The following is a 72,089-nucleotide window of genomic DNA, read 5'->3' as shown; positions in this document are numbered from 1 at the left end:
ACTTTATCTTATATCTCCTCATTTGTGTTTTCCGTTGCTGCCCGCTCATGACGTCAATGAACAACAAAGTGTTTCTCTGTCAAACCCTGAAACAGATGAACTTAACCATGAACTATTAAGACATACATGTATATTATTATTTTTTTTAATATTCAGGGGTTCAGACACCAACATAACCTTTCTGTGTTTTTGATTCAGCCCTAAAAGTAAGATTAACCCCTTAACTGTCACTCACGTTTTTGAACATAGACTTTATAGTGCACGATCCAAACTTAAATTTGTATAATTCATGAATGAAAACATTTTGTAACATGATTTTAATGTACCGTTTACATGGTAATGCAATGTCTGATTTTAAAATGGGTTTTAAAGGATGAATTTTGAGATTTTCAGTTTTCAGTTGATATATAATTTCTGATGATTTCTAAAACGTGACAACAACAAAGAAGTCTTTTTTTAAAACAAAGGTCAAAACTCCTGTTATAATGTAGATTTTTGAGGGTGCACTCTTGTCATAAATTAATCTACTACTTTTCCTACATAATTTTTAACAAAATAACATTGGTGCAATATATATTTGGGAGTCTTAGACCTTTCCAACGATGTATAGTTTGTCAAGATTAGATTAAATTTAATTGTAATATAGTGAAGTAAACATAGGCGTCCCATATTCGGGATGGGGTGACAGTTAAATTAAAACAGATTCGGACGAGTTTTCAGACACCAGGACAATAACCATGATGGGAGTTGAACAAATTTACGGTTATGGGATTAGTTTTGAGTTGACAAACCCAAACCAATCCAGCTAGGCTTTGTTTGTACCATGATAGTGATCATCATCTGTCAGATCAAGCTTTGATCCTGAGTTCATGGAGCCAAACAAAAGACATTGTATACCGTACCTTCACCTCTTCATTTCCAACAATAAACCTGGATTCATTCTGCTGAGAAACAGAGCTCACACAATCTCAGTCAAAAAGTGTTTACTAAAGTTACCGTACATTTATAATACATAAAATATTTAAGTATAAGAGAGAAGTAGCCACACCATCATACCAAAAATAAAAATAAAAAAACTCAAAACACATAAAAAACATATTATATTATTCCGTCACATTGATTAATTTAATTTTACTTTGATGAGAACACATTTTCTCATTATTAAACTAAAAGAAAACAGTACAACAATTTATCTAATGATATAAATATGATGTGCTTATGGACCCCTAATAAAAAATATAAACTGGCTGATGAATGTCTCAAAATTCTGCCGTTACTGAATAACACAAAAGTACATTTTGAAAGAGTTTGTAAAAGCAAACACATTAAAAACATCAGTTCTAACTGTATACCAAACACCACCTACACGGATTCATCCACCTGGAGAAATACAGACCATCTACACTTCACAGCACAATAATATATTACTGAAAGATTGCATGAACTATGTATATAACATTATCTATAGAAAAATAGTATACATGTATTTCACACCTTGAAAGAGGAAGATAATGGAAATAAACATTCAGGCATTCACATGTTCTTTACTCTTCATAAGTTGTGCAGATGAAGTTGAGTTTGTGAGTCTCAGGAAGGCTGATCCAGCGCTGATCTCCTCCAGACTGAACTGCTCCAGATCTCACTGTGTGTTCACAGTCCTCCTCTGATGTGCCGTTCCCTGGAGCCCAGTTCTGATAGCACACGGTAACTTCACTCACCCAGAACCAGATGCCCGAAATACAGGAGTGACGTAAACCCAACCACACTTCCGCAGTAGACGCACGTTTAACCACGTTCATCACACGACGCTGCATCTCTTCTGAATGAACCGAGACCAGATCCACATGATTCTGTCTGCAGTATCTCAGAGCTTCAGGCCACGTCACATTCTCTCGGATCACAATCAGTTCAGGATCTGCAGATAAAACCAGCACAAGCAGAAACTAGAGAGAGACTGATCAAAAACAACATGCAGAACAAACACTAGGGATGAATTTGTCATGTCAGACATGTAGAGTGAACTTTAAGAGATCTGGAGGTGATGATGGTGTCAGGATCCTGCCCTGCCATCAACAGTGTCTGAGCTATCTTTGATTAATGTGTCTCTGTTTATTTTGTGTCTGAGCACATTGTTGTGTATTTGTTTATGTTGGCCGTGTGCTCCTCTTGTCCTGCCTCCTCATTTTCAATCACAACACCCCCTTGTTTAGTCCTTGTTTGTCTAATTGTGTTCACCTGATCCTTGTGTGCTCTGCTCCCTTTATCTTGTGCTCATTGTCCTCTGATCTTTGCTGGTTTGTTTTGTGTGTGCAGTCTCTTGCTTGCATATTTAGTCTTGTTATACTCTTTATTCAGTATATTGCATCTTGTTTAGTTCTCTCTTGTTTTTCTAGTTTTTGTTTGTTTCCGTCTGTAGCCTATAGTCTAGTTCCAGTCTTTGTGGTTTAGTTTTTATTTTAGTTCTCAAATTTATTTTTATTTTTTCAGTTTTCAGCAAGGTTGCTGTCTTTTTTTATTTTTGTTTGTAGTTCTAGTTATTCCTAGCTGCTTCCAATCGTTATCCTATAGTATTTTATTTTTGTATTTATTTTAACTTTTGTTTTTCTTTTAAGTTTTTTCTCCCTAGGCATTGGTTTGCTCTTGATCTGTCTATCTCTAGTCTCTCCTGTTGTATTGTCTGTGTTGGTCCTCCCTGGTCGCTGGTTCTTCTGACCTGACAGACATTTTGGTGCTTCAAGAGTTCCCATCAACAGGTTCAAGCCTGTGGTTCCTTGAGCTGTTACCAGGTCTCCTTTTGCCACAGAGTCTGAAGCTACCTCTATCCGACCAGCCTGTTCTCCTGTCGTGTGTCTGCCCTATTGTGTGGACTGTCTTACTGCCTCATCGGTTTGTGTTCTCACTCTTGTTTATAAACTGTTCTCCCTGTTAATTCTTCATCTGGGTCCTCCCTTGCCAAACCATGACCGATGGAGTGTGTGTTGTGAAGATCTACTCACCTTCATAACACACAAAAGGATATTGATTGGTGCAAGAGATGTCATTCCATTTCCCCTGAGCATTCAGTTTGACAGCTGCACAGTTTTCATTTCCTCCATTATTATCAGGTTCAGCAGTGTCCCAGTCTCTGAATGAAGAATCACTCTGATCTGACCACTGCCATGAGTCTCTGAACAGACCGATCCAGATCCGTGATCCTGATAAATATCTGTCACTAATGAACTGCTGAACCTGTTGATTCTCGTTCTGGTTCCTCACACTGACCAGATCAATGTGATTCTGTCTGCAGTAACTCTGAGCATCTCTCCAACTCTTCAGCTGATTGACTAAGACAAGTTCTGTGATTGCTTTAAGAAAACAGATGAAAACAGATTCATCAATCAGTTTGTTCATTATTCTTAAGATGCTTCATGGTTATCATCAGAAACGCATCATTTAAAGACTGATTTTGTGTTGAGATCCTGAAAGCTGAATGTATCGCATCAGTTCAGGTGGTCAGACTGTAGCTAATTGATCACAAATATGTATTTGTTTTGAAACATCTACTTAAAAAGACTCTTCTGAGGATAAAAATCTCAAAACTAAATATTGTAATATTTGTTTTGTTCGTAAACATCAAGAAGAGGCAGAATTCCATTCAGTAATGTCCAAAACTGATGACCGGAGATGTTATTAGTTATTAATGACCCTACATGTTTGATTAAACCATTAAAATTATATTGTTTTATATTTTTCAAAATATAAAACCATTATATATATATATATATATATATATATATATATATATATAGTTGCAAAATATTTAACAAAGTTTAAATAATATTTGAATAAAGGGTTTTGTTGATTTCCTACGCCAGACATCCCTGTTGACCGATTACATTTATCAATTACATAATTAAATGTATAAAGAAATTATGAATTATTCTCTCTCTCTCTCCAGGCCAACATTAGTTTGTCTCTACAGAAACTGACTTCTGGTGGTTTATATGTACAGTATGACCACATTAAAATGTAGAAGTGATTAGTATTGTGTCAGAACGGTGTACAGCAGTGGCCAACATCTGTTCTGGAGAGTCACAGTCCTGCAGAGTTTCACTCCAACCCTAATCAAACACACCAGAACCAGCAAATCAAGTTCTTCAGGATCAGCTGATAATCACAAGCTGAAGCAGGTTGGATAGAAACTTCACAGGGCAGTGGACCTCCAGGTGCAGGGTCAAAAACTCTATGCTTCTTTTTATACATTAATGTTTGTTGCCATTGTAGGGAGATGCACTTACTGTTATTGGAGGAATTGCAAATACAACTTCGGTACATATTACATTCCACAGCATACCATTGTCCACCTGACATCATAACACATTCTTTTTCATCACCAAGATTTGGTTTTCCAGTAGCCCAGTTCAGATAGAGCGCAGGTTCACCTGAAGACCAGTGCCATTCATCACGACCCGTCTTCTGAAGCCCAATCCAGATTTTCTGAACACTTCCATCATTCACACTCTTCTTCAGCTCGTTCGTGTCGTTCATGTTGTCAGCGGTGGCCAGATCTGTGTATTTCTCTCTGCAGTATCTCTGAGCTTCAGTCCAGGTCTTGTTCTCATTTATAAAGTGATACTGACGCTGAACACATTCAGATACGGAGCAGAGAACTGTGAAAGAGAGACGCTGCTTTAATGCTTTTCATAACAGGATCAAACCTAATGAAACTAGAGATCATGAATAAAACCACAAACACACTCACCAATGAGAAGAAGAATGAAATACAGAGTTTGGTCCATTTCTGAGGAAGAAATGCATTAAAAACTCAAATACACTCATTTTCATCTTAGAGTAAAACATTATGATTTTTTTTTTTAAATAACATATTAGCAGCATAAGATTCACACCAAATCAGATAATATTAACCTCTCAAAATCTAATTCTATTTAAAGAATTAACTTATGAGTTATTCTTACTTTAGAGGTTGTGTTTCTGTCCTGAGTCTGATGTTTCTGTCCTCAGCTTCAAACAGATGATTATTATATCTGCTCTCATCACTCATTCAGCGTCACATTATTTGTTTACTAGTCTATAAACCCTATTTCATATTCACTTCCTCTATATTTGTGTATTGGTCCATCTCTTTCCATTCATTTCCATACTGACATCTGTGTCAGTCAGTATCAGGCAATATGAAAATGAACCTTATTTAACAGAATTACATATTTATGAACGTTCTTAATTTACATTTTGACACTTAAAACTAATGGCTATTATAATATTATAGCTTCATTCAGTTTGAAATGCATTTTTATTTTACTGTTGAGTCACAGATGGTGGTTTTTAAAACAAACGCCCCACAGATGATCTGACTGATGAGGGCTGAGTTCATTAGTGAAGACAGGTGATACTGACAGCCTTTAAAACCTCTGTTTAAAGCTCCAGTGTGAGATAAACAAGCATAAACAATGAGTGTATTATTTTAGTCACATTTGATTAAATGTCAGTCAGTCTCATTAATTTGTTCATTTTATTGCAGAAAAGTTTGACTGTAAATGTGTCTCAATTCAAAGGTCCAATGCCTCGAAGTCCACAAAGATTGAACTTGACGTTGTTAAACGAGGCTGTCTACTTCCTGTTTGCATCACCAGCTTTTCCGCCATCCTCTAAATGTTTACTGTAAAAACTGCTTACGCAACACATTCTCACTCCTAACTCATTGACACATGGACAGGACCCTTTGGCATCATTTTTCGAAACACATGAGTATTGTTTTAGCATTACATTTCAACATGCAGGGTACTCCATTCTTTTCAGTTGTTTGTCTTAGTTTAATGATTTGCATGCATTTAAAAAAAAAAAAAGAAAATAAATAATTAAATATAAATTTATACTTTCACTGGAACACAACCCCAGCCCTACCCTAAATCTATAACTACTGAACAATATAAAATACAATAGGAAAATAAAAGTACAGTCACAGGTATTTGCAAAAACTGGCGTAAATAAAACTGTTGAAACTATTTACATGAAAATTACACCTCAACATATATGAACATTACTATTATTTAGCTTGGGTTATACTAATTTATCTTACTTTGTTGGAACAGCAGCTACACTAATTATTTCTCTATTTATTTCTCTGTTTTGCCACAGGATTTACACAAGCTCCAGTCTGGATCCAGAACACCTGAGAAGAGATGAAGCTGATCCTCAGAGGACCTCAGATGATGCTCACCCTGAATCAACAACAGAACTAACAAATATTGCTACAAGTGTGATTGCATCATATAATAATTGCTATTAATAGTGTTCATCGTCTGGTTGACTATTTCTTGTATTATTTTTTCAGAAAATTCCTGTCATATGCACATAAACTGACAGTCACCACTTATAAGATCCTACTAAATATTGTCAAAACTGAATTTTCTATAAAGTTACTTTATAATGATTTGTATCAAAAAGAGCGCTATACAAATAAACTTGAATTTAATTTAATTGAATATGCAATGATGACAATGTTATTACCCTATATAATAGTCATGATAATAAAATTCCCACTGCCTTTCACATCGGCATATTGACGCAATAATTTTAATTAATAATTTTTATTTAAAGCAATGGAAAACATGCACATCAAAAAAATCACCTAAAGGTGTAACCTGGGTGTCAAAAAGTGACGCCAAGGGCTCCTGAAAAAGTGTCAATACGTGACGAGTTGGGATTGAGAATGTGTTTATTGTTTGGATTTTGGTTTTGCACCTTGTAAATAAACGGCACTGCTCGCCTTCAGTGTTCTACTCATTACACTCTGTAGGTATGTTAAATGATTTTTTATTTTTGTGTGTGTGTGTGTGTGTGTGTCTTGAAAATATTCAATAAAAAAGAATATCATCGAAAAGTTGATTTCCGTTCAAAAAGTGAAACTTGTATATTATATATTCATTCTTTACACACAGACTGATTTATTTAAATATATATACTTTTATTTTTATATATAATATGTTTATTTCTTTTAATTTCGATGATTATAACTGACAAGTAAGGAAAATCCCAAATTCAGTATCTCAGAAAATGAGAATATTACTTAAGACCAATACAAAAAATGGATTTTTAGAAATCTTAGCCAACTTGAAAAGTATGAGCATGTACAGCACTCAATACTTGTTGTAGTTGGGGCTCCTTTTGCCTGAATTACTGCAGCAATGTGGCGTGTCATGGAGTCATCAGTCTGTGGCACTGCTCAGGTGTTATGAGAGCCCAGGTTGCTCTGATAGTGGCCTTTTAGTGCTCTACAACTTCCTGGTATACGGCTGCATTGACCTTGGACCTCAGAAAACACAGTGGACCAACACCAGCAGATGACTGAAAATCAACTTGAAAATTGAATATTTTCAAGACACACACACACACACAAAAAAATTAAAAATCATTTAACATACCTACATAGTGTAATGAGTAGAACACTGAAGGCGAGCAGTGCCGTTTATTTACAAGGTGCAAAACCAAAATCCAAACAGCCCACTCTTTGTGAACTCCCCCACAATTTTTAATGGGTTTTGTTTCACAATCCTCTCCAGGGTGCGTTTATCCCTATTGTATGTACACTTTTTTCTACCACATCTTTTCCTTCCCTTCGCCTCTCTGTTAAGGTGCTTGGACACAGAGCTCTGTGAACTGCCAGCGTCTTTCGCAATTACCTTTTGTGTCTTGCCCTCCTTGTGCAAGGTGTCAATGGTCATCTTTTGGACAACTGTCAAGTCAGCAGTCTTCCCCATGATTGTGTAGCCTACAGAACTAGACTGAGAGACCATTTAAAGGCTTTGCAGGTGTTTTGAGTTTATTAGCTGATTAGTGTGTGGCACCAGGTGTCTTCAATATTGAACCTTTTCACAATATTCTAATTTTCTGAGATTTTGGAATGAATTTGGGATTTTTCTTAGTTGTCAGTTATAATAATCAAAATTAAAAGAAATAAACATTTGAAATATATCATTCTGTGTGTAATGAATGAATATAATATACAAGTTTCACTTTTTTAAGGGAATTAGTGAAATAAATTAACTTTTTGATGATATTCTAATTATATGACCAGCACTTGTATATCAGAGATCAGTGGCCAAAGGGCTATTTTGCATCTCTGAGCAACATGAAGGTGTTTTGTTCCTGAATGAATCAAACATTTAAATTATTCAGTTCCATTGCAATGGACCAGGGCTCTGCTCGGACCACGCGCCCCTCCAGTGGCTCCACCGCATGAAGGATACCAACGCGCGAATCACCCGTTGGTATCTAGCTTTACAGCCATTTAAGTTCAAGGTGATTCACAGGTCGGGGGCGCAGATGGCTGTAGCCGACTTCTTCTCCAGGAATGGGGAGGGGGCTGCATGCCGGATGGCTCCCCGGCCTGAGTCGGGCGGTGGGGGTATGTGGCAGGGGTGGCGTGGTTAAGCGAGGTCTGTGACGGGAGAGAGAGTGAAGAGACGAGCGGTGGTAAGTGGGTTAAGTGAGAAACGAGTGACACCTGCTTCTCATTGCAGTGATTGGCGTGGGGAAGCGGTATTTAAGCCAGCCGCTAACCAGCGAGGGCAGAGAGAGCTGAGGACTCATGGGGACTCAAGCAGGATCGTGAAAAGCAAGACTGTGAATTGCCCAGCAGTGGTTTGAATTAAGCGAATGCTCAGGGGGCGCGACTTTGTTTTATTTTGTTGATTAATAAAATACCCACGAGTCTCAGAAATGCCGACCCTGGTCTCCTGAGATAAGAACTTTATCACAATATTATATTATATTATTTTATATTATATTATATTATATCTGAGGTGTCTGAAACGCAGCATTAAGATAACATTTCAACAAACGTCTTTATATTTCCTATATCTGGAAAGTGTTTTCTCTACTTCTGGAAAGTCTTTACTCTACTTCCTGTTGGCCTTCTGTAGCTAATTGTAGCTCCGTGTAGCTGTTTTTATTATTTTTTTTTCTCTAGAATCTCTATCTTACTATCACTCTCTGTTTTTTAAAGTAGTAAAATATAACTTAATTCACACCATATTTCTGATATTATCGATCAATCTCATCAGATTAATCAGAATCAGAATCAGAATCAGAAAGAGCTTTATTGCCAAGTATGCTTGCGCATACAAGGAATTTGTTTTAGTGACATAAGCTTCCAGTGTACAGAGACAACAACACACAGACAAAAAAAAAAAAAAAAAAAAAAAAACATTACAAAAAAGGAGAATTACAAATTGGCAAATAAATAAGTGTATAAACAATTGTGCTATAAATGATAATGGAATAAGATTAATTGAGATGCAGGAATGTTCTAGGATGGAGGGGTAACAAATAAATATAAAGGATATTTCAAATTTTTTTGCATAAGCATAAGTTTAAGTGGGAAACATTTAACTGTTCATGGGGTAGATTGCCTGGGGGAAGAAACTATTCTTGTGCCTTGCTGTTCTGGTATTTGCGGCTCGGAGGCGCCGGCCAGATGGCAAATTTCAAAGATGGGGTGACTTGGATGTGAGGGATCCAGAGTGATTTTCTGAGCCCTTTTCCTCACTCTGGATGTGTACAGTTCTTGGAGGGTGGGCAGGGGAGCACCAATAATCCTTTCAGCAGTCCGAACAGTTCTCTGTAGTCTTCTGATATCTGATTTTGTAGCTGAACCAAACCTGACAGTAATTGAAGTACACAGGACTGACTCAATGACGGCTGAGTAGAACTGTTTCAGCAGCTCCTGTGGCAGGTTAAACTTCCTCAGCTGGCGAAGGAAGTACAACCTTTGTTGGGCTTTTTTTCACAATGGAGTCAATGTGATTGTCCCACTTCAGGTCCTGAGAGATGGTGGTTCCCAGGAATCTGAATGACTCCACTGCAGCCACAGTGCGGTTCATGATGGTGAGTGGGGAAAGTGCAGGGGGGTTTCTCCTAAAGTCCACAATCATCTCCACTGTTTTGAGCGCGTTCAGCTCCAGGTTGTTAAGACTGCACCAGACAGCCAGCTGCTCAACCTCTTGTCTGTAAGCAGACTCATCACCGTCCTGGATGAGGCCGATGACTGTAGTGTCATCTGCAAACTTCATGAGCTTGACAGAGGGGACTTTAGAGGTGCAGTCGTTGGTGTACAGGGAGAAGAGCAGAGGGGAGAGAACACATCCCTGAGGGGCACCAGTGTTGCTGGAGCAGCTGTTTGACATGAATTTCCCCAGTCTCACTAACTGTTGCCTATCTGTCAGAAAGCTGGTGATCCACTGACAGATAGAGCTAGGAACAGAGAGCTGGGTCAGTTTGGTCTGGAGGGTTGTTGGGATGATGGTGTTGAAAGCCGAACTAAAGTCCACAAACAGGATCCTCACATAAGTCCCTGTTTTGTCCAGATGTTGCAGGATGAAGTGTAATCCCATGTTGATTGCATCATCCACGGACCTGTTTGCTCGGTACGCAAACTGCAGGGGGTCAAGTAAGGGTCCAGTGATGTCCTTCAGATAAGCCAGAACCAGTTTTTCAAACGACTTCATGACGACAGACGTTAGAGCCACAGGTCTGTAGTCGTTAAGTCCTGTTATCTTGGGTTTCTTTGGAATGGGGATTATGGTGGAGCGTTTGAAGCAGGAAGGCACTTCACACAACTCCAGAGATCTGTTGAAGATCTGTGAATAGATGGGGGCCAGCTGGTCAGCACAGATTTTCAGACAGGCTGGTGTAACGCCATCTGGACCTGGTGCTTTTCTTCTTTTGTTTTTCTTGAAGACCTGGCGCACATCATCTTCACAGATTTGAAGAGCAGGAGGTATGGAGAGGGGGATTGCAGGAGGTGTTAATGGTTGTGTAGGAAGATGGTCAAAGTGGGTGTTGGGGGTTTCAAATCTACAATAAAACTCATTCAGGTCGTTAGCAAGTCGTTGATTGATGGCTCTCAGTCCTCTCCAAACTGAAGTAGAGTCGTTGGAAGTAAACTGGTCTTCCAACTTTTTAGCGTAGGTCTTTTTAGCCGCTCTAATCTCTTTGTTCAGTGTGTTCCTGGCCTGATTGTACAAGACTCTGTCCCCATTTCTGTAGGCATCCTCTTTGGCCTGACGAAGGTGTCTGAGTTTTACTGTAAACCATGGCTTATCATTGTTGAATGTTAAATAAGTCCTGGTAGGAATTCATATATCCTCACAGAAACTAATATAGGATGTTACAGTCTCTGTGAGTTCGTCCAGATCGGTGGTAGCAGCTTCAAAAACACTCCAGTCAGTGATGTCAAAACAAGATTGTAAATCCTGCTCTGTTTCGCTGGTCCATCTCTTTACAGTCTTTACTACAGGTTTAGCAGATTTAGGTTTCTGCTTGTAGGTCGGTATAAGATGAACCAGACAGTGATCAGAACGTCCCAAAGCTGCTCGTGGAACAGAGTGATATGCATCCTTTATTGTGGTGTAACAGTGATCCAGTATATTACTGTCTCTGGTGGGACATGTAACATGCTGTCTGTATTTTGGCAGTTCTCGGGAGAGATTGGCTTTATTAAAGTCCCCAAGAATGATTAAAACAGAGTCCGGGTGTTGTTGTTCTGTGTCTGTGATCTGATCAGCGAGTTTCTGTAAAGCTGAGCTCATATGCGCTTGCGGAGGAATGTAAACACTAACCAGAATGAACGAGTGAAACTCCCGCAGCGAATAGAACGGCTTGCAGTTGACAAACTGCATTTCTAGATCAGGACAGCACATCTTCTTTAACACAGTTGCATCTGTACACCACCGTTCATTGATGTAAAAGCATGTCCCGCCGCCGCACGATTTCCCAGTTGATTCTGCTTCGCGGTCCGCTCTGAACAGCTGAAAGCCCGGCAGATGGAGCGCGCTGTCCGGTATGGCGTCATTCAGCCAGGTTTCCGTGAAACACAGAGCAGCAGAGTGAGAGAAATCCTTATTTGTCCGAGAGAGCAAAAGGAGTTTGTCCGTTTTGTTGGGTAGAGAGCGGAGATTTGCAAGATGGATGCTAGACAACGGCGTTCGAAATCCGCGCTTCCTGAGTCTGATGAGCGCTCCCGCTCGCTTTCCCCGTCTGCGCGTCCTGAAACGCTTGATCAGCGCCGCTGCTCCTCCGATAACAATGTTCAGTAAAACGTCTGTATAATAGAAATCCGGAAAAATATAATGTGGTGTGTTCTGCCGAATGTTCAGCAGTTCATCCCTGGTGAAACTGATCGTGTTTGTTAAACAAAATACAGGAAAAACGAACAAAAACAGTACAAACACTGGAGAGCGAAGCACTGAAGCAGCCATGTGCGGCGCCATTCGAACCCGGGTAACTTTGATCGTTCACTTTTATTTTATATCCGTGAGTGCAGTACACCTGCAAAGCGTTAGCACTCGTTAACTTGTCATTAGCGTTTTTATTCGAACCTATCGCTGTTTTCTTTTCTCCTCTCCTCTCTCTCGCTCCAGTTTTTCACAAGTTCATCAAACAACCGCAGTAAGAATATTTCATCAAACACGGTGAGTAATGGCTTCTCCTGCTATTGTTATTTGCACCTCTTGCCACATGTACAGTTTATCTATCTCTGTCGCTGATGAGGGATTCACATGTGATAAATGCAGGGAAATAGTTGGGCTGACAGAGAAGATTTCAGAATTAGAGACACGCATCCAAACTTTAATTGAGGACAGTAAGAATGTAAGGGCTCTAGATACGGCTTTGGATGCGTCTAGCTCAGGGATTCCTGTACATTGTTCGGTTCCGGAAACAGAGCCCCTGCAGCTGGGCAACTGGGTGACAGTGAGGCAGCGTAGTCGTGGTTGAAACTGTTCTGTTCCGATCAAAACTTCAAACAGGTTCTCCCCACTCAATGATGCACCCACTGAGAAACCTGATGAAAGTGCTCTAGTTATTGTTGATTCTATTGTACGGAATGTGAATATAGAGACACCAGCCACCATAGTCAAATGTTTACCGGGAGCCAGAGCGCCTGACATCTTGGCAAATTTAAAAGTGCTGGCTAATGCTAAACGTAAATACAGTAAGATTGTTATTCATTGTTATTCATAAGATTGTTAGCCGGCGCTAATGATGTTCGACTTCGCCAGTCGGAGATCACTAAAAATAACATTAAAGAGGTGTGTGAACTTGCAAGCACGATGTCAGACACTGTAATATGGTCTGGTCCCCTCCCTGCTTACCGTGGTGATGAGATGCATAGCAGATTGTCATCACTCAATGGCTGGATGTCTAAGTGGTGCCCACAGAATAACATAGGTTTCATAGACAATTGGATGAGCTTTTGGGGCAGACCTGACCTGTTGAAAAGAGATGGTCTTCATCCCTCCTGGGGTGGCACCACTCTTCTCTCTAGAAATATGGCAAATAGTCTTAGAGTTTATACTTGACTAACTGGGGCCCAGGTCAGGAAGCAGACAGACTGGCTAAACCGACCGTCTGCTAGCTGCCTCCCGTCACAGAGGTCAGTTAATTCTCAGCACATAGAGACTTTTTCACCTAGATATCACACTATAGAGACTGTCTCTGTTCCCTGAACTAGAAAATACAAAAAACGTCCAAACCAAGTTAAGATTAACAATTTAATTGAGGTTCAACAAATAAAAAACAGAAGCATTATGGATAAACAAATGATAAAGCTTGGCTTATTGAATATCAGATCCCTTTCTACGAAAACACTTTTTGTAAATAATATGATCACTGATCATAATATAGGTGTACACTGTTTGACAGAAACCTGGCTAAAACCTGATGATTACATTATTTTAAATTAGTCCACCCCTCAAGATTACTGTTATAAACATGAGCCTCGTCTAAAAGGCAAAGGTGGAGGTGTTGCTTCAATTTATAACAACGTTTTCAGGATTTCTCAGAGGGCAGGCTTCAAGTATAACTCGTTTGAAGTAATGGTGCTTCATATAACATTATCCAGAGAAACAAATGTTAATGATAAATCCCCTGTTATGTTTGTACTGGCTACTGTATACAGGCCACCAGGGCACCATACAGACTTTATTAAATAGTTTTGATTTTGGTGATTTTACATCCGAGTTATTTCTGGCTGCAGATAAAGTTTTAATAGTTGGTGATTTTAATATCCATGTTGATAATGAAAAAGATGCATTGGGATCAGCATTTATAGACATTCTGAACTCTATTGGTGTTAGACAACACATTTCAGGACCTACTCATTGTCGAAATCATACTCTAGATTTAATACTGTCACATGGAATTGATGTTGATAGTGTTGAAATTATTCAGCCAAGTGATGATATCTCAGATCATTATTTAGTTCTGTGCAAACTTCATATAGCCAAAATTGTAAATTCTACTTCTTGTTACAAGTATGGAAGAACCATCATTTCTACCACAAAAGACTGCTTTTTAAGTTATCTTCCTGATGTATCCAAATTCCTTAGCATATCCAAAACCTCAAAACAACTTGATGATGTAACAGAAACTATGGACTCTCTCTTTTTTAGCACTTTAAATAAAGTTGCTCCTTTAAGCTTAAGGAAGGTTAAGGAAAACAGTTTGACACCATGGTATAATGAGCATACTCGCACCCTAAAGGGAGCAGCCCGAAAAATGGAGCGCAGCTGGAGGAAAACCAAACTAGAGGTACTTCGTATTGCTTGGCGAGAAAGTAACCTATCCTACAGAAAAGCATTAAAAACTGCTAGATCCGATTAATTTTCTTCTCTTTTAGAAGAAAACAAACATAACCCCAGGTATTTATTCAATACAGTGGCTAAATTAACGAAAAATAAAGCCTCAACAAGTGTTGACATTTCCCAACACCACAGCAGTAATGACTTTATGAACTACTTTACTTCTAAAATCGATACTATTAGAGATAAAATTACAACCATTCAGCCGTCAGCTACAATCATCATACATTCATACAGCTATCATACAGCTACAACAGCACCGCCACCGGCGCCTCAGGCGAAACGATCATTCAGCTACAACAGCACCGCCACCAGCGCCTCAGGTGAAACGATCATACAGCTACAACAGCACCACCACAGCAGAGCCTCAGGCGAACGGTCATACACTTAACAACCACCAAGACAGCTCCTCAGCGGAAGAGCCCGCAGCCAACTGCACCACCACGGTGGTGCCTCAGATGGACATCCCGCAGCTAACAACAGCACCACCACAGCAGCACCTCAAGCGGACGAGCCTGCAGCTAACAACAGCACTGTTATCTTATTCAAGCTAGATCAGTCAGTGTGAACGCGCAGTCCTAACTGCATGTCTAAGACTGCTGACTGTTTCAATAGCAACCGGGAAGCTTCTAATGGCAGCCGCAAGTGACGCGCTGACTTACTGTTCGGTTCTTTCATTCAGAAGGTGGGGCTTCCTGCGATTAAGCGACCTATTGAGCATTGCAAGTTCTATAGTGTTTGCTCACACAGACCAGCCGGTCTCCTTCAACCTCCAATTCTATTCCCAAACCTCTTTCCATTCTCCCCCTCCCTCCCTACTTCTTGCAACACACCCCACTCACAAACATCCTTTAATCCCAACATCCCTTCTTCCACACTTCCTCTCTCCCTACCTTCCCTACCTCCTCCCCCCTCCTATATCCTCTCATCCCAACATCCCTTCTTCCACCCTTCCTCTCTCCCTACCTTCCCCTACCTCCTCCCCCTTCCTATATCCTCTCATCCTCAACCCTCCCCCCCCACTCAAATACATCCTTTCATCCCATCATCCGTTCTTCCCCCCTTCCATCAGCCACTGTCAGGGCTGCCTCTCGTCTACAGGTGCCTTCACTCCTGCGCATTCCATGACAGAGCCACGCGAGAAACTCCTGCTCTCCCTACGACAACAGCAGACTGACTTGCAAAGCACCTACGCAGTCCTATCAAGAACCTCACATGTTCGACTGATCACTAGCAGAAGAGACTGAATTAAATCAACTTATCTTCTCTCCATGACACTCTCATTCCAACCATTAACTATATCACAACCACAGAATACTCATTCACTTAGCAAGCCACGGAACTGGCCGACCAAAGCCGATACCACTAAATGCCAAGTCTTGCCTATCCATCATGAATCTGGTGAGGCTTCTGGGATTGTGCCGTTAATTCGTCGTGAGCCTCATTCGTTTGCAGAAGCAGCCTAGGATGTTGATCTCTCTCCCGAAACAACCACAGTCTCCTTACGTTCTTCACCTCCTCGAAGACTTCAGATAGTCGCACCTTCATCTGCACCTCCATGATGAGGATATCCACACTAATCTACATCTCTCATCTGGCTACACCTAACTGTATATGGATGCAACATCCTAAATAGGCTTCGGCAGTAAATATGGTGGGTGCCGGGTCGATTCTGAACTGCATCCAGAATTCAGTTCCTACAATCCACAGTCAAGAGCAGTCGCCACAGCATTATGAAAAGTATCCCATAGTCATAACAGCCATCCTTGGGGGTTTGAATAGTCCGAATCTCAAAGCTCAAGCTCAAAGCTCATCTGCTTATCCGCTCAGACTATGCAGTAGAAATTGAAACCATAAACAAGGGATGACTATGTTTGGCAGTTATGCAATTCATGCATAGACCACTTAATCTACTCAACAACAATTCCTCCTCCAAGCAATCCTGTACCACAACTCCTTAATCTCGTAAACTGGCTCTTCGTCTCGTTTCCCATTTCAGAAGTTAGACTTGGCTCCGGAATAAATGCATCTCTTGCCGGTCACACCACAGACCAAACACCAAATAGGCTTTCCAAGAAGCCATTCTTAATTGCCTTACTCCAAGCATGATCTCTTCTAAAGGCTTACGAAAACAAGAACCTGTGTTAACCATTTAATGCCTGAACTAATCAGCCTCTGCGTCCTCTATGTATGATCGGGCATTCCGAGCTCACACTTGACTCAGCTCTTCCCATCTTTGGGGGTTCTCATTGTCTTGCCTAAATATACGCTAGAGATGGTACCCCCACCCTGAGTCTGAGCCCTCAATTCACCATCATCCCATTCCCATGATCGGGAGAATCGGTGGTGTACAGAGTGGGAAGTCCCATCCCATTCCCTCGACCCCTTCATCCCATTCCCTTGATCGGGAGAATCGGTGGTGTATAGAGTGGGAAGTCGTGGCCTAATGGTTAGAGAGTCGGACTCCCAATCGAAAGGTTGTGAGTTTGAGTCCCGGGCCGGCAGGAATTGTGGGTGGGGGGAGTGCATGTACAGTTCTCTCTCCACCTTCAATACCACGACTTAGGTGCCCTTGAGCAAGGCATCGAACCCCCAACTGCTCCCCGGGTGCCGCAGCATAAATGGCTGCCCACTGCTCCTGGTGTGTGCTCACAGTGTGTGTGTGTGTGTGTGTTCACTGCTCTGTGTGTGTGCACTTCGGATGGGTTAAATGCAGAGCACAAATTCTGAGTATGGGTCACCATACTTGGCTGAATGTCACTTCACTTTTCACTTTCACTTTCACTCACTCTTTCTACTCTTCCCCAGTTCCTAAGTTTGTTTGTGGCGTGGTCCTAGCTTGTGAAATGGTGTTAATTGGTATTAACTAAAGTTCGGGGCTGGGGCCACGCCCAAACAATCACCTGACTTCTAAGAACCTCCATATATACCGGGCACACCGGACTTCTAGTCTCGTTATCTCGAACCCACCCTTCCCTAACTTCTCATCCATTTAGTCAACCTTCTCCCACATTTTATCTCTATCAGGTTGTATCTGCATGGTCCTAGCTTGTGAATTCTTTTTTAGGCATCCCGGAAAGGAGAGTAACAGTGGTCCAGTACACGATCACCACACGTGTTGATGGTGATGTGTTGAAAATATTTTGGAGCTATTATTCTGTGGTTGGCTTTGTTTAAGTCCCCCGTAACAATAAATGCCACATCTGGGTACATGGTTTTATTGTTCACTTATATCCCAATACAGTTCCCTGAGTGCCTGGTCTGTGTTGGCTTGAGGAGGAATGTAAACACCTGTGATTATAACCGCTGTAAATTCCCTCGGCAGCCAGAATGGTCGACACAGAAGCATATGAAATTCCAGATGAATGCAGGCTGGTACATCACCAAAGTTTTCAGTATGCTAATATGTAGTGACTCGATGGCGCCGCACATGGCTGCTTCAGTGCTTGGCTCTCCAAGGTTTTTGTACTGTTTTTTTTTCGTTTTCCCTGTTTTTTGTTTAACAAACATGATCAGTTTCACCAGAGATGAACTGCTGAACATTCGGCAGAACACACCACAGAATATTTTTCCGGATTTCAATTATACAGACGTTTTACTGAACATTGTTATCGGAGGAGCAGCGGCGCTGATCAAACGCTTCAGGATGCGCAGACGGGGAAAGCTAGCGGGAGCGCTCGTCAGACTCAGGAAGCGCCTATTTCGAACGCCGTTGCCTAGCATCCATCTGGCAAATCTCCGCTCTCTACCCAACAAAACGGACAAACCCCTTCTGCTCTCTCGGACAGATAAGGATTTCTCACACTCTGCTTTTCTATGTTTCACAGAAACCTGGCTGAATGACGCCATACCGGACAGCGCGCTGCATCTTCCGGGTTTTCAGCTGTTTAGAACGGATCGTGAAGCAGAATCAATGGGGGGAATCGCGCGGCGGGGGGACATGCTTTTACATCAATGAACGGTGGTGTACAGATGTAACTGTGTTAAAGAAGACAAGACAAGACCCTTCCGGGTGAACGCTGGCGCTGTTAGCTGCCGCTGCTCAGGGAGGGAATTTTAAAACTTTTAGCGCTTCAAAATCGTCCTGCACTTATGAATGCATGGATGTATCTATGAACTGTTTTTATATCATTTTAAGGAGTCTGACCTCTGTATCCACGCCAATTCGGCGGATTTGTATGCTGGTTGATCTACCTGCATACCTATGACTGTTGATGCTCTATGCGGTTGCCGATTGACTGCCGGTTACTAAGTGCTCTTTGCGGTACCTCTGGCACGCGGTTCAACTATGAAGATCACTGAGCTACTGGTGCGGATGAACTACATCTGGGTCGTTCTTTCTGCAGTATACCACTCGGTAGCATGGGCGATGCTCCAGTATTCGGAGGCAGAACTTACTCAGCTCCGTTTGCGTCCTTTTAATCTTCTGTCAGCTCCACATCTTCCCTTGGATATTGTGTACATTCCACGTTGGAAATATATACATTGCGGGTCTCGGCGGAGTTATAACACCGATGGCTCATGTCAAATACAGTCCTTTTGGTCATCTAAACCACGCCTGCCTAGGAGGCTTACACGTACTCGCAGTGTCAATCGCAGTGTACTAATCAACCCGGCCAGATCGGTTGGCAACGATTCTGATAAAAACAATTTTTTTCTTTGGATTACTTTATATACGATCGTTTTCCACTAAAGGACCCCTGGTGTACGATCTACTGTCTGACCGTGAATTTGCATTCTCTATCTAACTGAGACATGGCAGAAACCAGACGACTTTTTCCATATAAACGAGTGTGTTCCCCCAGGATATAGTTATGTTTGTTAATCTCGTGATACGGGAAGGGGAGGGGGGCTAGCAATACTTTATAAAAAGAAATTGAAAGTATCTCAGTTAACTTTGTCCACATATTCTTCTTTTGAGTCAATTGCCATACAAATCAATGTTGCAATTCCAACCATCCTCATAACTATCTACCGCCCTCCAAAGAGCAATAATGCCTTTTTAACTGAATTATCTGTACTCTTAACTTATCTATGTTCCATATCTTCAAATGTTATCCTTCTGGGTGATTTTAACATTCACACAGATAATGTCAGTAATGCATTTACAAGCGAATTTCTCTCATGTTTGGATTGCTTTGGTATACAACAATTTAATACACTGCCCACTCATACTAAGGGGCATACTCTTGATCTTGTTTGTTGCTCTGGTATAACACCTTTTAATTGTACTGTTTCTGATCTATCCATATCAGATCACTTTCTGGTCTCATTTTGTGCCAAACTGGCCATTTTTAAGGTAAACCTGTGTCGCCCGATTACATTTTGCAATATTAAGAACATTGATTTGCCTTCTCATGCTGATGAACCTGCCATCTTTTCCAGTAAATCTGATTTCACTACTGTTGATGAACTGGTAAAATATTACAATGATGGACTGAACATGCTTTTAGATGAATTTGCACCCGTGAAAACGCGAAGGGTTTCATTTGTGCATTCAGCTCCTTGGTTAACACCTGAACTGCGTGAACTTAAAACTAAAGGCCGTAGGTTAGAGCGGCTGTACGTCAGGTCTGGCCTTACTGTTCATAAAGACATGTATGCTGAACATATTCAAAATTAGAAAAATGCACTGACTACAGCTAAGTCCGATTACTACTCCAATGTAATTGGAGTTAGCAATGGGAACTCTAGGTCTCTTTTCTTGGTGGTAAACAATATTCTGAAACCACCTGATTCTTTGCCATCTGATATGTATTCCACTGACTTATGTGATCGCTTTTTGACTTTTTTTACATCTAAGGTTGAAAATGTACATCTGCAATTACTTACTGGTACTCTTCACAATGACTCCTGTCAGTCTATCACTCACATACCCCCCACCCCCCACTCTGTCTTCTCTAACTTTACACTACCAACTGTTTCAGAGATAGTGGGTCTGATAGGCAAATCTAAATCTTCGACTTGTCAATTAGACCCTCTACCAACTCCTTTAGTAAAAGCTTGTTTACCCGCCCTTTTGCCGTTGATTACTAAAATTGTCCATGCTTCACTTGGTTCTGGTTTTGTATCTCCATCTCTTAAATCTGCTATTATTACACCCATACTTAAGAAACCAGGGGGTGATCCATTTGATTTTGAAAATTTTCGTCCAATTTCAAATTTACCATTCATCTCTAAGGTAGTTGAAAAGTGTATTGCAATTCAAATTCATGAACATCTGTCCAATAATAACCAAAAATTGTCCAAAAATAACAATTCCAATCTGGTTTTCGTCCCCACCATAGCACTGAGACTGCTCTTGTCAGAATAACCAATGATCTACTGTTGGCAGCTGACTCTGCCTATCTACAGTCACCGCTGGTGTTCCCCAGGGTTCTGTTTTGGGCCCGCTTCTCTTCATTATATATATAAGCTCCCTCTTGGTGATATTTTAAGGAAATATGGTATTAATTTTCACTGTTATGCGGATGACACCCAACTTTACCTGTCTGCCAAACCTACCGGCTCTTTTCCTCCGCCATCTTTGTCAAGCTGTTTAGCTGAAATTAAAGACTGGCTTTCAGCGAACTTCTTGAAATTAAATGGCAATAAAACTGAGGCTCTGCTTGTTGGCACTAGATCTGCTGTGTCTAATTCTAATCGTTTCTCTTTACACATTGATAATACTGCAATCTGTCCTTCCTCTCAGGTTAAAAGTTTGGGTGTCATCATGGATAGCACACTATCTTTTAAAGCTCAGATTAATAATATGTACGTCCATTTCTTTCAAATAATAATACTGCAGTTCTCATTCATGCACTTGTCACCTCACGTATAGACTACTGCAATGCTCTTCTTACAGGTATTCCCTCCAAATAGCTGCATAAGCTTCAATTTGTTCAGAATTCTGCAGCTCGTGTTCTCTCTAGAACACCCTATACTGATCACATTTCTCCGGTTCTCCAGCAATTGCACTGGCTTCCAGTAAAATATAGAGTTGAATTCAAAATCTTGCTACTCACTTATAAGGCACTTCATAATCACGCACCACAATACCTTACTCAACTTCTCCAGGTTTATACTCCTTCACGTGCACTTAGATCTTCATCTTTAATTTCTCTTGCAGTACCTCGGATTCGACTTACTACTATGGGTGCCAGATCTTTTAGTTATGTTGCCCCCCGCCTATGGAACTCTCTTCCCCTCGATGTTCACAATAGCGATTGCTTGTTGACTTTTACAAAGCGTCTTAAGACATATCTTTTTATACAGGCTTTTTTATAATATTTTTTATTGAGACTTAAATCCACTTTATATATATATGCTGTTTGTTTGTTGTTTGTTTTGTCTTATGCTGTGACCTGTAAATTGCTTGTAAGGTGACCGTGGGTGTTCTGAAAGGCGCCATGAAATAAAAAAATGCATTAAGATGTGCTGTCCTGATCTAGAAATGCAGTTTGTCAACTGCAAGCCGTTCTATTCGCTGCGGGAGATTCACTCGTTCATTCTGGTGAGTGTTTACATCCCTCCGCAAGCGCACGTGAGCTCAGCTTTACAGAAACTCACTGATCAGATCACAGACACAGAACAACAACACCAAGACTCTGTTTTAATCATTCTTGTGGACTTTAATAAAGCCAATCTCTCCCGAGAACTGCCAAAATACAGACAGCATGTTACATGTCCCACCAGAGACAATAATATATTGGATCACTGTTACACCACAATAAAGGATGCATATCACTCTGTTCCACGAGCAGCTTTGGGACATTCTGATCACTGTCTGGTTCATCTTATACCGACCTACAGGCAGAAACTAAAATCTGCTAAACCTGTAGTAAAGACTGTGAAGAGATGGACCTGCGAAACAGAGCAGTATTTACAAGCTTGTTTTGACCTCACTGATTGGAGTGTTTTTGAAGCTGCTACCACCGATCTGGAAGAACTCACAGAGACTGTGACATCCTATATTAGTTTCTGTGAGGTTATATGCATTCCTACCAGGACTTATTTAACATTCAACAATGATAAGCCATGGTTTACAGTAAAACTCAGACATCTTCGTCAGGCCAAAGAGGATGCCTACATAAAAGGGGACAGGGTCTTGTACAATCAGGCCAGGAACACACTGAACAAAGAGATTAGAGCGGCTAAAAAGACCTACGCTAAAAAGTTGGAAGACCAGTTTACTTCCAACGACTCAACTTCAGTTTGGAGAAGACTGACAGCCATCACAAACTACAAGACACCATCCCCTTGCACTGAGGCTAATCAATGACTTGCTAATGACCTGAATGAGTTTTATTGTAGATTTGAAACCCTCTACACTCATTCTGACCATCTCCCGACACAACCATTAACACCCTCTGCAATCCCCTTCTCCACACCTCCTTGCTCTTCAAATCTGTGAAGATGATGTGCACCAGGTCTTCAAGAAGAACAAAAGAAGAAAAGCACCAGGCCCAGATGGCGTTACACCAGCCTGTCTAAAAAACTGTGCTGAACAGCTGGCCCCCATCTTTTCACAGATCTTCAACACATCCCTGGAGTTGTTTGAAGTGCCTTCCTGCTTCAAACGCTCCACCCTAATCCCCATTCCAAAGAAACCCAAGATAACCGGACTTAACGACTACAGACCTGTGGCTCTAATGTCTGTCGTCATGAAGTCGTTTTAAAAACTGGTTCTGGCTTATCTGAAGGACATCACTGCACCCTTACTGGACCCCCTGCAGTTTGCTTACCGAGCAAGCAGGTCCATGGATTATGCAATCAACATGGGATTGCACTTCGTCCTCTAACATCTGGACAAAACAGGGACTTATGTGAGGATCCTGTTTGTGGACTTTAGTTCGGCTTTCAACACCATCATCCCAACAGCCCTTCAGACCAAACTTACCCAGCTCTCTGTTCCTAGCTCTATCTGTCAGTGGATCACCAGCTTTCTGACAGATAGGCAACAGTTAGTGAGACTGGGGAAATTCATGTCAAACAGCTGCTCCACCAACACTGGTGCCCCCAAGGGATGTGTTCTCTCCCCTCTGCTCTTCTCCTTGTACACCAACGACTGCACCTCTAAAGACCTCTCTGTCAAGCTCCTGAAGTTTGCAGACGACACTACAGTCATCGGCCTCATCTATGACGGTGATAAGTCTGCTTACAGACAAGAGGTTGAGCAGCTGGCTGTCTGGTGAAGTCTTAACAGCAGCCATATCACCCTGGAGCCCAAGACCGGTTTCCCACTGAAGCTAAGCAGGGCTGAGCCTGGTCAGTACCTGGATGGGAGACCTCCTGAGAAAACTAGGTTGCTGCTGGAAGAGGTGCTAGTGAGGCCAGCAGGGGGTGCTCACCCTGTGGTCTGTGTGGGTCCTAGCGCCCCAGTGTGGTGATGGGGACACTATACTGTCAACAAGCACTTTCCTTCGGATGAGACGTTAAACCGAGGTCCTGACTCTCTGTGGTCATTAAAAATCCCAGGATGTCTTTCGAAAAGAGTAGAGGTGTGACCTCGGCATCCTGGCTAAATTTGCCCATTGGCCTCTGACCATCATGGCCTCCTAACAATCCCCATATCTGCTGATTGGCTTCATCACTCTGTCTCCTCTCCACCAGTAAGCTGGTGTGTGGTGGGTGTTCTGGCGCACTATGGTTGCTGTCGCATCATCCAGGTGGATGCTGCACACTGGTGGTGGATGAGGAGATACCCCCAGACTATGTAAAGCGCTTTGAGTGCCTAGAAAAGCGCTATATAAATGTAATGAATTATTATTAACAACCTGGAGCTGAAAACGCTCAAAACAGTGGAGATGATCGTGGACTTTAGGAGAAGCCCCCCTGCACTTTCCCCACTCACCATCATGAACAGCACTGTGGCTGCAGTGGAGTCATTCAGATTCCTGGGAACCACCATCTCTCCTGAAGTGGGACAATCACATTGACTCCATTGTGAAAAAGCCCAACAAAGGTTGTACTTCCTTCGCCAGCTGAGGAAGTTAAACCTGCCACAGGAGCTGCTGAAACAGTTCTACTCAGCCATCATTGAGTCTGTACTGTGTACAACCCGAATTCCGGAAAAGTTGGGATGTTTTTTAAATTTTAATAAAATGAAAACTAAAAGACTTTCAAATCACATGAGCCAATATTTTATTCACAATAGAACATAGATAACATAGCAAATGTTTAAACTGAGAAAGTTTACAAAAAAATGAGCTCATTTCAATTTTGATTTCTGCTACAGGTCTCAAAATAGTTGGGACGGGGCATGTTTACCATGGTGTAGCATCTCCTTTTCTTTTCAAAACAGTTTGAAGACGTCTGGGCATTGGGGCTATGAGTTGCTGGAGTTTTGCTGTTGGAATTTGGTCCCATTCTTGCCTTATATAGATTTCCAGCTGCTGAAGAGTTCGTGGTCGTCTTTGACGTATTTTTCGTTTAATGATGCGCCAAATGTTCTCTATAGGTGAAAGATCTGGACTGCAGGCAGGCCAGGTTAGCACCCGGACTCTTCTACGACGAAGCCATGCTGTTGTTAAAGCTGCAGTATGTGGTTTTGCATTGTCCTGCTGAAATAAACAAGGCCTTCCCTGAAATAGATGTTGTTTGGAGGGAAGCATATGTTGCTCTAAAACCTTTATATACCTTTCAGCATTCACAGAGCCTTCCAAAACATGCAAGCTGCCCATACCGTATGCACTTATGCACCCCCATACCATCAGAGATGCTGGCTTTTGAACTGAACGCTGATAACATGCTGGAAGGTCTCCCTCCTCTTTAGCCCGGAGGACACGGCGTCCGTGATTTCCAACAAGAATGTCAAATTTGGACTCGTCTGACCATAAAACACTATTCCACTTTGAAATAGTCCATTTTAAATGAGCCTTGGCCCACAGGACACGACGGCTCTTCTGGACCATGTTCACATATGGCTTTCTTTTTGCATGATAGAGCTTTAGTTGGCATCTGCTGATGGCACGGCGGATTGTGTTTACCGAAAGTGGTTTCTGAAAGTATTCCTGGGCCCATTTAGTAATGTCATTGACACAATCATGCCGATGAGTGATGCAGTGTCGTCTGAGAGCCCGAAGACCACGGGCATCCAATAAAGGTCTCCGGCCTTGTCCCTTACGCACAGAGATTTCTCCAGTTTCTCTGAATCTTTTGATGATGTTATGCACTGTAGATGATGAGATTTGCAAAGCCTTTGCAATTTGACGTTGAGGAACATTGTTTTTAAAGTTTTCCACAATTTTTTACGCAGTCTTTCACAGATTGGAGAGCCTCTGCCCATCTTTACTTCTGAGAGACTCTGCTTCTCTAAGACAAAGCTTTTATAGCTAATCATGTTACAGACCTGATATCAATTAACTTAATTAATCACTAGATGTTCTCCCAGCTGAATCTTTTCAAAACTGGTTGCTTTTTTAGCCATTTGTTGCCCCCGTGCCAACTTTTTTGAGACCTGTAGCAGGCATTAAATTTTAAATGAGCTAATTAAGTGGATAAAAGTGTAAAATTTCTCAGCTTAAACATTTGCTACGTTATCTATGTTCTATTGTGAATAAAAAATATTGGCTCATGTGATTTGAAATTCCTTTAGTTTTCATTTTATTAAAATTAAAAAAACGTCCCAACTTTTCCGGAATTCGGGTTGTACTTCAATAACTGTCTGGTTTGGTTCAGGAACAAAATCAGACATCAGAAGACTACAGAGAACTGTTCGGACTGCTGAAAGGACTATTGGTGCTCCCCTGCCCACCCTTCAAGAACTCTATACATCCAGAGTGAGGAAAAGGGCTCAGAAAATCACTCTGGATCCCTCACATCCAAGTAGCCCCATCTTTGAACTTTTGCCATCTGGCCGGCGCCACAGAGCCGCAAATACCAGAACAGTCAGGCACAAGAACAGTTTCTTCAACAGTTAAATGTTCCCCACTTATGCTTATGCAATAAAAATGTGCAGTATCCTTAGATTTATTTGTTAGCCCTCCATCCTAGTACATCCCTGCATCTTACTCAATCCTATTCCATTATCATTTATAGCACAATTGTTTATACACTTATTTATTAGCCTATTTTTTTTTTTTTTGTGTTGTTGTCTCTGTGTACTGGAAGCTTATGTCACTAAAACAAATTCCTTGTATGTGCAAGCATACTTGGCAATAAAGCTCTTTCTGATTCTGATTCTGATTCTTCAAGTGGTAATCTCCGGACACCACAGAAACACATCGACACCATGATTGGGATGATGAATTTATTCCTTAGTCAATACAGACATCAGAAGGCCTACTATCTCATTCCTCTGCTTCTCCATTCACATACAAAGTGCATCTGAGTGCAACCGGTTAAAAGGACAAGCGATATATTTAAAAGTGATATACAATATTCAACATGAACAAATGCAGTGCTCAATCATCTCACATAACAGAACAAATAAAAAAAATTAATGGTAAACACAACATTTGAAAAAGTTAATTCAGATGTACTGTAAACTCATTGAAATGCATATGTAAAATATACTATAAACTCTAAATTGCATCAAAATTTGATTGTTAACCCACTGTGTACAATAAAGTTATAAAGGTTATAAAATTCACAAATAAAACAAACATTTGAATTAATGATCACAGTTTAAACAACATACCTTAAACAGAGTAGCGTGAGGCAATATTAGTAAATAAAATCCGAAGGCCTACTCTCTCATTCCTGCATGGAAATATACACGTGCAAACGAAACACTCAATTTAACACGGTTAAAAGTACCACTTTCAAGAAAAATATGCTAATCACAGGGATACAAGTTATGACAGATACTCTTAACAGTGTTTTAACATCATAAATGTAGTAGTGATTACGTTACAAAGAGACTGTTAATGCAAGATAAATACGAGAGAGAAAAACTACCTCTGCTTCTCGACTCACAAAGACATCCTTAGACATAAAACAAAAAATCTAATTAAACAGATGTCTTAGTCAACTGGCTACAAATAGTTGAGCCAAAGTTGTTTCATGCAGTGGAGAACAGTTTGAGGCTCTTCTGCATGTCACAAGAACTTCACTTATTAAGGGCGGAGTCATCAGCAAACATGACGTAATGTAAGGATAAAGACATAGTCTGGCCACATGGACCTTGATCTTATCTACTTATCTGTCAGCATTGCAGGAAACATCATGCTGAACAGTCTGGGGGCAAACACAAAGCTTTGCTTCTCTCCATTTGTAACTGTGAAAGCTAGATCTCTATCATCAAGCACACAATGCTGTTGTGGAATTGGCATGTTATGCAAATGAATCTTTCAGGGTAACCAAATTTACTCATGATCTTCAAAAGCCCTTCACAACTTACGGTATTAAATGCCTTGGTTGAGTCTATGATTGCAGTGTTAAGGTGTTATTTTGATCCTGTCACTTCTCTTGAGGTTGGCGGGCAGCAGACAGGGCCGTCGCTAATGGGGTGAAAGGTGGTAACGATTATAGGGGTCCGAGCTGACGGGGGGCCCCAACGATCTCAACCGAATCAGCCAGCCTAAAAAGATGCTCAGGAAAGTTGACGGGCCACAGCTGTGCGTCGTCACGAAAGATTATAATTTTCACGTGTTTTTAAGACTTACCACTTGTCGATTTAAACATTAAAGCATCCAAACACAAGACGTGGAAAAGCTTAACAGAGTAGGCTAGCTGGTTACAAAACGCTTAAACACAGTTTGCTTCTTTTTCTTCTACTGGGGCGGCAGTGGCTCAGTGGTTCATGTAGGTTGTCTACAAACCGGAAGGTTGGTGGTTCGATCCCCGGCTCCACCTGACCAAGTGTCGAGGTGTCCTTGAGCAAGACACCTAACCCCAGCTGCTCCCGACGAGCTGGATGGCGCCTTGAATGGCAGACACCGCAGTCGGTGTGTGAATGTGTGTGTGAATGTGTGAATGTGAGGCAAATTGTAAAGCGCTTTGGATGGCCATGTGGTCTGTTGAAAGCGCTATATAAATGCAGTCCATTTACCATTTTTGCTCTTGTGCCAACAAATACATAAAAAATATGTCAAATACCCGCCTTGGTTTTTTTCAGTTATTTGTCAGTTATTTCTTAAGTGAAAGTAAACAGTTGAGGAAGAAATATAATGGATGCGTTCATCCTGTCTTAAAGTGACCGCGCCTAATTTAGCTACTAGCTGCTGTAATGTTAATCCAAGGAAATGAAAGAAAAATCACTCAGTGCTCTTGACTGAATTACTTTGTAGTTTTAAGAAGAATTTATGCAAAGTCAAACCAATAATTATTCAGACTCCAGATATAATTTTTGATATGTATATTTTACAGTTAAAGGACACTAATACATTTATGTAAGTGAGTATAGCAAATTTATGCGAACTGTGACATATTATACCCAAAGAATCTTCATACAGTGAACTACTAGTGAAATAGATAGATATACATATTTTATCTCTCTATCTATATATAAAACTTTGACCAAAAAATATTCAGCACCCTATAAAGTACCATACATTCCTTGGGCTATGTGTGTGTTTTTTTATTATTATTATTTTTTTTTTATTGCTAATGCAACCTTTTCACACCACAGTCTGTACAAAATGAAGCATTGCTTGGTAATTTGTCAACAAAGTATTGACAGTTGTGTAGATATCGTCATAATAACAAGTTGTCTGTAATGGTAATCCATTAAACACATTTCTATCAAAGTTATGACATTATCAAGACAAATTTGTTCTGACACAGTTTAACTATAAGTTCTTGTCATATTGTATAACCATTAGAAGCAATAGCAAATAAACTGTAATAATGTGAGAAATGTTGAAGGTGTCTAAATAAATTTTGGTTTGATTGTATATTCATTTTTACATTAAAGACTATCCAGTGCTATTTCACATTTAATTATTCGGTTTCTGTACCTGGACACCTACAAACGTGAAAAAATAAAACTTAAACATTGTGTAAATAGCACAAATAAATAAAAATGAACGAACTGAGATTCCTTGGTGGTTATCACACATCTGTCTGTTTCCTTTGTGTTTGTAAAGATGCACTTTGGTAACATCCTTGAAGTCTTGAGGAGAGTAGCTTGTGCCCACAGTGTTTGGAATATAGTTCTTTCTGCTAATTTTGCAGGCATGACTTAGATCTTAGATAAAAGATGCTAATGTTTGCATATAAACGGATCCTCATTCATTTGTTTACGTCCACACCACGTTTAGAAATTCAGGCTGGACAATATTTGCATCTCTGATGTGAAACATTGAGATAGACAATGAGTGTTATTGTATTTATTTACATTTCATTCAGTATAATTTATCGGTTTTATTGCAAAAACAGGAATGTTACACTGTAACTGCATCCCAATTCAGAGGCTGCATCCTTCAAAGTTCACGAAGGTGAAAGTGGCCCGTGTTAAATGAGATTATGGTCTATGAAGATTTCCTGTTTATATCACTAGCTGTTCCCGCCCACCGCTCCTGTTGCCTAGCAACTGTGTGTTACAGCTGCCATCAGGTACACAGCAGAGATATTTCTGACAGACTTTACACACAAAAATGTCAGAATTGTATTTCTTAAAGGTAAAATAATTTTGGTTAAACTGTTTATAAATTTTATCTAATTGGCAACATCTAGTCATCAGTTTATTTCTCATTTTTTAACAGTGCTAATTGTATTTATTTATTTTGTCCTACAATGGAGTCACCGTTCCAATCAAACATATTAATGAATTATGATTGAAACCAAGTTGGATTTTATAATGCTGGTGTTGGGAAACAGTCAAAGAAGGAGATGAGATTGTTGGTTGTACAGGAGTTTATTTGAGCTGATGTTTTTGACACATTCTTTAATGTTTAGTGTAAAATTACTTCTAGAGATGTTATATCCAACCTTCACTCCTCAAAGAATAAACATTAGTTCATTTAGCTGAGACACACAATGTTGGTCCTCACTGATTCATATTCAACAAGTCATTTCTAATCAAAAGACATTGATACATGAAACTCAATATAAGAGAGAGAAGTAGCTGCAACAACACACACTTATTTTTTTACCACGATGAAATAGAAACTAGTATAAATGTATATCTAATTGAGAGTATATGATGTCCTTTCACCGTCACAAAACTCAATGAAGTTACTAAATGACACACACAGACATACACACGTTGAGTGAGCAAAACGTTTCTGTATTTTTAACCCTCGGTGCGACTGCCTGTTGAAACTGATATTATTCAAATTATTCCTTTACAAAGTGGTGAATGAAAATGTAGTTAAAGGGAGTAAACACAAAAGCTCTTCTTAAAGTTCTGTGCATCCTTTCACTCTGAGTATCTGCTGCAGATGAAGTTGAGTTTGTGAGTCTCAGGAAGGCTGATCCAGCGCTGATCTCCTCCAGACTGAACTGCTCCAGATCTCACTGTGTGTTCACAGTCCTCCTCTGATGTGCCGTTCCCTGGAGCCCAGTTCTTATAGCAGACGGTATCTCCACTCACCCAGAACCAGATGCCCAAAATGTGAGAGTAACGTAAACCCAACCACACTTCCGCAGTAGACGCACGTTTAACCACGTTCATCACACGACGCTGCATCTCTTCTGAATGAACCGAGACCAGATCCACATGATTCTGTCTGCAGTATCTCAGAGCTTCAGACCACGTCACATTCTCTCGGATCACAATCAGTTCAGGATCTGCAGATAAAACCAGCACAAGCAGAAACTAGAGAGAGACTGATCAAAAACAACATGCAGAACAAACACTGGGGATGAATTTGTCATGTCAGACATGTAGAGTGAACTTTAAGAGATCTGGAGGTGATGATGGAGTGTGTGTTGTGAAGATCTACTCACCTTCATAACACACAAAAGGATATTGATTGGTGCAAGAGACGTCAAACCATTTTCTCTGAGCATTAACAGCTGCACAGTTTTCATTTCCTCCATTATTATCAGGTTGACCAGACTTCCAATCTCTGAATGAAGAGTCACTCTGATCTGACCACTGCCATGAGTCTCTGAACAGACCGATCCAGATCCATGATCCTGATAAATGATTATCACTAATGAACTGCTGAACCTGTTGATTCTCGTTCTGGTTCCTCACACTGAGCAGATCAATGTGATTCTGTCTGCAGTAACTCTGAGCATCTCTCCATTTCATCGCCTGATTGACTAAGACAAATTTCGTCTTTGCTTTAAGGAAAATGAAATAAAAGCATTTTCATAAACATCAGAAACATGTCATTCAACTTGAGCTGCTTCTGAAGCTAGTGATATATTGAATATTCACAATATATCAATCATTATTTTAAAGATGTAACATATTTAACATAAAGTAACATCTGGGAACATCCTGATTATTATAAAGCTCTTATATGTCTCTCTAGAACACTGGATTCAGACACAAAGACTCGGATGAGAGAATGATCAAACAGAGGACATTGTTACACTGCAGATAAATGTTGAAATGTAACAGAAACATTTACTTGGACAGTAGATTAGTCATTTAGAAATTAATCCAGTTGACACTCTATTGTTTTATGTTTAAATGGACTAGACTTAAAGGAAAATAAAGTTTGTTTTGATATACTGAAAGCTGAAAACATCAATTGTGTCTATACAGAAACTGTATCAAAGTGTGACTGATCTTTTCTATATTCATAATGAAATTATAAAATTGATTTTTAAATCTATAAATGAAGTGTTGTTGTGATTGTAAATGTCTACACTCACTGTTGTTGCAGATGAAATATCGTTCATCACTACATGACAAATCCTCAAATTTTCCTTTTGACATCATACCGCAATAACGGGTTTCTGGTTGTCCAGGAGCCCAGTTCAGATAGAGCACAGGTTCACCTGAAGACCAGTGCCATTCATCACGACCCGTCTTCTGCAGCCCAATCCAGATATTCTGAACACTTCCATCATTCACACTCTTCTTCAGCTCGTTCGTGTCGTTCATGTTGTCAGCGGTGGCCAGATCTGTGTATTTCTCTCTGCAGTATCTCTGAGCTTCAGTCCAGGTCTTGTTCTCATTTATAAAGTGATACTGATGCTGAACACATTCAGATACGGAGCAGAGAACTGTGAAAGAGAGACGCTGCTTTAATGCTTTTCATTACAGGATCAAACCTAATGAAACTAGAAATCATATATCATATACTGTAAATAAAACCACAAACACACTCACTAGTGAGAAGAAGAATGAAATGCAGAGTTTGGTCCATTTCTGAAGATAAAAGATATCGAAAAATATTTAAAGTATTAAATATTAAAATGTTAAATAGTCACTGATTCATTTTGTTGTAAAACATAATTTTAGTGACAATTACAAATCCATCTATTAGTAAGAGAATATAAATATTTCAAAGTGTAATTCTAGTTAAAGAATGAGCTAACAAGTTATTCTTACTTTAGAGGTCGTGTTTCTGTCCTGAGTCTGATGTTTCTGTTTGCTGCTTTAAACTATATGATGATTATATCTACTCTCGTCACTCATTCAGCGTCACATTATTTGTTTATTAGGCTACTCTAAAAGAAAAAAAAATCTTCCTCCACGTTTTTCCTTTTTTTTTGTCTTTTATGTGTTGGTGTTTGTAGGTGTTATTCTCTGAAAGAGTGCTCATTTGAATGTGTTAGAGACTGGAGTCTGTTCTGTAATGAATGAATGTGTTTCTACTTCGGCTTCACGGGAAAATTTCCACCTCAACATTTGCATTTCTGTTTTCCATTTTCTTTCAGCTTTGATACTGTCAATGACCAACAGCATGTTTCTGCATCCCAAACTAAACAATATTCTCACAAACTTTGAACATATTCTTTATCACCATTAGTATCTTTTATAGGTGTTATGCACACAATGTAATGACACATGCAAATAAAAGACAACAACAACACACAACTCTTAGGCTACATCCACACAAAGCCAGAGCTTTCCCTATCCGATCTTTTTTTCCCCTCATCTCAAGAAATATCTGTCTCTACACGAAACCACGACTTGGCCTTGGACAGCTAAACACATCTCCGTGTGGACGGTTTATGGAAATCATAGACACAGAGAACTCCACATTATACTTCACAGGTGTACTATTGCTCTCTTCATATAATTTCAACTTATATAACAGTACTTTTAATTCACTGGTTTTACAAATCATGCTTGCATTTTTCCCTCATTTACCTTATTCCCTTTAACATTTTTCTCTCTTTTCTTTTTTTCATTGATTAACATGTATATGAGGACATCCAGGCCTGCAATGATTGACCAGACAGGGGGTCAAACCAGATACCAGTTCCTATTTAATACTAAAATTCATGTTCACATACACTCAAGACATTTTTAACAGCAGAAGCTACATAATATAGCACAAAGGGTGCATGCTGTTATGAGTTACAAGATCAGGAAACTAGTTGAAAGATCTCTTATACAGTAGCATTTAAATCAGCTAATCAGTCAAGTCAAGTCAAGTCTGCTTTATTGTCAATTCTTCCACATGTACAGTATGGAAGGCATTTTCTGCCAAATTTAAATAAATAAATGAAATGATTAAAATTAAAATTAAAACCAGATTAACGATTTCATTACAGAAAACTGTACGCAAAATATGTGACAAAATTGAGAATGAAATTAAATGATTTCATTTTCACGGTGACATACCTGTCAAATTGAAAAATAAAAGGCAATTGGTGATTTCACATTTCATTTTCAATACAGTCTCGAGGCAAGACTGCCAATATTAAAACGAAAAGCCAAACGTGAAAAAGAAACTACACATAAAGTTTTAACAAAGCTCTTTATTAACGCTCACGCAATAATAGTGACACAATTCAAATTGAAATGTAAATTTTACTTGTCATTTTAATTCCTCTTTTATTTCACTGTTTTCATTTTCATTTTCATTTTCAAAGACAACCTGCATGCAAATTATATGTTAATGAGTGGGTGTGGCTCAATTACGTTGTTACGTGGAGGAGCTATAATGGCGGTTATGGCCATCCAACATTTCGGATGATAATGACTTCATTTTGCTACGAGTTGAATCTATCTTGGATAGGGGTGCTCCGATCACGATCAGCCGATCGTTAATGCGCATCTCGTCAGTAAAGCCGGTTCTCTAATCAGCGGTTAATTCCATCAGGTGCGTGATTTCACATAGAGCAGCTGTTACTACACAGAGCCGTTGTTGCGCAAATCCACATTCATTTTCAGCGTTTATTGGCGCATCTTCTTAGTTAACAACGGTTCTGTGTAGTAACAGCTGCTCTATGTGAAATCACGCACCTGATGGAATTAACCGCTGATTAGAGGACCGGCTTTACTGATGAGATGCGCATTCGGCCGATCGTGATCGGAGCACCCCTTTGCAGCCGTCACAAACTCAGCAGACAGCAGATTTTCCGGGGAGTCTCGTGGAGGCTCAGGCCGAGGAACTGCAGTGGGTCGAGGGTTTGACGCATGCTGGTCAGGCTGGTTGTTTCTTCCACGTTCTAATGCTGCAGCAGCTTCCCGCAAAAGCTCACTAACAGATTCGCCATGTCTCGATTACAATATATTCACATTTTAATGTCGTTTCACACATTGTTTCAACCACCATTCAACTCATGCACACGAGACTTCGACGATTGTCTCTAGCGCCGTTACTTGAATAAGCCACACCCACTCATTAACATATAATTTGCATGGATGTTGTCTTTGAAAATGAAAACGAAAATGAAAACTGTGAAATAAAAGAGGAATTAAAAAGACAAGTAAAATTTACATTTAAATTTGAATTGTGGCACTATTATTGCATGAGCGTTAATAAAGAGCTTTGTAAAAACTGTATGTGTAGTTTCTTTTTCACGTTTGCTTTTCATTTTAATATTGGCAGTCTTGCCTCGAGACTGTATTGAAAATGAAATGTGAAATCAGCAATTGCATTTTATTTTTCAATTTGACAGGTAAGTCACTAAGTCGTGAAAATGAAATCATTTAATTTCATTCTAAATTTTGTCACATATTTTGCGCAAAATTTTCTGTAATGAAATAGTTAATCTGGTTTTAATTTTAATTTTAATCATTTCATTTATTTATTTAAATTTGGCAGAAAATGCCTTCCATAGTACAGTACATACATACAGAGAATCGAAATTGCATTACTCTCAGACCCCGGTGCATACAGATAACACTAACAGTAGACAGTAGAGCCTAAAAATCTAGATAAAATATAAGATACAACTATACAATAAGGGAATGTAAAAAAGAAATATAATAAAATTCAAAATAAAGTTAAATAAAGCAGTGCAAGGCACATGGCAGAGTGCAAATCAGTGAAGTGAACAAACAGTGCAGATAAAAGATTTTTAGTGCAAAAAAGAAGCTTATTCAGTCTGATTAAATTGACAAAGGGCTCAAGAGCAGTTTTTTATTTAACTGACTGATGAGGTAGTATAATGACGTCAGTTCCATGGAGAATGAGGTAGTGAGCAGACCAATGCTGCACAAAGTGACTGGTGCATGTCATCGTATGTTAGTGGGTGGGTGGTGGAAGGACCTGGGGATGTGGGATCTGGGGGGGGGTTCATAGTTCAGTGGTGCCTGGGGCAGAAGAGGGATGGGGAGCAAGTTCGGGAGCGAGTTCATCTTCCTGATAGCCTGGTGGATGAAGCTGTCCTTCAATCTGCTGCTCCTGGCCTGGAGACTCTACAGTCTTCTCCCTGATGGCAGCAGACTGAAGAAGCTGTGTGATGGGTTTGTGGGATCGCCTGTGATGCAGAGGGCTTTACGGGTGAGACGGGTTCCATAAATGTCCTGGAGGGAGGGGAGAGAGAGACCAATGATCTTCTCAGCTGCTCTCACTCTGTGTTGCAGAGTCTTTCGGCAGGACACATTGCAGGCGCCATACCACACAGTAATGCAGCTCATCAGGATGCTCTCGATGGTGCCTCTGTAGAAGGTGTACATGATGGGGGGTGGGGCTCTGGCTCTTATCAGTTTGTGGAAGAAGTAAAGATGCTGCTGTGATTTCATGGCCAGTGCTGCTGTGTTTTTAGTCCAGGAGAGGTCTTCTGTGATGTGCACACCCAGGAACTTGGTGCTGCTCACTCTCTCCACAGTCGCATCATTGATGGTCAGAGGAACGTGCTGAGTGTGTGCTCTCCTGAAGTCAAGAAGTGAAGTGAAGTGAAGTGACATTCAGCCAAGTATGGTGACCCATACTCAGAATTTGTGCTCTGCATTTAACCCATCCGAAGTGCACACACACAGAGCAGTGAACACACACACACACACTGTGAGCACACACCCGGAGCAGTGGGCAGCCATTTATGCTGCAGCGCCCGGGGAGCAGTTGGGGGTTCGATGCCTTGCTCAAGGGCACCTAAGTCGTGGTATTGAGGGTGGAGAGAGAACTGTACATGCACTCCCCCCACCCACAATTCCTGCCGGCCCGGGACTCGAACTCACAACCTTTCGATTGGGAGTCCGACTCTCTAACCATTAGTCCACGACTTCCATAATGTCTGGGGTCTGGGGACTGTCTGGGGTCAACAACAATCTCCTTCGTCTTCTCCACGTTCAGAGAGAGATTGTTGTCACTGCACCACCCAGCCAGGCGGCTCACCTCGCTCCTGTAGTTTGTCTCATCTTTGTTGCTAATGAGACCCAGCACAGCCGTGTCATCCAAAAATTTAATGAAGAGGTTGGAGTTGTGTGATGGTGTGCAGTGGTGGGTCAGCAAAGTAAAGAGGAGGGGGCTCAGCACACATCCTTGGGGGGCCACATTGTTCAGTGTGATGGTGCTGGATGTGTTGCTGCCGACCCGTACTGCCTGAGGTCTTCCAGTCAGAAAGTCCAACTGCCAGTTGCACAGCGAAGTGTTGAGACCCAGCTGGACCAGTTTGTAAATGAGCTGTTGAGGGATGATTGTGTTGAATGCTGAACTGAAGTCTATGAACAGCATTCTGACGTATGAGTACTTTTTGTCCAGATGTGTGAGTGCTGAGTGGTTCTACCGATATGCAAATTGGAAGGGGTCCATGGAGGGGGGGAGGGCAGACTTGATGTGGTGCATGACTAGCCATTCAAAGCACTTCATGAGGATGGGGGTAAGTGCAACAGGTCGGTAGTCATTGAAGCAGGATGGAGATGGCTTCTTCGGAACTGGAATGATGGTGGTAGTTTTGAAACATGTGGGAACAACAGCCTGACTATGTGAGATGTTGAACATGTCTGTGAAGACATCAGTGGCCCAGGGATGTTGTCAGGACCCGGAGCTCTGCGTGCATTGATCCTGCTGAAGGATCTCCTCACACTGTCTGGGGTCAGCTTCATCACCTGGTCGCTGGGAGGAGGTGGAGTTTTCAGTGCAGTGGTGCTGTTTTGTTCCTCAAAGCGAGCAAAGAAGGTGTTCAGCTCGTTCAGCAGAGAGATGTTGTTCTCACAGGTCCGTGGTGGGGGCTTGTAGTCCGTAATGGTCTGTATCCCCTGCCACAGGTTCCTAGTGTCTCTGCTGTCGCTGAATTGATGTGAGCTATCCTCCTGGTGTGCTGTCTCTTAGCCTCTCTGATGCCACGGGACAGGTTGGCCCTGGCTGTACTCAGGCCCACCTCATCTCCAGCTTCCTCTTGGAAATGCCTCCACTTAATGTCAAGAACGGAGTTTTACGTGCCCTAGGTATGGTAAATTTCCTAGGATAATTTCTGCCAAATCTATCTACTAAACTTACCCATCTGAGTGCCTTGTTAAAAAATGACAAAGAGTTTGTGTGGTCTTCTGTACATGACCAAGAATTGAAATGCTCAAAAGAGATTCTGGCTACTGAACCTGCTCCTGATTTTTTTGATTACACTCGTCCAATTAAGATTAGGATGGACTAGGAGCTGTGCTTCTTCAGGCTGGTTGAGATTCCTGGAAACCTGTGGCCTATGCTTCTGTGTCCCTGACGGAAACTGAAAAAAGGTACTCTCAAATTGAAATGGAGACTTTGGGGCTACTATTTGGCTGTGAGAAATTCCATGGATATATTTATGGATTACCTACTTTCACAGTAGAGATCAATCATAAACCACTGATATTGATAATTAAAACTAATTTAAATATGTCACAGAGAATTCAACGCATGATGATGAAATTGCAAAGATATGATTTAAATCTAGTGTATACACATGGAAAGCATATCATTGTGGCTGATGCATTGTCACGAGCACCGACATCAGAGATCAGTGAAGAAGTGGAAGGACATGTGAGTACAGTGATTTCATCTTTACCATTCTCAGATGAGATGTTAAAACTTACCGTTGAGGAAACAACTAAGGATGCTGAATTGCAGAAAGTGATTGTTCTTCTTCAACAAGGATGGATTAAAGGCAAGTGCTCATAGTATTTTCCAATGAGGGCAGAACTGAGTGTGTGTAATGGCTTCTTGTTGTGAAACAATCAAATTGTTATTCCAGTATCAATGCATCAAGATATGCTTCGTCGTATACATGAAGGGTATACATCTTGGAATAAGCTGTTTATTGGCCTGGATTTAATATGCATATTGAGGAATTAATCAGTAAGTGTGATGTCTGTTTGCATCATCACTATAAACTGGCAAAATAACCAATGCTGATTGCTGATGTGCCTACTCAACCATAGCAAAAAGTAGGAACTGATCTGTTCCAGTAGAATGGTAAGGATTTTTTGGTAGTTAATGATTACTATTCCAATTATCCTGAAATTGAACCGCTTCGTTATACAACAATCAGTGATGTGATTAATCACATGAAACACATTTTTGCCAGGCATGAAATTCCCTTCATTGTGCAAAGAGATAAGTGTCCTCAGTATAGTAGTCTTGAATTCAGACTGTTTGCAAAACAGTATGGCTTTAAGCATACAACTTCAAGCCCCCTTTATCCAAAGTCAAATGGAAAACCAGAAAAAGGTTTTCCATTTGAAATATATATGTTGTGATACTTAATTGTTTCTTTAGATGTGATTGAATAACTTTTGTCACGTTTTTATACTTGGTATAATGAGACAATGAAAGCTGAGAGGTTGTTGTTGTGCTAAATTGTATTTTTTAAATTGAAAAGCAGATCAAAACATGCATGCAAGTCATAAGAATCTAGTATTTCTATTCAGTCAAAATGTAATATACTTAATTATCGGTTATAATGTTTTGGTCAATGAAATGTAATTTTGCAAAGCATGAACTAATAAGTTTATTTTATAATATCATAATTGTCTTGTTGCATTAAATTGCATTTTACTTCTACCCTTAAATGACGAGAGGGCTCAGAGACAACGTGCTTTCCCATTTCTATTCAAACTTTTCTAGCTGAATCATTAACCTGCATCATTAAAGATAGATTAAACAGACATAAGAACATGTGAAATAAACATACAGCCACAGTCACTGAACAAGAGAATTAAACAGCTCATTTCAGACCAACATATTCAACTGCTTTACATGACTGGAACTGACAGCAGCTGAGCTGATGATGAACAGTCACATTTACTGACAGTAGAAGGTCATGACGTTCTCCTGGTTTCCTCGTATGAGCAGGGCAGGACAGTGGATACCGTAGCTCAGAGCATCCAGCCAGGCCATATAGAGAGAACTAGGACAGGTGACATCAGGGACTGGAAGAGAACTGAAGCACATAGACATGTGTTATAATGAACAGACTTGTCACACACACACTACCAGTCACTCTTTTGCTTAAATGATTGAAATCAGTTTTAAAAATGACAATGATTGTTCTTACATGCAAACTTCGAACTTACAAAACAGTTTAAATTGATATTTTCTTTGAAATGTTTTCACTTGACCTTTTAAAGAATTTACTGTTTTGTTTAGTTCAGCGTTCCTGTTGACTAAAGTACACATGTTAATATTTTAGACGCTCAACGGGTTCTTCTTCAAAAATAAGCAACATTTGAATACTTTGCTTAAGATTTCACTCATTAATAAGCTGCTAATTGGCTGAAAAGGAAAAACTTTGGTCACACTTTATTTTAGGGTCCAATTCTCACTGTTAACTAACCATTAACTATGACTTTTGCCTCAATTAACTCCTTATTTGCTGCTTATTAATAGTTTATACGGTAGTTGTTAAGGTTAGGGTATTCGGTAGGATTACGGATGTCATGCATTATATGTACTTTATAAGCACTAATAAACAGCCAATATGTTAATAATAGACATGCTAATAAGCAACTAATTATTAGTGTGAATTGGACCCTATACTAAAGTGTTACCTTTTTTTTTTTTCATTTAAATGTATGCATTTAGCAGACACTTTTATCCAAAGCGACTTACAGTGCATTCAGGCTAACAATTTGTACCTATCATGTGTTCCCTGGGAATCGAACCCCCAACCTTGCACTAACACTTTAATGTTTATTTTTTATTTCAAGTAATGTTTTGTTGTTTATAATGGTTTTAATTAACAGCAATAACCGTGATCTGTACTCACATTACAACCAGAGCAGCGTGAATTGAGTTCTTCTTGATGATCTCGTTTAGTCTCACTGTCCTCTCCACCTGAAAACAAAAGACAGTTTAATAGAGGGACTGATTATCAGACCCAAGTTGAATTTATTTGTTAATTCACACATCATATCAAAGCAGCTTCACAAAACAAACTGTTGTCTATATTGCATTATTGCTTTAACACTGAGAAATTTTACTTACAGTCAAAATGACACACACCAGCAAACACACACCTTTGGTTTTATGGCCTCCAGGTCTTTGTCAGACACTTTCCATGGACTCAGTCTCTTGAGCTCCTGTACGTCTCCTATGGCCTGTTCTTCACTCAGCCTGAAGGGGGCGATGGATTCCTCGTACCGCTGCAAACTACAGGAACAGAGAGGAAGAAAAGCACAACAGTTACTTTAAAGATGCATTTTAAAATAAAAGTATCTATGAGTATGTTTGCACATGTTTCTCACTTTTTCGCTAGAGGAGGTTTATCCACATCTGTTATCACGACGATGTCCTCAATCTCCAGCCGGAATCTCTTTAACAGCATCTTCATGCTGCAAAGACAAACAGGTTTAAAGAACCAATGTTTCTGCATTTCAAAACTAGAAATGTAGTTACAAAAATATCAATCAACTCACTCTTTGCGGTCTTCCTCAATGGTTTCTCTGCCTCCTAAGATAAACACTCTGAGCTTGCTCTTTTTCCAGCGGTTCCTTCTAGTCAACAAATACGGCACTAAAAGAGTCAGACCTGAAAGAGAGCAATATCATTTCACAATGAGAAAACTAATATGGAAATTACTATCTTTTTAAGTATATTGAATCAGCTCTGTGTCACCTCCATCATCAGAGATCCAGTAGATGTCGATGGTCTTCCTGCCCTGTTTGGTCTGAAACACTGATCTGATCTGCTCGTCTGATCCATCATCAGAAATATCTGGATGAGGAGACAATAAAGCTTTATTTGGCCAGTCGTCAGATCTAATGAAGCTCGAGTGAAACGACACAGCTTTGTTAATATAATGGAATCGTTCTGATTGGCTGACTGAGTGATCACATCAAGACTTGAAATGTTCAACATACCATTTTATTATTTAAATTTCTATTCATATATGATTATTTAATGTCAAATGAAATTTATGTGCACAGAAAATACCGTTTCTGTGTGTTTCACCTGAATTCTGGTCGGTCTCATCTTTTTCACATTGTGGGACTTCATCTGCGTTGAATGCCGGGTTATCGATAGCAGATGATCTGCCTTCAAACACAACAAACCTGTTGATTTTATGACTGAAAGTGCAATGCTGAGCCAATTTCAATCCATCATATGGCATAAAACACACACCTGCACTGTGAAAATCAGCCATTACATCCAATCCATCCATCATTCTCAGAATCGCGATGCCGTAGCTGGAGTCGAATGCATCGCTTAATGAGGAGCATCATACAACGTCAAAATACAAACATCGAAATGTAACAGATTCAAGGATAAATGTGAACAGAAGCAGCAGCTCACCTGACGGTGTTGACGTAGTCCTGTAAGCTCTCCAGTTTACATTCCTGCCAGTTCATCTTGTATCCTAAAAACAGAGTGTTGGGCCTCAGTTTGCCGAGACCTGAAGCCTAGACAGATCATTGACGAGAAGAGCAAAGACTCAGAGAGAAGAACAAGATGACAAGAAGAAAGCGAGCAGATCTGAAGCTAGCGATGGTAGTACCTGCATGAGATTATGTGCGCCCTCTTTCAGACTGTCAGCGGTGAAGGACGTGTAGAAAGATCGAACTTTCCTCTGATTGAGCCAGTCCACCAGCATATCAGTGCTGTGCTGCGGGAAACTGGACTTCTCATCCTCCTGAGAGAGAGAGAGCAAGAAAACACCATCTCAAGTTTTGAAATAAATTATCTAATGTAGCAAGGATGCATTAAACTGTCAAATTTATCTGTATAAGATGAATGTTATGTACCATGATAATGTTCCCACAGATCATCAGGCTGGTGTTTTTGGTGAAAGTAGCCACAAAGTCCACGAGAGCGGGACGAGTGTTAGGAGGACCAGTCAGAACGAGACACTGAGGCCTAAGAGAAAGTGATTATGCATGAACAGCTGGTGTATCTAGATCAGAAAAGGTCAGTTTGCTAATAATCTGTACCTGAAGTTTTTGACGTGGTCTTCAACACCAGTCAGAGCCATCGAGAAGGACAAAGCCATGTTGTAGAAACCCGCCTGATAAGATGTGCCCCAGTTCACCCCTGGACACACGATCAGACAACACTTACTGTGTTCACATATCATGCTAATGGAAAACAGACATTTTTGGTGCTGCAGTAACAATATTTATGAACCTCAGATGCATATTATAATTGGAAAGTATTAGTTATAATCTGCATCATTTACTCACGAGGTTTTTTATAGGTGACGTAGCCTAAGAGGCAGAGCACGATAGCAAAAGTGATGAGAGCGGCCCACCAGGTGAACAGAAACATGAGGACAAAAGACAAGACCGCAGCAAACAGAGACGTCCATGGAGAAAAGTAATGATACTGTGGTCGCCAACCTACGAGACACAACAAACTATTTCACATGTATTTATTTATGTTTGTTTATTAAATATTTGTCCATTTATCCAGTTTGTTGTTTACACAGTGCAAAACTGATGACGAGGATGCTGATAATCGGGTTCTCACCGGGTGATTGGGTGATCGACGCATGGAAGGTGCTGAAGTTGATCAGGCCGTAAGAGCAGAGGAAGAAGTTGGAGATCAGAGGAGCGATTGTGTTCAGGTCACCTGAAAACATCAACATGACACCAATCATTAAAGTGTCCTCAGAGAGAGACACTTCTGAGCCTCTGATCTGGAGAAGATTCAGGACTCACCGATGAGGATGAAAGCCAAAGCGATGATGAACATGAGCATATAGCCTCGTAGAGGTTCATTGTTTTTCCCGTAACCTTTTCCGAAGAAGCCGATATAGGGGTAGATGTTATCCTTACACAAACACTGTGACAATAACAACAACAACAAACACATAAAATGTTACAGTCATATGTTGAATAAAAAATGCTATCCTCAGAACAGCCACACGGTCTACCTGGAAAATTTTGGGAGCAGACACCAGGAAACCCAGCGCAGACGACAAGGTGGCAGCAAAGATCCCGATGGTGATCAAATGGCCAGTGCCTGAAACTATGGCAAGAATCTGGAGACAAAAGCCATAATATCGATCACCCATCTTCCTTTGTTTAAAATACTGGGTAAGTAATGAATAATCAAGATTATGCCGAATGCATTGATATGAATGTAAAATCTACTCCACTTTCCAGCTGTCAGAACTCACCAAATGGTGTTTTTGTTAACTGATGCACTCACCTGGAAATGGTTTGCCAGTCCAAAGCTACATGTGTTGTTCTGCTCACACTGGTCAAAATTCCAGCCTAATTTACAGCTGAAACCACTGCAGGGGATCGAAGAATTGAGCGCTAAACTATCGTTCAGACTACCAGAAGCATCTCTTACAACAGTTGCAGCTGAGGGAGAAGAAAGGGGAAGTGCCTTACTGAGGGGCTCATTAATAAAATACACATTTCATTGTAACAGAAATATGTCTTATAACAGTATTGTTCTTTATAGTTTAATTATCAGCTTTGGCCGCTATATTAATCTGTTTGGCTGATGGTGTCAGAATAGTGGCCAATAATTGGCACCTAATATTACCATAGAATTCCAATTTGGTTGTTTTTTGAAGAAACATTCTCTATTTTCTTTAACTAAATTTAACATTCCCCCCAAAAAAATTGGAACCAAAAATTGCTAGCTGGATGCTAACCAGTTTATTTTTTATCCAATTGTAATTATGTTTTTCACTATTATTTTTAAATAGTGTGATATTATATCAGTCGCACTCTAATATATCAATAGAACTGGCCATAATCATTCAATCGATCAATTATATCAGTTGAACACTGATGTCTAATCTCACCAACTGTGATTGAGATCAATAAATAGCTCAAGGTGGTCCAGAATATGGCCAGCAGGGTCCCTTTAGGAATCCCACCCGATGGATCCTGGAATAAAACAGACATACACGTCATTTCTAAAGCATTTCAAAGACATATCAACTAAAGCACAAAAACGGCATGAAAACCTTGAGATCTCCACAGATGTTGACTCCAGACAGAATTCCTGTGGCAGAAGGGAAGAAGATGGCAAACATCCTGAAGAAAGATCCATCTTTGCCTCGGAAGGAAGGCAGCAGATTCTCCACGAAAATGTCAGCTGGGAGAATAAAAGCTGGTTAGCTTTGTCTGTTGCTTCACCAAATACTCTGGCTGGTGAACCGTCATAATTATGGAATAAAACATCAAAATTATGAGATAAAATGTAGATTTTATGACATACCTAATCGTAATCAAGATAAAGTCGATTATAGGGGAAAAAAGTCTAAATTATTACATATTAAGTCAATTATGATCTATAAAAGTCATACTAAGGCATAATTAAGATATTCAATATGCTTATTTATAATTATTATATAATTATTTATTAGATAAAAAGTCAAAATTGTGAGATAAAGTAGAAATTATGACATACTACGTCATAATTAAGATTTAAATGTCATAATGCTAACAGGCTAAAATATTTTCAAAAATTTCAAAATTATGGCAAAATGGCAATTAAGATAAAAAGATTAAGTTCATTTAGTTAAGACCAAGTTAATTATGGGATAAATTATGAATTGTGACACAAGTCAGTTTGATCTTCAATGAGTAAATTGGCCTAAAATTTCATAATTAAGAGAGAAAAACATTATAAAAGAGAAATATATTATAAAAATATTTTATGTAATATGACAATTTAATCAATATTGTCATAATTTTCACTTATGTCATAATTATAGTTTATCGGGGTCTGTGTTTTTGTTTTTTCTTATGGATGAACTGGTCTTCCATAGTAGTTTGGTTTGTTGTAGCAGGAAAACATTTTACATTTACATTTAATCATTTAGCAGACTCTTACCAAAGCGACTTACAAATGAGAACAATAGAAGCAATCAGAACCAACAAGAGAACAACAAAAGTATAAAAGTGCCATGACAAGCCTCAGTTAGTCGAGTATAGAACACATAGCCAGGTTTTATTATTTTTTTTCAAGAATATGATAGACAACAAAAGGTAAGTGCTAGTATTAGTTGGTTAAGTGCTGGTTAATATTGACTCCGGAACTTATAAACAGGAGTTTATTGGATGCATTAGAAGTTTGCATTCGATCAGGTTCTTGTGTACTCACCGCGGTAGCCAAAAAATCCCATGGCCTGCTTCTCGGTGCCAGGGGGAATGAACGTCCCCACAAAATAATTAACTAAGGAGAGCAAGAGTGCGATGAAGAACAGGATCTGAGCCTGTGGAGGAGTGAAAACCAAGAAGAGCAATGGCAGCAATGCTGTCAAAAGAGACAGTACTGAGAAATGAGCAAAAAACAAAGCAAAGGATCTTACCTTTGCCTCCCAAGCCATGCCAGCAAATGTGATACAGAGGAGGATGATGACAGTAATCGTCCCAATGATCCTCACGTCATTGACATCGTCCACCATCTGAGCGCTATTGTCCTGAAAATAGAGAAAACGATTGTGAGTGAGATATAAACAACTGTTCTTTCTAAAACAGACAAATACAACCATTAGGGTGAATATCATCAAAAACATCCTCATGTTTCTTCACAGAAAGTATAGACATAAGTGTGTCCCTCATCAAGTTGAGTAAAATATTGAAAGTGCTTGAATGGAATCATTATTTATTATTTACTTATTTTGCAGTCCCCTTATGAGAGCCCCCTTCAAGCAGCTCTCTGAAATTCCCACAACCTCACAATAAATACATTTAATTGTGCGTGTGTCTCACTTTAAGCACATCTCTGACGGTCTCGGCGAACCCCACAGTGTTGAGTGAACAGGCGAGAGCGTTGGCAAATGCAAAGAGCAAACCGATGGGCGCTCCGAGCTCCGGGCCCAGACTCCGAGAGATCATGAAGTACGTGCCACCTGGAGGAAAGATCATTTGTTATAACTTTTTTTGTTATCCCAACATGAAATCCAATAAAACATGTTCTTGTGGTGAACGATTAATTTCTCTCACCAGAGTAGACCTTCCCATTGGTGGAGATCGCAGACACTGAGGTTGCTGTGATTGTAGTGATGGTGATAGACATGAAGATAATGACGTAGGTCAGAACTGCAAGCAAAAATGCAGAATTTAAGGGATTCCTGTGACACATATTTAAAATGAGAAAAGTCATTTGAGAATGAGCAATGACTTTAGCTGAATTAAATAAACCAGCTGGAGGACTAACTCACTGATTCCAGCTTGAGATGTGATCCACGGCAGTCTCAGGTACATAATGACCCCCCAGATGTTCAACATACAACGGATCTGAAATGAAAACACCAAACTAAACTCTGATTAAATAATTCAATCAAATGTATATAGATTTTTATTATGACGTATTCTTAAGTAAATTACATGTGGATAACATCAAATAAAAATGTATCAATGCTTCTTTCTCACCATGACTCCCAGAACCCATCCAAAGCGAACAAGCTTGACTTTGGGCCGTCCATCTTCCTCTGGTGGTGGAAGAAGATCATCAGGGTCTGGCTGTTGACAGGAATATACAGAGAATCAACAATCAATAATCAAGGCGTACAATATTAATTAGACTCACAAACTTAATAAATGACCAATTCAGGAGTTTTACTTACTGGTTTGCGCAGAACATCCAGTGACGGTCTGGTGTTCTTTATACGTCCCGACCAAGTGTCTTTGGCATAAAAGTCATGTTTTGGCACAGGGTCCAGCGGATTGTAGAATGACATTTTTATCTTGTCCTTCCCGTAATCAACCTCCCCCATATCCACTGTAACTCCTTGAGGCGAGATGTTGCTGTCCGCATGCCGAGCTCCTGGGATGAAGTTTCTGATCCGAGCAACATATCTGGCCATGGTGGATTCTGTGGGACTTTTGCCTGTGAATTTCTTTCCCGTCCTGTTTTAATCCCTCAGATCCACAGAAATCACATCGGACAATCACAGCATATTCCAGCGAGCTGTGTGGACTTGACCTGGCCTTCCTCTGCTATCAGGAAATTAGTTGCATTTTCTTTTATACCTTAAGTGAGCCTGCTCACATACACCCACAAATACATCATTATACAGACACAGACATTGTTGCAGGACCATGATTGGAGGTTATTTGTATTGTGTTTTCATGCTATCTTTGAAATCTTGTTTGGAAACATCATTAAACTGGTTTCACTTAGATCTGTAAAACAGAGACTTTGTCTGCCAAAAGCTAAAGCTCTTAGTCATGTACAAAAAAGAGAGAGAGAGATTAATATCAAACTAGTCAACATTACAAGAAAGCAAAGAAAAACAAATACTGGAGTTTGGACATCTGAAGAAAAGATCTCCTTTGCCCAAAGCCACCATTATTACTAAAATTATTACAGATCATGTTGACGATGAGTGGACAGACTCTGAGGCTCTGAAATCTGGGCTGCGTTTCCAAAAAAATAATGTAAGCCTAAATTGATTGTAGCTCCATTGGTTTCAATAGTTCTGCAGTATACTTACTCTTACGAAAAAAGAAGTTTATTCAAGTGTGCTATTAGTATACTTCTTGTAAACTAAAAATAGGAAAGTATGCTTTTAGTTTACTTTTCATCTACTAGGCAATGGGCTTTATGTCCTCCTCAGAAATATACTTAAAATGACATTTAAGTATACGTCACTTATACTAACAAAAAGTCTAAATATATTTGAGCTATACTTGTGCTCCTAGAATCTGTGTTTTCATTGTTATGCAGTAGAGGGTGCTAGTACACATCTTCTGTACAGAATTTCCAAAAAAAAACACAAGTGAAGAAGCAAAAGAAACAACAGATAGTAACCAAGAGGCAAAATCTTGCTCTCTCTCGTGAAGCCCATATGGAAGTTACTTAAACTGTAATTCGTCACCTGGCCACTTGAGGCTGGCTGCAAAAGGGAGTCAGTCCCATAGACTCCCCATGTTAAAATGGCCAACTTTACAGCAAGAAAAAAAATGTTTACAGCTTGGTTCAAAAAAAGATTTTGCCTTATATAGCTAATTTTGCCCTTCATGACAACTGTGAGGGGGGTTAATTTTTTTTTTATTTTTTTTTTATGCAACTCATCCATTTAAATTATATTAAGACTTCAAGTTTTGAATAATAAAGGGCGTGGCCACTTGAGTGACAGGTGGATTGTCGCTGCTGTCACCGCCGTCGAGCTAGGTGGGCGTGGTCTCAGCAACAAGCTCCCACCTTTTTGCCCATTTTCGATTATTTGACGCCCAGCCAAGATGGCGACGGCTACTCTGCCTACATTTGGCTTCATAAACACTCTTTGAAAAATCTATGGGTGATGTCACGGACACTACGTCCATGTTTTTATACATTCTATGATACTAACACGTAATCTAACATGATCATCTAAAATTAAACAGCATCCAAACTGCAACGTTATGGAATAAAATGTGGACCGATGAAGAGGTAATAATTACAGTCAAGCTTTGGGGTGTTGATCAACTCCATCTACATTTTGATTATCATGATTCAAATTCATAGTCTTTGTTCAGCTTTTTGTTCTAAATGTTATTTCTTTATTTTTAATGAAACTTACCCACAATAAAGTGTTAAAAAAAATCCATGATGCTAGAATAAAATGTTTTTGATTACAAGCACAAGCAGATACCGTTTTCTTTCTTTGCATGTTGTGTATTTTCAGATATTCATACAACTGATACAAAAATATATACAAATTCATATCATTCATACAAAATATATACAAATTAAAACCTAAATAGGGACATAGTAGTATACTTAAAGTATGATGTTAAGTTCACTTAAAGAAAACTTGCGTGCAGTAAAAACTACTAAACTAGTAGTTTACTGAGACTATACTTAGTGTATAGTGTATAAAGTATTTAATTAGTAAACTATTAGTGTACCTATAAGTTCACTTTTAGTATAATTGCAGCACAAACTACAAACATAGAGGTAAACTATTTGTGTTCAAAAAAAGTTTGCTACTGTTATACTTAAATATACCTAATAGTATACTTTTATATTCTAGAAAGTGGGCCAATTTAGTCCCAAGGAGTATTGAAACAGTACACTTACAAGTGTACTACTAGAACACATATTGTATGCTACATAAAGTGTACTTAATAAAATAAACTTTAATTTTACTTAAGTAAACTTAATAAAATAAACTTGAAGTATACTATTTTTGGTAAGGTTAAGCTTACTATGCTTTTGGGAAAGGAAGCTCTGATTGTTTTTCATGAACACATGTTGGTTGTATAGGTCTGGAAACTCTTTTGGGATTTTCCATGCCTTGAAGCAAGTTTAAAGTTTTTCCAGCTGTTATCAGAGCAGCATGCAACATATCAAACCTGCTCACACACAGTAAATCATTCAGGAAAGAAAAATACATAAATTAGATCTTTTTTAATACATCAACTGACAATGACCATGGAAAGACTTCAGCTCAGGCACTGCTCTTTCACAGATCATCAACTTTGCCTCGAGTGTTTCTCCTGAAATTCTATAGTAGAAGAAATACAAACCTAAATGGGTCAATAATTGTGCATCACATTTGACATATGAGTCAATAATTGTCCAAACATTGTTGAGATCTCTTCTAAAAGAGGAGACGTGAAATTACTTCAGAGCATTTCTCAGATCTGAGAAGCAGGAAACTCTAAGGCTCCGAAAGTTGTGAACACGCTGTCATGTCAGACATACAGTACATTCAGACCAGGGTTCAATTGTATTTGAAGGACAAGAGGTCAAATTGAGACACGCTGACATACACGTATTATGTGTTAAATTTTATGCATTCATTACTCTATTGCTAAATCAGTAGTTTGTTATGTTTTACAATTTGCATTATTACTTTTGCAAACAATTCATATACAAAACAATCTAATGAGCTGATTGAGGAGGGTTGAGTTCATTAGAGCAAACGGGTGATACTGGTTACTGAGAGCCATTCCAGCCCCTTCAGTTAAAGAGAAAGAACTGTGTGTATGGAGATGGAATGAGTGTGACTATTGAGAGAAGGTTTGGAGGATAAAAAAATATAAGATATAGATATTTCTGTTTAGTTGTTTTGGAGGAAAAGAGATACACTCGTCTGGGATTTATTGTTCTCTCTTGAAGATCTATGTTGGAATTTTTATGTGTTTTTGAGATGCATTAATTTCCAAACACCCAAAATAAATACTGAATATCAAACTAAATAACTTTCACACCTCTCTTCTTTTTTGATCACATAAGCCATACATTCATGTTTAATATTATATTTTTATAATACCTTTTTTCTTCTAAAAATAACATTTAGGAGGGGCATTTTTGTGCAGAAGTGAAAAGCATTGAACATAAATGTTTATGAAATTCATTACAGTGTTCTCTATCGCCATCAGTAGCAAATACGCAAGTTTATCAACTTAAAAAATAGCAATGTTACCACCTCCATACCGAGAAATGTCATTTCAAGTCTGTGAGTTTCTACTGTATGTGTGTGCATTTGTGTATGAAATATTGGGAGAAAAAAGTGATTAGTTAAAACTTCATTTCATTAGAAAAACATGACAATAGTTTGCCACCCTAATATTTGTTAATTGCCTGCTGAATGTCTTTTTGGTTTTTGGTTCTTTGGTTATTGTAGGTAACCCATAGAATAAAAAGTAATTTTTTCCCTCTTTATTGTAATTGTGGCCCTTAGAAGTGTGACAATAGACACAGGCCTAGAATATCTACAGTACAGACCACAAGTTTGAACACACCTTCTCATTCAAAGAGTTTTCTTTATTTTCATGACTATGAAAATTGTAGAGTCACACTGAAGGCATCAAGGGCTATTGGACCAAGAAGGAGAGTGATGGGGTGCTGCGCCAGATGACCTGGCCTCCACAGTCACCGGACCTGAACCCAATCGAGATGGTTTAGGGGTGAGCTGGACCACAGACTGAAGGAAAAAGGGCCAACAAGTGCTAAGCATCTCTCGGGGAACTCCTTCAAGACTGTTGGAAGACCATTTCAGGTGACTATCTCTTGAAGCTCATCAAGAGAATGCCAAGAGTGTGCAAAGCAGTAATCAAAGCAAAAGAAAACTCTTTGAATGAGAAGGTGTGTCCAAACTTTTGGTCTGTACTGTATATGCAAAAATCTGGTCCTGGTTCCAATGATGGACAGTGAACCACCACCATTTGCTAAAAATCATATGAAACCTTTTTTTCCCCCTTTCCTTTTTTCTGACCCTGCAGCATTGGCTGTCCACTGCTCCGGTTGTGTTTTTTTCACTACTCACTTTTATTTGTGAGCACTTGGATGGTTTAAATGCAGAGCACAGTTTCAAGGTATGGGACACCATACATGTCCTTTCCTTAACCCTAAACACTTTTGAGGCCACTGAGAAGCAAAATTCATATATTAAGTCTTTAGAGATGTGGTGCTAATTTTTATTTTTGACATTCATAAGCAGATAGAAAGCATACTTGCGATTCATAACAATAACCTAATAATATTACACATAATATAACACATTTGTTGACTCAAACTGCATGAAAGTTCTACCCTGAAATGAAGAATCTGAGAGCAGAAAAAGCACTTCCCTCCACCAGCCTAACTCTACTGCGTTTCTACTGTATCTCTATTCTATCTTTCTATCGAATCTGTTTGCCCTGTATCATCCTCAAAGATACAAACATGTGAGATAAATGTGCATTCATAGTAATACAGTCAATGCTCGAGAGGATTAAGCAGCTTATTTCAGTACAACAAGGTTCAGCATCTTTACATTGAAAGTAATATGCAGTAATAAATGTGTTTAAGGATGATCAGGCACATTAATGTGAGTGTTTTACTGACAGTAGAAGGTCATGACGTTCTCCTGGTTTCCTCGTATGAGCAGGGCAGGACAGTGGATACCGTAGCTCAGAGCGTCCAGCCAGGCCATATAGAGAGAACTAGGACAGGTGACATCAGGGACTGGAAGAGAACTGAAGCACACACACACATCATCTACCATCCAAATGTTTGGACACACTTGACTGAATTTGTTATGATCTCGAGGCCCTTTTATCTAAAGGCTTCTGCTTAAATGCTCAAGCATACTTGTATGTTTTCTTTTGTCTTTGCTGTTTGTCTGATTTATTTTATTCATTTCATAACTTATTTTGTTTAGAACTAGTATCAGGTACTAATTGGTTATTTAAGATGGCCATCCAGCTCTCAAGGATACCAAGGTACTCGTATTGGTTAAGCATGCTCTCAAAGGCCTGAACATGTTGAAAATGATGATCAGTTGTTTGTGATGTCACTCATTTGAACTCACTTTGAGACACTTTCAAGTCAACTAGTCTAAGTACTCACATTGCAACCAGAGCCGCGTTGACGGAGTTCTTCTTGATGATCTCGTTTAGTCGCAGCGTCCTCTCGATCTGAGCATGAATACAGGGTCATTCTGTTTAACTGATGCATCGCATTTGTTCAAAACCCCCCATCCTTGCAAACACACACACCTTTGGTTTTATGGCCTCCAGGTCTTTGTCAGACACTTTCCATGGACTCAGTCTCTTGAGCTCCTGTACGTCTCCTATGGCCTGTTCTTCACTCAGCCTGAAGGGGGCGATGGATTCCTCGTACCGCTGCAAACTACAGGAACAGAGAGGAAGAAAAGCACAACAGTTACTAATGGTATGTTCAAGTCATGGTATGTTTTTGTATTCATGTTCATGAGCATGTTTGTGCCCATTTCTTACTTTTTCGCTAGAGGAGGTTTATCCACGTCTGTTATTATGACGACGTCCTCGATCTCCAGCCGGAATCTCTTTAACAGCATCTTCATGCTAAAATGAGAAACACGCTGACTTGTCTGCAGATCAAAACAACAAAATAGTTACAAAAATGATGATAACGATGATCAACTCACTCTTTACGGTCTTCCTTTACGCTCTCCGGGTCTCCTAAGATAAACACTCTGAGTTTGGTCTTTTTCCACCGGTTTCTTCTGGTCAACAAATAAGGCACTAAAAGAGTCAGACCTGAAAGAGAGCAACGATGCTTCACAGTGAGAAAATAAATATGGACATTTTTAGAAATATCAAAACCAGTCCCAGCCCAGACCATTAAGAACCAATGGGTGCAAGGAGTTTAAATATAATTCTCACCTCCATCATCAGAGATCCAGTAGATGTCGATGCTTTTCCTGCCTTGTTTTGTCTGAAACACCGATTTGACCTGCTCGTCCGAGCCATCATCAGAAATATCTGAATGGGGAATGAAAAAGGAAAAGTTTCAAAAAAGGAGTTTTTTGAGGTCCATGGTCAAATCGAACCAAATGAAGCTTGATTGGAAAAAAACATTCAATGTACCCCATGTGCAGCTTTGCTGATTATAATTAAGTAATTCTGCCTGATTAAATATTTAAATTATTTTTATTCTTCTAATTATTTTAGAATATTGCATTCCCATTTTGAGGGTTACTCATAAAGCTTTTTTCTGTTGGCGTATCCATTCAGGGTTTTTAATTTGGTATCCCAAAAATCACTAACATTGTCACATCACTTCACTAACAGTGTCAACGAAGTAAAAGTGCACAATAAATAAGACCTCAGATGCATGATTCACCTGAATTCCGGTCGCTCTCATCCTTTTCGTATTGGGCTTCATCTGCTTCAAATGCCGGATTGTCAATTGCAGATGATCCGCCTTCAACAAAAAAACAAACCCACATAAGGCTTGGTTTAATGACTCTAACTATTGTCAATCCATTTTCTGGGCATCATACTGTATAAAACACACACCTGCACTATGCAGATTATCTGTTATATCCAATCCATCCATCATTCTCAGAATCGCAATGCCGTAGCTGGAGTCGAATGCATTGCTGTAAGAAAAACATGTATCAAAATACAAAGAAAAAAGTGCAACCAAAAAAACAGGCCGTATTCCACCTGAACAATAGACAACATCTCAGGACTACTTGCATAGATAACTTCTCAAAACTGTTCATCTATAAGTAGCACATTCATAAATCATTTTCTATCATGACAACTCTCAGAATATTTTAGCATGGTAATGGATATGACAGTTTTAATGTATTTGGTCTTGGTGGAATAGGTCTGCTACCCTGCTGCTGATGTTTGTTATTTCAGTCATTGTAGATTATTGCTGCTACATGAATTTGCAACTGCCAATGCAAGCGGCGATATGGTGCTGTGAGTATTTAAAACATGCTGCTTCTGCACAAATAGCATATAAAATAAACCGTAGCAGATCTACACAGGTGGAGCTGGGGAAGGTGGAGGGTTTCAGAGAAACTCTGAAAGAGCTCTGCAAGTGGATGTTAACCAGCCATTTAAATGTAAAGCAGGAAGCTTATTGGCTGCATATGCATATAAACCAATCAGTTTCTACCAAGTCGTTTAACTGCAGTCATGTTAAGACCCATCATCCTGTGCCATCTAGAGTTTTATAAAAGAACTAGGCTTTTTTCTATTAAACCTTACTTCTCAAAAATGATTTTCGGTAAAATAGCACATTTGCACATCAATGTTCATAAATCTATTTTCTTTATAGTTGTATTACCACATAGCTAGTATTGCATTCATGTATTGTCTATTCTATTTATTAATAGTGCTATATTTCTTTCTTTTCATTTCCTTAAATTATATGTATCTCTGTATCTTCTGCACTTGAAGCTCCTGACACCACGACAAATTTGTGTGTAAAAACCCTTGGCAATAAAGCTCTTTCTGATTCTGATTCTGATAAATGTGAACAGAAGCAGCAGCTCACCTGACGGTGTTGACGTAGTCCTGTAAGCTCTCCAGTTTACATTCCTGCCAGTTCATCTTGTATCCTAAAAACAGAGTGTTGGGCCTCAGTTTGCCGAGACCTGAAGCCTAGACAGATCATTGACGAGAAGAGCAAAGACTCAGAGAGAAGAACAAGATGACAAGAAGAAAGCGAGCAGATCTGAAGCTAGCGATGGTAGTACCTGCATGAGATTATGTGCGCCCTCTTTCAGACTGTCAGCGGTGAAGGACGTGTAGAAAGATCGAACTTTCCTCTGATTGAGCCAGTCCACCAGCATATCAGTGCTGTGCTGCGGGAAACTGGACTTCTCATCCTCCTGAGAGAGAGAGAGAGCAAGAAAACACCATCTCAAGTTTTGAAATAAATTATCTAATGTAGCAAGGATGCATTAAACTGTCAAATTTATCTGTATAAGATGAATGTTATGTACCATGATAATGTTCCCACAGATCATCAGGCTGGTGTTTTTGGTGAAAGTAGCCACAAAGTCCACGAGAGCGGGACGAGTGTTAGGAGGACCAGTCAGAACGAGACACTGAGGCCTAAGAGAAAGTGTTTATGCATGAATAGCTGGTGTATCTAGATCTGAAAAGGTCAGTTTGCTAATAATCTGTACCTGAAGTTTTTGACGTGGTCTTCAACACCAGTCAGAGCCATCGAGAAGGACAAAGCCATGTTGTAGAAACCTGCCTGATAAGACGTGCCCCAGTTTATCTCTGGACACACAATCAGACAAGATAACAAGGATGTCAGACAAGGGTGTTATATATATATATATATATATATATATATATAAAAAAAACGATTTTATTAAAAATATTTTTATTTATTTTGGTACTGAAATAGATTATTAAAATTGCTGAATTTTGCTGAACTGGTAAAGCGTGACACTCACTAGGTTTTGTATAACTAACGTAGCCAAGGAGGAAGAGCATGATACAGAAAGTGATGAGAGCGGCCCACCATGTGAACAGAAACATGAGGACGAATGACAAGATAGACCCAAACAGAGATGTCCATGGAGAATAGTAATGATACTCCGGCCTCCAACCTGCAAGAGAAAACAGCTATTACTTATTTTAATTCACCCCCTCAACAACTGATTGCTTCCTGTCTTCTTTCCTATCCTTCTTAGGACATCATACATTGCATTAATCAATAATAAGGCTCCATCTATTACAGTACAGCAAGCTTATTTTATGTCCCCTTTTCAGAAACTTGTGAGCTTGAAGGACCTGAAAGATAGGCGTTTCTTTGTTGTTGTTTTTTCTAACACTTTATTTTAAGGTGCCCTTGTTATACATGTTATATAATTACTATTAGAATAACAAATACATTATGCATAATTATAAACGCAATCACCCTAAGCCAAACCCTTATCCTAACCCTAACTAAAGTACATATAGTTAATTATTATTACTGAGTACTTTAATGTATAATTACACTAACAAGAACAGCTTAAAATAAAGTGTAACCCTTTCAATTGTAGTTACTTTGTTTATTTACAGAAACTTGGCGTGTCCATAGATTAAGTGTGAGGAAGCAGTGACATAAATGGACCAAAGCCTACTTTAAACCCAATTGTCAAACCCTCAATGAAGACTTTTAAATCTTTATTTGCATCCATTTATTACTAATCAAATTACAGTGCATGCATAATTCAGGTATCATAAGCAGGTCGATATTTTATCATTGTTTTTCCAAGCACATTTTACAAATCCAAACCACATTTTGTATAAACATAATTATGATCAGAATATCAATTTGCCTAATAATTATGCTTGCACTATCTTTAGATATCTATCATTAGCACAATGTGACGAGGATTACATTTACATTTATTCATTTAGCTGACGCTTTTATCCAAAGCGACTTACAATTAATTGCTATATATGTCAGAGGTTGCATGCCTCTGGAGCAACTAGGGGTTACGTGTCTTGCTCATTGACACATTGGTGTCACACAGTGGATTTGAACCCGGGTCTCTCACGCCAAAGGCATGTGTCTTATCCACTGCGCCAACATCACCCCAGCAGGATGATGCTGATAATCGGGTTCTCACCGGGTGATTGGGTGATCGACGCATGGAAGGTGCTGAAGTTGATCAGGCCGTAAGAGCAGAGGAAGAAGTTGGAGATCAGAGGAGCGATTGTGTTCAGGTCACCTGAAAACATCAACATGACACCAATCATTAAAGTGTCCTCAGAGAGAGACACTTCTGAGCCTCTGATCTGGAGAAGATTCAGGACTCACCGATGAGGATGAAAGCCATAGCGATGCTAAACATGAGACAGTAGCCTCGTAGAGGTTCATTGTTTTTCCCGTAACCTTTTCCGAAGAAGCCGATGAAGGGGTAGATGTTATCCTTACACAAACACTGTAACAACAAAAAAACTCTATCTTTTTATAATCTGTTATATTTCACTGCATGTTGGATGAACAATAGTAAAAAAAAAAAAAAACTCTGAACTGCCTACCTGGAAAATTTTGGGAGCAGACACCAGGAAACCCAGCGCCGATGACAAGGTGGCAGCAAAGACGCCAATGGTGATCAAAATACCCCATCCTGAAACAGTGGTAAGAATCTGGAGGAAAAACAGAAATCATTCTTCTTCCATCATCCCTTATATCCATCCACATATATATCCACATCGCTTCACAGTCATAAGTGTTCACCAAACTTAACGTAAATAGCACACAGTAAAAGTTTCATATTTTCACTTGGGTCTGTGCTTTGAGATATAAATCAAGTAACAATTATTACAAGTTGAAAAAAAGGGCAGACAAGAACTAATTTAAAATATTAATAAAAGCTATAATATATAATTTTTACTAAAATAACATTGTTTGGGTATAAAATTAAGAGTGAATGCATGCATATTGTGATTTAATTAAAGAGATGTGGTTATATGGCTTTCAATTAAATATTACTCGCAAAGTTAAAATGCAATAATTATCGATGCATTGCGAAACTGATGAAACACAAAGGGAGCTGGCTGTTTTATTGATTAATCAACAGGGCCGATGCACTCACCCGCAAGTTGTTTGCCAGTCCATGGCTACATGTGCGGTTCTGTTCACACCGGTCAAAATTCCAGCCTAATTTACAGCCTAGGCCGCTGCACTGGGTGGTGAAATTGTTCAGGGCTAAACTATCGTTCACATTCCCAGAAGCGTCTCTTACAACAGTTGCAGCTGAGAGAGAAGAGAGGAAATTGCTTTGGTGAGCCTTTCGCCAAACAAGACATATTTTCTTTAATTTCATAATTGTTTTTAATGCAACACAATACAACAGAATGTCTAGTCTCACCACATGTGATTGAGATCAGTAAATAGCTCAAGGTGGTCCAGAGTATGGCCAGCAGGGTCCCTTTAGGAATCCCACCAGTCGGATCCTGGAATAACATGGAAATACCCACATCGCTTAGCGCTTTAAATTCGCTTTGAATTTCATTATTTAAATGCTTCACCTGCAAAAAATAAAATAACCTTGAGATCTCCACAGATGTTGACTCCAGACAGAATTCCTGTGGCAGCTGGAAAGAAGATGGCGAACAACCTGAAGAAATATCCATTTGGGCCTCGGTAAGAAGGCAGCAGATTCTCCACGAAGATGTCACCTGGAAGAAGAAAACGGTGGGTTTTGCTGCTCCTTCCCCAAGCCCTCATTACTGTTTCTAATCTATATCTAAATCAGATCACATAAGAGTGATTCTATAACTGCAGGTACATTTGGTGTCCGAAGTCTTTTTTTTTCTTCTTTTTTTTTTGTCAAATGGTTATATTTCTAATTATTTCAATACTTTGTTACTCATTGTTATGAATTACAAGATGTTACAGTCCATAACAGTTTGTTTATTTATTTGTGTCACAGTGCATTTTTTCCATCAAGTATCACTCTGCAATCAAAATAGTGTATTGTACTTTTCTTTTGGAAATATTTCATTCATTTTATTTATAAAAACCCTAAAGAGTAATTTACCATTAATTTACCATTATATATATATATATATATATATATATATATATATATATATATATATATATATATATATATATATATATATATATATATATTAGTTTTATTTTTTTTTCTCTCTTTTTCTTATGAAAATGTGTGTCCTTAAATCTTGCATCAACTCTGTTACCATTCCATACTTTGCTTTTAAATTAGTGGAATTATCTCCCACAACTATGTAAGATACAGGACATGATGTCACTTCACTGTTAGGATCTGAAGAACTGTAAACTCTATGTGCACTCGGTAAGAACATATTTTAATCGAAAAAGTCCTAATTTATAAAGTGTCAAATCTGTTACCACCGTTTTAAAAGGAAAACAGATATTTTTTCATTGATCACACTTTGTGTTATTTAAACCTCTTTTAATAATAATTTCAGTAGTCCCATGTGCTCTTAGCATTTATGCTAGCAAGTGGAGTTTTTGGCAAAAAATAAAGAAAATTGTCAATTCTGTTACCGTTAAACTCTGTTACCAAGGTAGAGTAACAAGGCTGACAATGAAGTAACAGAACTGAGAGTCCATTGGACAATTCTGTTTCTTTACAACTCTTTTACTTAAAGGGTAAGCTCTGTTTATGAAATATTTTCACACACACACAAACAAATAGCTGTTTAAAATTAAATAAGCATTATTGATTTAATTTCCACCCTTATAATATTTCGATAACATTTCTTTTTTTTTAAATGGATATTGTATAAAGACAGTTATGTGCAGACATAAGTATTTTTATTAAATTTTTAAGGTGTGCATAGGTGAAATATTATCTCAGTTTCAATTGATGGAATGTAAGGACTGTTTGTCTAATAAAACAAGAATAATTTTTCCTGTTATGATTTATTGTATTTTCTACACATTGGCCAACTTGTCTGTAACAGAGTTGACAAACAATACCATAAAGCCATCTGTTTTTTGTTTTTTTCATTAATAGTAAAAAAAAGGAAGTAACTTGTGTTTGGCAAGCATTGAATTGTTAAAATTAAAATATGTTCTCAGTAATAATAATAATAATAAAAAAATCAAAACTTTCTGCAATGCCAAATATTTCACCAATTATAGAATCACTCATATATGGGCACTCGTAGTCTTATTAGATCAGGATCTCGTGTACTCACCACGGTATCCGAAAAATCCCACAGACTCCTTTTCTGTGTTGGGAGGAATGACTGTCCCCACAAAATAATTAATTAAGGACAGCATGATGGCAATGAAGAATAGGATCTGAGCCTGGGGTGGAGTGAAAACCAAGCAAACAGTTGTGTTAAAAGAAGCAATATTGGGAAATGTGCAAAAGCAGCAGAAGAGGAACATACCTTCGCCTCCCAAGCCATTCCAGCAAATGTAATGCAGAGGAGAATGACGACAGTAATTGCCCCAATGATCCTCACATCATTGACATCGTCCACCATCTGAGATTTAAAGTCCTGAGAAGATTTTGTCGTCAGTTCACTTGGAGCTCAACTGTAGTTACTATAATTTACTTTTATTTATTTTTCCACATTTAAACGGATCATTAACTGAGAAAACAAAATTCTCTTGATCTTTTGACATATAAGAGGTCATTGTCTTATAAAACATCTTGCAAGTTTCAGAACTCAACAGTTTCTCATTGGTCTAAAAACAGCTTTTACTGAAGGCATTCTGATAAAATGAATTTTCTAATCTATGATGTAATAGTGTTGATAAGCACCGCCTCCACAGAAGATCAATGCCTGTCTACATCACTTCATGTTTAGCCCCGCCCACCAATTTGCTCATGTAGTGAAATTAAAGAGAGGGATGAAAGCAGGGTGTATGTTTTATATTTTGCTTGATAAATCTTAAGAATTTTGAACCTAAATCACAGCAGTTTCCATCTATGAGGAATGTATGCTCTTAGACATAATATTAGCCAATCAAAGCAGTGGTCGTTTACTTCTGAGTCTACAATCACCCACGCTTATTCAAACAGAGCGTTCTGATGAGGGCGAGGGGTTTAAAACAGGACAGAAAATAGCCTATTACATCTAAATTATTATGTTTTTTTTATGTAAAAACCTTGATGACATTATAAATAGACCACACAGAACAGAACAAAAAAAAACAAAGGCAGTTCATGACCCCTTTAACTTTTGTCTTTGCTTTTTGGGAAAATTGACCAAAAATATTGGCGCCCCCGAAAGAACATGAAATCAGAGGAAAAATAGTATTTCAGTACTTTTGTGTTCTTCTTAGAAACTTTGCATTAAAAAGTCTGAGAACACACCTGAACTTTGTATATGCTTGTTCAAGCAACCAAATCAAACTTATAAAGAATGAGGAGTCACTCTTAATCTCCCTCATCATGCTGTCAAATGTTGTAACTATTTGAATGGATTTTGTGTTTTAAAAGTGTAGTGTTGTGTGTGTTTTTTTTCTCCCTAAAAAGCTGCTTTCTGAATTTCCCACAAGCCCAACAATGTGTTCATGTCTCACTTTGAGAAGATCTCTGACGGTCTCTGCAAACCCCACTGTGTGGAGCGCACAGGCGATAGCATTGGCGAACGCAAAGAGCAAACCGATGGGCGCTCCGAGCTCCGGACCCAGACTCCGAGAGATCATGAAGTACGTGCCACCTGGAGGAAAGATCACAGATGAACCTCCCAGTGCAGTTTTAACTTAACAAATTGGCTTTGCTTGTTGAAATGATACATCTCACTAAATGTGTTTAAGAAAAATGACCAACATGAAGTTAAATGCCTAATTTACTTAAAATTTGTTGCTGTTTTTAAGGTGAATAATTAGTTTAACTCACCAGAGTAGATCTTCCCGTTGGTGGAGATTGCTGACACAGACGTTGCTGTGATTGTTGTGACGATGATGGACATGAAGATGATGACGTAAGTCAGAACTGCAAGTAGAAATGAAAGAATGGCATGTCAGATTACTTTAGATTAGGCCTTGATACTTTTAATTCTCAGAAGGTGGAAATATTCCACTGTTAGTTGATTTAATGAAGTGTCTTGAACTGAATTAAACCAGCTGGAGGACTGACTCACTGAGTCCGGCTTGAGACGTGATCCATGGCAGTCTCAGGTACATAATGACTCCCCAGATATTCAACATAGCACGAATCTGAAACCCAGTCATAGCAAAAGCATGAGTGGTGCATGAATGTATTTCCTTAATATTCCTTAAAAAACAAGACAGGTTCGTATTTCACTGCACATTTAAAATAGAGAAATAAGACATTCCATTCCAAGGAAATTATTTAGTTTAATAATAAAATAAATTTTAGTGGCAATCATCATCTTTGATTATATTATATAATGCTTTTCATTAAATATGATTGTAATACATTACAATTAATGCAGAGACACATATTTGGAAGGTATACTGATGTGTATAATAATGGCTAACTAAGAATGGTTTCATGCCACAACTGAAACCAAACAAAAACTCAACAGACCTGAACAAATCACATAGATGACTGATTTTGCTTTTACAAAAGGCAAATTTCACTGATGAGTGAGAAACATGTATCCTAATTAGCTACGCAAGAGACGATGCAAATCCCTCAGAGGACCTGAAACAATACACAGCACTACCAAACTTTGCTATAACTTCGATTGCAACATAAAATAAATGCTGTTAATAGTGTTCATCTTCTGTTTGACTATGTCTTTAATTGATTTTTCCGTACATTTCTGCCATATGTACATAAAGTGACAGTAACCACTGATACGCTACCACTAAATATTGTAGAAACGTAATTTCTGTAAAGTTGCTTTGCAATGATTTCGTGAAAATCGTGATACAAATAATCTTAAATTGAATCTATCCCTGTTAAGCACGTTTTTTGCAGTATTTTTTACTGTACTGATGACTATATAAAACAAAGAATGATATTGTATTTACATTCAGTCATTTAGCAGATGCTTTTATCCAAAGTGATATATGGTATTTTAATGTATTTTATTGTACGGCCCAAAAACGGGATTTATTTTTCAGCATAAACTTAAAATGTTCATATGCATTATGATAATGACAATTTTGTGGGAGATATACATGTACATGACATTCCCACTCAATAATTCTTTAATGTTTATGTTCACTGAGAAAGACATCTGGCAGATTTCTTGGAAAATCTGATCGCAGACTTAAGCATTACTGTAGCTCACCATTTAACATATTGGAGAAACAACTAGAAATGTTAATACAATCACATAAATGATTGTTGATTTCTCACCATGACTCCCAGAACCCATCCAAAGCGAACAAGCTTGACTTTGGGCCGTCCATCTTCCTCTGGTGGTGGAGGAAGATCATCAGGCTCCGGCTGTTGACAGGAACATCCAGAGAATCAACGTCAAAATCAAAACCATATAAATGCAATCTTTGTGCGTATTATACACTTATGTTAAGAAGCTTACTTAGGCATGCAGCTTCTTTCAAATGACCACTTCTGGAGTTTACTTACTGGTTTGCGCAGAACATCCAGTGATGGTCTGGTTTTTTTTATACGTCCAGCCCAAGTATCTTTGGCATAAAAGTCATATTTTGGCACGGGATCGAGTGGATTGAAGAATGACACTTTTCTCATATCATTCTCCTTCCCATAATCAGTCTCCCCCATATCCACGGTAACGACTCCTTGAGGTGGGCCATTGTTTTCCGGACGGCGCAGACCTGGGATTCGGTTCCTGATGCGATCAATAAATTTGGACATTGTGGACTTTCTAGAACTTTAAACTTAAAAAAAAAACTTTCCTATTTAAGTTTCAGTAGAGTACACAGATTGATCCAAAGAATCCACGGATCCAACACATCTACGGAGTGTAGATGAACAGACCTTCTTCTGTCAGAAAATGAGTTGCATTTTCTTTTATACCTTAACTGAGCCTACTTACACACACCCATTATTAGACATACACAAACAAAATCGCTCCAAAACCATGACTGGCAGTTCTTTGTATTGTGTCCACTTCAGAAAGTCTTCTTCAGAAACATCAACAGACTGGTTTCTCAACATCTGTCACATAAAGAGTTTGTCTTCCAACATGTTAATTTGGGATATCCTTCATTCAAAGTGAGCATCATACACTAAATGATTACAGATTATTATCACTAGTAAAAAAAAAAAAGTTCAAGTGAGAGATACTTGCTCCTTATATAAATAACCAACTCTATCTCAAATGGCACCAAAATGTCTCAAATCATTCGATGATTGTCATCCGGTAAGACAAGGGTCTTTAAAGTTGAGTGACATATTAAGCATATAGACTTTGATATTAATAGAAACTAACCATATTATGATTAAAAACATCCACTTTTTAACTTTACTGTAAGTGGAAAACTAAACATATACTTGAACTTAAGCTTCAAGTTTACAAAAAAAAAATCACAATTTATTTTTAAATGGAGAGTTCAGAGCCACTAAAGTTTTGTTCTCTAGTAAAGTTCAAATGTAATATATAAGCAACGGTTCCACGTACAAGAATAAGCAATGTACAGTGAAACATTTAAAATTGTTTATAAGATTTATGTGTATATATATATATACAGACCAAAAGTTTGGACACACCTTCTCATTCAAAGAGTTTTCTTTATTTTCATGACTATGAAAATTGTAGATTCACACTGAAGGCATCAAAACTATGAATTAACACATGTGGAATTATATATGGTATTATATACGTAACAAAAAAGTGTGAAACAACTGAAAATATGTCATATTCTAGGTTCTTCAAAGTAGCCACCTTTTGCTTTGATTACTGCTTTGCACACTCTTGGCATTCTCTTGATGAGCTTCAAGAGGTAGTCACCTGAAATGGTCTTCCAACAGTCTTGAAGGAGTTCCCCGAGAGATGCTTAGCACTTGTTGGCCCTTTTTCCTTCACTCTTTTTGTAAAAAAAAATCTGTATTGACAATTTGCACATCTATGTTGACGTGCCATATTTTTGTCCCGTGCTAGTATCACTGTCAATTGCAGTTTCGGGAGTGAATCATGCATTTATTTGTAGATGTCATTTCTAAAACTTTGCAGCATGTTAAGTCCTCTTGGAAGCATGTTCTTGATTTAGTTTCAGGGTGCTTATATTTATATTTGACTTTGATGGTTTTTGTTTGTTTGTTTGTTTTTACCCATGTTTTGACTCTTGACTTTGTTTTTATGCAGTACCGCTGTGGACCCCTGGTTGAAGACCCTTGCTGTAAGAGTTTGGAGCTATATAATGAATGTGAAGAGCAGATTAGATCACTTGATGAGAAATGTCTGAGTTCATACTGAAACTTCTGATGGTAGACTTTGGTATCCTGGCGAACCTGAGTACAATCTGACACATCAAGTTTTCTTGTTAAACTCTATGTGACACACATCTTTTCTCAGCAGAAAAATCTTAGGAAAACTTTTCAGATGTTTAGACTTCCCCGACCAAAAAGTCTCAATCTGCCTTTTAAAGTCACTGCCTAAGAAAAATTGACTAACCCCTGGTTTCACAGACAGGGCTTAAGACTAGTCCTAGACTAAAATGTAAGTCTGAGCTGTTTCCACTGAAATAAACTTGCACCGACTGATCTTAAAAATATAGCAGTGCCTTTTTAGTTTTAAGATGCACATCGGTAATGTTTTTTTCTAAGCATGTATATAAAAATTACTTAAATGTCCTAATTGATCTATGGTCTAATCCTGGCTTAGTCTAAGCCCTGTCTGTGAAACCGGGCCTAAATGTATTTACTCAATGACTAAATGTATTTACTTTCATTTCGCCCAGTATTAAACATGCTTAATTTTAATATGTTAACACTAGATCTTTACTAATCTTGAATAGAAGAAAATGAATCCTCCTCCTCAAAAAAAAAAAAAAAACACACACTGAAGGGATTTTTTACAATGCTCACTTACATTTCCCTCAATAAAAGCTGCTTGCATTGCACTATACATATATGACTGAATTGAAACTGTACATCAAAGAAGATATTGCTCATTATGACAACACATAAAACGTAACAGTGAGATAATGGGCGTTATGAAACTGTGCTGAGATCAGTTCCATAATGTTCTTATTTTTTCTCATACTGAAATAATCCAAAACAGCCTCATTGTTTTCATGTGAAAACCAGAGATTTGAACCGGCAGTACCAGCATTTGCACGTTGTCTAATATCTGCTACTTTCGTTTAGTGTTCCCATTCATTTGTTGTGAGTAGTAACATGAAATGTTTTGTTGACATATGTTTTCTTTGAGAACGTCAACTTGCTTTATCATGATTGTTCCAACTATCTATACAGCTGTATTTAGTAAACACGCCCACATCTTCAGCTAACCAATCAGAATGTTGGCATGCAGGTCTTGTTTACTGAAACCATCAAGCTTTTCATGAGGGCAAAATATGGATGGCCAAAGGATATGTAATTTATACATCAGCCAATCAGTTCCATTCCTAGAATTTAGATTTCAAAGAGCACTTGAGTCAACAATCAGAATGGATGGAAAGAATGGTTTCAAGGAACCGTGTGCCATAAAAAGTGTTTTTTTTTTATGAACAGTAAAAGTTTTTATTATTTTATTGGAACACATATTTGGGTGGGCTTGTCAACCTTGTGTACGCTACTCAGAACTCTTGTGTAAGTGGCCTTGGGTTCAAAGCGTCTTCTCTGTTAACAAGTACAAAGAAAAGTACAACCAAGAATTGATGTGCTGCATGTACATAACGTTTTCTGAAATGAGTCAGTGACTTGCTGGTGTTTGGTAACTTATTACTGTTGGACACTATTAACAAGCATACAGACGTTTGTGCAAACACTGTTAATGCTCATAATCTTTTCTGTCTTAATGATGCAAACAGATCGTAACGATCGGGTTGATGCATGATGATTTTTCTTATTTTTATGATAATTTTAATGTTACTTGAAAAAATTAAACGACTTTTCGCATACTCGTTGGTGTTCAGCAGCAGTTCACTTCGGTCAAATTTCTATTTGTGTTGGATTTTGTTGTATTTTTCAATAGCATGTTCTTCCTAAATTTAACCCCAAACAGAAACACTGTGACTGTACTCAATAAGAACCAGCTTTCTGAAAAGTACACGTCAGCTTTGTGGGTTACTGGTATTATGTTGTTTTCTGAAAGGGCAAGTCCTGATGAAAACCTGTTTCTGTACCTTAAGTTGGATTCTGAGCAATACGTTTCTTCTTAATATAGCTAAATCTCTTTTATTTTTATGTTATCATCACATGTAATTTATAACATCATTATTTATAATATTTGTTAGCATTCTTGCATAATTATACATGCAGTTGTATGAACTTAATGTTCGAGAAGAATGGATGTTATTTGATTTGTCAGCTAGCCAGTTATCAATGCAATACTCTCAGTTAGGTCAGTGAAACAAATACATCTCTCTCAGTGCTTAATGTGTCTTTCATAGTCATAAGGAGCCCAAGAACTGCTCTGTTTTTCTGTAAAATGTGAAATGACACACCAGATAGTATCTGCAAACAGTGTGTCGGGTTATTTGTTAACTGTGAATGAACTGGCCCATATATAAAAGTAAAACATGAATACAGAGTTTAAAAATAAAGAGGGACACCTACACAAAACATCAGAGAACAGCACAAATGTACAGTACCTGCATTCACTTGGGAAGATACGGTATGTACTGTGAGAAACCTTTAACTTCTGATAACGTCAGAGAGACAGGTCCTTTATTTTACACTGAAGCACCTCTCTGAACTGTTTCCTATCTGTGTTAGCTTTCTCTTGTGTGCCCTCAAACTTAAATCTAAGTAAGTCTAATCAATTGTCCTAATCAAAGGTAAATAATTACATTTATTACACATGGGAAATGTGCTCTTATTGTTGTTTATTGTTTTATAATCCCCTAATTAACTGCTGTTTCTTCAATATTTTGTTTGGAAGTTCGGAAGGAAATTAACAACTGGGATATACCTAATATTTTTATAATCATCATATTACATATAAAAACATTCAATTCAAGTTTATTTGTAAAGCACTTTTTGTGATATTTATTTAGTAAATTTATTTTATATTTTTTTAGAGGAAGTTTATCAGTTTATGTGCATAATAATAATCTTATTTTTATTTATTTATTTATTTTTATTTTTTTGTTTTTTTTGGAGTGGTGGACTTTGCATACACTGTGGCTTTCACCAGACTGGACAAAGACACAGATTCAGACTGCAGCTGTTATTCTGGGAGGTCCAAGAGTCCTGGAGCTCTTCAAAGTGGAGGAAGATGAAGGTAACAAGAAAGAAAAGCTGAGAAAGATCCCAGTGGAAGAGCAAATGAAGGTCGGCCTGCAGTCCATGCAGGACTTATGGGCCAAAAGAGTGGGATGTGATGTAGAACTGGTTGCAGAAGGAGCTGTTTTCTGTGGTAAGGCACCTAGAGACACTGTAAAGGCCCGTTCACACCAAGCACGATAACGATAAAGATATAGTTCTAGAAATCGTTCTCAATATTAAAGAATAGCGGAGTCCACACCACAACTATAACGATAAAGGCACAGAGAAACGATATCGTTGGAATCACTTTCAGAACGATTTTTTTTCTTCTGATGAACGATAAAAACATTGCCAACCAATCAGAATCAATCCTGCTGTAATGAGCTCGAGAATTTAAAGCAGCAGACGCGCGTCCGCTTAGAATACACAAACAATATTGTTCGCTGGTGTGGACGCTAATATCGTTATCTTTAGTTATCTTTATAGTTATCGTTCTTGGTGTGAACGGGGCTTAACACTGTAACCCACATAAAAGTTTCCATTTGCACAAGAAAGAGTGATGCTCGTCCATGAAAAAGTCAACATAATGCTAGTTTGCGTGATTGCCAGGACTGCCATGTGGTTGCTGAGTTCTTATTGTAATTAAATCTGTTATTTCAATATTGATTTTTTAAACATTTGAAATTTGAAAATAAACAGAAGAAAAAGGATGACCAATTTTCCTTCCTTGACTTCACAAACCTTTTAATTCCATTACATTGTTTCCACACAAACATTATTGAAATCTGTTTATAAGGTTTACCATCTGGTTATGGCTGAAAATAAATGTTTATTTGCTGATGTTATTTTAATTTCATAGAGTGTTGACTAGTATTTTGAATTAATTTTTATTTTAAGTAACGTTTTAGTAATTTGTTTATTTTTATTAGTGTTTCCATATGTCTGTAGTTGTTTTTTTATTTTTATTTTCAGACCTGATGAAAAGGCTCTGCTCAGGGTGTGTGTTCACTGCTGTGTGTGTGTGCTAGGGGTGGGCGGATCGATCTAAATATCGATAGTATCGATGCCAACACTGGTATTGGTATCAGATCGATACAATTGTAATTGAATCGATATTTTAATTTAAATATCTCCCATCTATGTTCATTATACTTTGCTCGTGTCTTCTACCTGTACAATCCTGAGCAAACACTGCTTTCACCTCCTGGCCCACTTTGCTACTCCTCCCCCTCCTGCTGCTCTGCTGTGATTGGTTGTTGTGTCGTCACGTTTTAAAAGGCTGTAAAGAATTCATTCTACAGTGCCTAATAACTAATAATTTTGTGGACTTCAATACATTAATAAAAATATTGCCTAAATAATTGGTCATTCATCCACCTCAGAAATAATGACATAGACCTACTGCACTCCCCTACACAAAAGTTTTGTTTTTTTTTTTAAGTAAAAAGTATTGTATTGGTATCGGTATCAGCGATACTGACCCTATATGTATTTGGTATCGGATCGATACCAAATTTTGGAGTATCGGCCACCACTAGTGTGTGCTTTGGATGGGTTAAATGCAGAGCACGAATTCTGAGAATGGGTCACCATACTTGGCTGAATGTCACGTCACTTTCAATTTTTCACTTTCAAGACTGAATGAACTTTCTGACACCTAGTGGCTCTTAGAAGCACAAAAACATACCTTTAAATAAAGGATACTCTTTAGAGAATTATCTGATTTGTCTGTTTGGAGAAAGATTTTGCTCTTCCACCTTTGTCTCATTAGTTTCTCCTGAAATATATCTTCCTCCTCAAAATAAGGGTGCCCGGTGTTAGTTGACAGCCCTGTGCACCAGTATGTTAACTTTGTTTACTTCTGTTCATGGTTATGTCTGATCATAGATCCATAGCATGGATAGCCTGTGTTGTTGACCCCAAAGAACTATTTAATTATAGACCAATCTCGAATCTCCCTTTTCTGTCCAAGATACTAGAAAAGGTGGTATCCTCACAATTATATTCCTTCTTAGAGAAAAATGGTATATGTGAGGATTTCCAGTCAGGATTTAGACCGTATCATAGTACTGAGACTGCTCTTCTTAGAGTTACAAATGATCTGCTCTTATCATCTGATCGTGGGTGTATCTCTCTATTAGTTTTATTGGATCTTAGTGCTGCGTTTGACACAATTGACCACAACATTCTTTTGCATAGACTTGAACACTTTGTTGGCATCAGTGGAAGTGCATTAGCATGGTTTAAATCGTACTTATATGACCGCCATCAGTTCGTAGCAGTGAATGAAGATGTATCCTATCGATCACAAGTGCAGTATGGAGTACCTCAAGGCTCAGTACTAGGGCCGCTACTCTTCACGCTTTATATGTTACCCTTGGGAGATATCATCAGGAAACATGGTGTTAGCTTTCACTGTTATGCTGATGATACTCAGCTCTATATTTCTTCGCAGCCCGGTGAAACACACCAATTTGAAAAACTAATGGATTGCATAGTCGATATAAAAAACTGAATGACGAGTAATTTCTTACTGCTAAATTCTGAAAAAACAGAGGTGTTAATTATAGGACCTAAAGACTCTGCTTGTAATAACCTAGAACACTGTCTAAGACTTGATGGTTGCTCTGTCAATTCTTCGTCATCAGTTAGGAACCTAGGTGTGCTATTTGATCGCAATCTTTCCTTAGAAAGCCACATTTCTAGCATTTGTAAAACTGCATTTTTCCATCTCAAAAATATATCTAAATTACGGCCTATGATCTCAATGTCAAATGCAGAAATGTTAATCCATGCATTTATGACCTCAAGGTTAGATTATTGTAATGCCTTATTGGGTGGTTGTTCTGCACGCTTAGTAAACAAACTACAGCTAGTCCAAAATGCAGCAGCAAGAGTTCTTACTAGAAC

The 72,089-nt window shown here is 38.8% G+C and overlaps 4 protein-coding genes across 4 annotated transcripts; all 4 read right to left on the bottom strand.

The window, feature by feature from the left end:
* Window positions 1–1,538: 1,538 nt before the first annotated feature.
* On the bottom strand, window positions 1,539–5,058 carry LOC132115677 (macrophage mannose receptor 1-like). Its single transcript, XM_059524092.1, has 5 exons — window positions 4,956–5,058; window positions 4,742–4,780; window positions 4,278–4,649; window positions 2,997–3,344; window positions 1,539–1,915 (listed from the first exon to the last, which is right to left on the bottom strand). Exons 2-5 carry the CDS (start codon window positions 4,776–4,778, stop codon window positions 1,545–1,547), a joined length of 1,128 nt encoding a protein of 375 aa, XP_059380075.1. The 5' UTR covers window positions 4,779–4,780; window positions 4,956–5,058; the 3' UTR covers window positions 1,539–1,544.
* A 25,646-nt stretch (window positions 5,059–30,704) lies between these two features.
* On the bottom strand, window positions 30,705–32,679 carry LOC132115695 (C-type mannose receptor 2-like). Its single transcript, XM_059524107.1, has 3 exons — window positions 32,334–32,679; window positions 31,452–31,793; window positions 30,705–31,292 (listed from the first exon to the last, which is right to left on the bottom strand). The coding sequence occupies exons 1-3, from the start codon at window positions 32,563–32,565 to the stop codon at window positions 30,922–30,924; spliced, it is 945 nt and encodes a 314-aa protein (XP_059380090.1). The 5' UTR covers window positions 32,566–32,679; the 3' UTR covers window positions 30,705–30,921.
* A 7,391-nt stretch (window positions 32,680–40,070) lies between these two features.
* LOC132115670 (solute carrier family 12 member 3-like) lies at window positions 40,071–48,215 on the bottom strand. Its single transcript, XM_059524081.1, has 26 exons — window positions 47,811–48,215; window positions 47,617–47,706; window positions 47,406–47,481; window positions 47,188–47,283; window positions 46,954–47,093; window positions 46,551–46,661; window positions 46,343–46,454; window positions 45,201–45,331; window positions 45,036–45,120; window positions 44,426–44,583; window positions 44,148–44,255; window positions 43,933–44,056; window positions 43,742–43,843; window positions 43,456–43,611; window positions 43,207–43,306; window positions 43,021–43,132; window positions 42,774–42,908; window positions 42,572–42,678; window positions 42,401–42,483; window positions 42,230–42,313; window positions 41,894–41,992; window positions 41,695–41,806; window positions 41,524–41,610; window positions 41,296–41,428; window positions 41,046–41,113; window positions 40,071–40,220 (listed from the first exon to the last, which is right to left on the bottom strand). The coding sequence occupies exons 1-26, from the start codon at window positions 48,048–48,050 to the stop codon at window positions 40,082–40,084; spliced, it is 2,988 nt and encodes a 995-aa protein (XP_059380064.1). The 5' UTR covers window positions 48,051–48,215; the 3' UTR covers window positions 40,071–40,081.
* A 4,164-nt stretch (window positions 48,216–52,379) lies between these two features.
* On the bottom strand, window positions 52,380–64,775 carry LOC132115661 (solute carrier family 12 member 3-like). The gene is made up of 26 exons (XM_059524075.1): window positions 64,413–64,775; window positions 64,182–64,271; window positions 62,992–63,067; window positions 62,748–62,843; window positions 62,429–62,568; window positions 61,288–61,398; window positions 61,090–61,201; window positions 59,444–59,574; window positions 59,265–59,349; window positions 58,989–59,149; window positions 58,432–58,539; window positions 58,208–58,331; window positions 58,017–58,118; window positions 56,850–57,005; window positions 56,571–56,670; window positions 56,385–56,496; window positions 56,136–56,270; window positions 55,934–56,040; window positions 54,940–55,022; window positions 54,764–54,844; window positions 54,304–54,402; window positions 54,066–54,177; window positions 53,896–53,982; window positions 53,656–53,788; window positions 53,507–53,574; window positions 52,380–53,133 (listed from the first exon to the last, which is right to left on the bottom strand). Exons 1-26 carry the CDS (start codon window positions 64,659–64,661, stop codon window positions 52,995–52,997), a joined length of 2,997 nt encoding a protein of 998 aa, XP_059380058.1. The 5' UTR covers window positions 64,662–64,775; the 3' UTR covers window positions 52,380–52,994.
* Window positions 64,776–72,089: the final 7,314 nt, after the last annotated feature.

This window comes from Carassius carassius, chromosome 3 (assembly GCF_963082965.1).
Source record: "Carassius carassius chromosome 3, fCarCar2.1, whole genome shotgun sequence".
In the NCBI taxonomy this organism is placed as follows: domain Eukaryota; kingdom Metazoa; phylum Chordata; class Actinopteri; order Cypriniformes; family Cyprinidae; genus Carassius; species Carassius carassius.
This window is presented reverse-complemented; position numbering and strand designations above follow the sequence as displayed.

Excerpts from the sequence above, each read along its gene's own strand:
- LOC132115677 (XM_059524092.1), bottom strand. The coding sequence starts at position 4,778 with ATGGACCAAACTCTGTATTTCATTCTTCTTCTCATTG. Across the intron at positions 3,345-4,277 it reads TTGCAATTCCTCCAATAACA|CAATCACAGAACTTGTCTTA; the intron begins GTAAGTGCATCT and ends GTTTTCTTAAAG. Across the intron at positions 1,916-2,996 it reads TCCTTTTGTGTGTTATGAAG|ATCCTGAACTGATTGTGATC; the intron begins GTGAGTAGATCT and ends TTTTATCTGCAG.
- LOC132115695 (XM_059524107.1), bottom strand. The coding sequence starts at position 32,565 with ATGAACGACACGAACGAGCTGAAGAAGAGTGTGAATGATGGAAGTGTT. Across the intron at positions 31,794-32,333 it reads ATATTTCATCTGCAACAACA|CAAAGACGAAATTTGTCTTA; the intron begins GTGAGTGTAGAC and ends TTTTCCTTAAAG. Across the intron at positions 31,293-31,451 it reads TCCTTTTGTGTGTTATGAAG|ATCCTGAACTGATTGTGATC; the intron begins GTGAGTAGATCT and ends TTTTATCTGCAG.
- LOC132115670 (XM_059524081.1), bottom strand. The coding sequence starts at position 48,050 with ATGGCCAGATATGTTGCTCGGATCAGAAACTTCATCCCAGGAGCTCGG. Across the intron at positions 46,662-46,953 it reads CCGTCAGAGATGTGCTTAAA|GACAATAGCGCTCAGATGGT; the intron begins GTGAGACACACG and ends CTCTATTTTCAG. Across the intron at positions 42,909-43,020 it reads TCTGTGGGAACATTATCATG|GAGGATGAGAAGTCCAGTTT; the intron begins GTACATAACATT and ends TCTCTCTCTCAG.
- LOC132115661 (XM_059524075.1), bottom strand. The coding sequence starts at position 64,661 with ATGTCCAAATTTATTGATCGCATCAGGAACCGAATCCCAGGTCTGCGC. Across the intron at positions 56,671-56,849 it reads CGTTAGTTATACAAAACCTA|AGATAAACTGGGGCACGTCT; the intron begins GTGAGTGTCACG and ends TTGTGTGTCCAG. Across the intron at positions 55,023-55,933 it reads GACTACGTCAACACCGTCAG|CAATGCATTCGACTCCAGCT; the intron begins GTGAGCTGCTGC and ends TTTTTCTTACAG.